This window comes from Parambassis ranga, chromosome 15, assembly GCF_900634625.1.
Source record: "Parambassis ranga chromosome 15, fParRan2.1, whole genome shotgun sequence".
Taxonomy (NCBI): domain Eukaryota; kingdom Metazoa; phylum Chordata; class Actinopteri; family Ambassidae; genus Parambassis; species Parambassis ranga.
In genome coordinates, this window is record NC_041035.1 from 20,366,055 (window position 1) to 20,436,533 (window position 70,479).

General features: G+C 44.8%; 1 protein-coding gene across 1 annotated transcript; it reads right to left on the reverse strand.

Moving 5' to 3' along the window:
- Positions 1–502: 502 nt before the first annotated feature.
- Positions 503–41,192, reverse strand: cfap46 (cilia and flagella associated protein 46). The gene is given in 60 exon segments (XM_028424058.1): positions 503–1,201; positions 1,361–1,459; positions 1,861–1,985; positions 2,187–2,256; positions 4,193–4,305; positions 4,388–4,484; positions 4,945–4,977; positions 5,111–5,171; positions 5,767–5,846; positions 9,083–9,280; positions 9,607–9,668; positions 10,556–10,637; positions 10,832–11,011; positions 11,611–11,687; positions 11,931–12,028; positions 12,885–13,058; positions 13,179–13,340; positions 15,005–15,106; positions 15,108–15,143; positions 15,414–15,602; positions 16,824–17,021; positions 17,799–17,937; positions 18,043–18,225; positions 18,314–18,420; positions 18,604–18,804; positions 18,893–19,030; positions 19,115–19,169; positions 19,245–19,343; positions 19,967–20,115; positions 20,309–20,470; positions 20,571–20,678; positions 20,754–20,917; positions 21,174–21,366; positions 21,782–21,962; positions 22,040–22,175; positions 22,256–22,328; positions 23,261–23,423; positions 23,644–23,775; positions 23,945–24,126; positions 24,455–24,565; positions 27,240–27,380; positions 27,915–28,128; positions 28,673–28,885; positions 29,613–29,725; positions 31,670–31,785; positions 31,910–32,034; positions 32,487–32,616; positions 33,228–33,345; positions 33,560–33,788; positions 34,593–34,783; positions 35,326–35,424; positions 35,733–35,832; positions 36,004–36,159; positions 36,941–37,035; positions 37,350–37,473; positions 37,910–38,074; positions 38,791–38,855; positions 39,085–39,216; positions 40,675–40,796; positions 40,872–41,192. Coding segments are annotated over 60 exon segments (7,722 nt in total). The 5' UTR covers positions 40,921–41,192; the 3' UTR covers positions 503–1,088.
- Positions 41,193–70,479: the final 29,287 nt, after the last annotated feature.

The window sequence follows — 70,479 nt, forward strand, 5'->3', positions numbered from 1 at the left end:
ACTGACAGAGAAGCTTTTCCTCTGAGCAGCTTGCTGGCAGTAACCTCAGCTACTGTACAGATAAGTGAAATTGATCTTTTCATTTGACTATAGCAAAAAAGAAAACAAGTTTATTTCTGAAATGTCAATTGCTTCCTTTCGTCTGTGACCTCTGTATTAGCTGCCCTGCACTCCCAGCTCTTCTGAACGACGTCTTCCAGTCTCTAATTTTAGCTCAGAGAGCTAAACAGCTAAAACTCACATGCAGTGTTCCACAAAGGCCTTTTTCCATGTTATAATACAATGTAATTATAATGTTATAATGTTATTATAACCCCACATGGGTTAGGAACGGGCAGCCATTGTGGGTAATACGTGGGTTTGTCCGCAGGTTCCATGGTGGAACTAACTAGTTAGACTCATATGGGCCACCATGGAACCTGTGTACAGACCCACTTGGGAGCCACAATGGCTGCCCATTCCTAACCCATGTGGGGCCCACATGTAAATGTTGGCTGGGAGTGAGGCTGCTTTCCATCAGAGCAGCTTCCCTCAGCTGCAGCACAGAGGTGCAGGGACGTCCCCGTTGACAGTGTTGGCATCAGAACAAAGACCTGGTCTGAGGGGCCGAGGTTTGAAAGGGTTGAGCTCAGAGTAATTTCTGTTGACACATGGGGACAGCTGAAGTGTGATGAACGCTGTCACATCCGCACTAATTGTTTGGGGAAGTTATAATTAACCCGGTTTCTGTGACCAGAAAAAAAAACAAAGCAGAAGTTCAGCTGCAGCTGAAAGCCGGAGCCGCATCGCTACACCCGGCCCGGCCACGCTCTTTAATTGGTCTGAAATGTTTTTTTTGTTTCAGTCTAACAGAAAGTTGATGAAAATTGATGAACCCAATGATCAATGTGAAGGCTCGATATATCGGAGGTTATCTGCGAGGCGGCGATCCCACAGGAGGAGCAGAAATCACATCAGCGGTGAAGGCGAAAAGAAGCATGGATCATCTTTAATGAAATGTTTGAACCCCTCAGACTGCAGCAGCTCCAAGGCACAAAGCTGCCTGAACTGTGACATGAGAGCAGGAAATATCGAGGGTATACGGAGCATTATGTGGCAACAAGGTTAGGGAGTCCATACAGAGTGCAGCGGGAGGCTGGCGGTGTGGGAGGCGTTCTGCGAGGAGCGGCGTCCTCCTTTGTGCCGGTGAGGAGCACTTCATCTGCAGAGAAAGTCATAATTACAGCTGACACTTCCTATTTCCAACCATCCTGCCTGACGTGTGTGTTTCTTCCTCTGGCGCAGAGGGATGCGATGACGTTCACTGAAGGCATTTACAATACATAGAAATGCAAATGTGAGGCTGAATGGGGCACGGTACCATGTGATCCTGTGACCTTGTGATGTGGCATCTCTGAGCTGTCCCCTTTCCTCAGGGCCTGGACGGTCTGGCCAGAAGTCAGTCTGACCTTTAGTATATCTGCAACACATGGTGACATACTGTGAGCTAGCATGAGCTCGGTGTTCTGGACCTGGTTTTGTTCCTTTTCATGGTTTGAGGTTTTATTCGTGATGCTGTGATAAACTGTGCTCACTCAGAGGTTCATAGAAGTGACTCTGATGTGAAGTCCACCACAGAATTATCTGAACAAAACAGCTCACATCTATCTAATTATGATAATACGGTGTTAATTATACATCAATGTTAAAAAAACAAAGGCCGCCTCCTGGCTCTTACTGCTAAGCTAATGAACTAGCATTAGGATGATGATGACAGCCAGTGGGCTCAGATATGTGTCCATACTCAGGCCCCACATGTCCTTATCCATTCTGGACCATCTCTTTTTTTTGTCTGTAGAATGATGTTGCGATTGAACCTACTGTGGAGAACGGCAGCCATGTTGCGTATGTTGTAATGAAGGCTGCTGTGCCACTGACTGAGGACAACGCAGCCAACGCCACACAGGCTCAACAGCAGAGCGGTCTCCACGGGCTTCTCCAGGACACTGAGGGAGGGAGGGGGGGGGGCAAACTGAGGTTAGAAAGGGGAAGAGCCACCTCTGAGAAATGAGAAGAACAGGAGCTGAAATACACAAGAGAATCAAAGACATCCACAGTCACTGCTGTGAGGAAGCAGAGAGGAAGGCAGAGAGGAAGCACGTGCAGATTCAGTTACAGGGCTTCATGCAGTGAGGCTTCACTTGTACCTTCTCTGAAGATCAGGATCAGCACCACAGCTGTTCTGAACCCGGTCAAAGAGCAGAGCCATGCGGCAGCCTGAGAGCAGCAGCAGAGGAAGCAGGAGTCATTACATTAATGATGAAACATGTTAACAGTTTAAAGATCAGAGTGAGCGCTCCTGTCAGTGCCACCTATCTGTTCAGTGTATTTGATAACAATATATATATATTGTAATATATTTTATGGCTAAATAACATCATTGAATTTGCATTAGAGTGTGTGGTTATCATAAGTTCTCCTCGCATGACGTGCTGTCCTCCCAATGTTTGCTAAAAAATGTGTCGTATACATTTTTTTACGAAATAGGCTGGAGCAGAAACTAAGGACACAAACTGGATGTGACAAATGGTTTTTTTCCTCACATTCAGTTTGCAATTCAACATTTCCCATCTGGCAACGCAGCTTCTGTCTCCGTCTCTTCCCCATCCTCTCTGTAGCCCCCCCACCCCCTCCACTACGCAGGTGTTTAAGGTTCCGATCCGAGTCTCCCTGGTGCAGGTAGTGTCACATCGACGCTAAGGTCACCGTGCGTTGTTGCTTGCAGAGTGTGCAGATGGTGCTGCATGCGCTGTGTGACGCCTTCTTTTCTCAGAAACACACCCTAATCATATCCTGACGACCAATTAGGTCGTGATGGTCCGGTGTGCTGTGAAGGCAACAGCTGGAATTCAGCCCATGGTGTCAGTCACACTATAGTTAGCAGCACTAACGCCCGGCTAGTGGGTGGCACATATGTCTGGCCTGAGGCGATGAGCGCGGCCAAGCAGACACTGCCAATCACGCACGTTTGTTTGGGAGGAAAAACAGAAGCCGTGGAGATGGTTATCTTATGAAGGTGTGAAGCGCTGAAAGGCGATGCAGAGTCATGAATTATTTTAAGACTGATGATGGAGGAGGAAGTTTGGAGCCCTCGTATGCTCTGATTGTAAATAACTTACGACGGCCAGGGGTCCTTTAAGAACATATCAAACCATGGGCGGAGGTTTACTGAGAGTGCAGCCAGTGTCACTGACTCCACACAGCTGATCCCAGCAGAATGAGAAACACTGTTCCCGGCATCACAGCGCACGCTGGAGAACAGTGTAAATAACAAACCTCACCGCAGCGGTAATCAATTTACAGCAGCTCCCATCATCCGCCTCCAAAATTCAAAATCTTTAATCCTCATTAGATTTACCCAGTTTCATTATTTTTTACAGGCACTCAAGTGAAGTTATTGAAATGTTATGGCAGCGCTCGATGGTAAAAGCTCATTGATTTCTATGTGCAGAGCAGGGATGTTTCTATATATACACCCACAGCGGAGGGAAGGGAAGATTGATGTTTTTAAAGAGATTAAGCCCACCGCTCCATTTACTGTTCACATAATCCACAAACAGCTCACATTTCAATCACTCATTCATTACCGCATTTTTATCCTAATTTACCGTTTAAAAAACACTCGAGACAAACTGAGCTGGTTTCATGAAGTATGTGTAACAGAAACCAGGACAGCAGGCGCCGCAGAGATGTGACAGACATCATTCTCATGTAGAGGATATGCTGATGATCTGATGATATTATTGGCTAAACCATGAACTGTATATGTGGATGGATGAAGCAGTTACGCCTTTGTCCAGTGTATAAAAGCGTTTGTAGCAGTGCTTTGTTGGACAAAGACGCCATCTTGGACCCAGAATCTGCAGAGTAGAGGATATAAAGATATAAAGCTGTAATGCTGTTGTTCCCATCCCTCATGCTATGTGCTCTATGGTCAGAGAGTGTGGTGAAGGAGCAGCATGTCTGCAGTGTGCAGCTTTTTAACATTTCCTCCTAGCTCCTAGCATAGCTGCTGCTACTTGCGATAGCTCTCGGGGCACCCTGAGGGGTGCAGCTTAAGACAGCTGGTCCACATTTATAGTTTGACATGTCTCATTTGTGATCAACACACACACACACAGCACAGTCCATGGAGGAAGGATGTGTACGGTACCGGACAGGTCGAGGGCCGACAGCTTTCCAGCTGGAACGTTCTCCATGAAGCCTTCCATCCCCAGGTAGACGAAGGCGCTGCATGTGCACAGCATCTGCTCCAGCTCCCACAGACTGGACAGATAGGAGCAGAAGTGACCGGGTGTGTTGTGATGTTATAGATACAGCAGGCTGGGCGTGCTGCGTGGATTCAAACCTGGCTGTTTGGCTGAAGTCCTCCCACAGGTGGCTCAGCTGCTGGCTGTGGCTTCCCAGGCCCTCTTTTATCCTCGCGCTCAGACCAGCAGTCCCTCCTGTTCCATATGGAGACAAACACAGGAATATAAACCCTGCATCTGGATTCAGAGAAAGTCCAACACAGCCAGCTGCAGTATAAGAAATGCTTGGTTGAAAATAGGTAAGAAGAGAACATTAATCTCCACGCCACCCATACTGAACATGCTGGGTACTAAAAGCAGCCTCTGCTGCACTGACTGTGAGCAGAGGACAGTGTTTAACTTTACAATGAACTCACAGAGCAGAAGTTTGTGGCCAGACGTAGAAGGAGACGAGTCTCCAGCTCTTCCTACAGATATTCAAGACTTTGTGTCTGAAGTCATTAACTTGTGTGATAGTTCTGTATTTCATCCAGCAAGGAGTCCCACAACTAAACCCACAACTCTGGGACTAGCTTCTAGCTTCTAACTTGTAGCTGAGGTCACAGCCTTATCAATGACACAGTGCATTTGTTCCATGGTAGTTCAGCTCACTCACCAGCCCGGCCTTTACTGCAGGAGCCGACGATGTCTTTGGAGACGAGTTAAGAATAAAAATATATTTAAAAAAAAGAATGTTTCTAGGAACCACATAAGAAGATCTTATACAGACACAACACACAGACAAGATGTATTTTTGGGAGGGCGCCCTCAAAAAAAGATACATTTGAAGCTCCGTGTGTCCACTGGAAGGGTGTTAGAAGGCAGCACGTGATTGGCTGGTATCTGCGTAAACAATCAATGTTACAGCTACAAACAAGTACACAGTGGAGGTGAAGAAACCATACCAAGCAAACACACACAGACACAGAGACACACACACACAGACAGACACACAGAGACACACAGACAGACACAGAAACACACACAGAGACACACACAGACAGACACACAGAGACACACACACACAGAAACACACACACAGACACACACACACACACACACACAGAGACACACACAGAGACACACACACACAGACACACACAGACACACAGAGACACACACACACAGACACACACACACATACACACACACACACACACACTCTTTAACAGTCAGGAGACAGTGTGTAAGTGGATTTTAAGAGAAGACAAAGCAAAAACAACAAAAAAAACATGAAAGAACAGAAGTGATGGACGACAGCGGATGAATTCTAAGAAGCTAGAAATAGGATCTTTATGAAATCACTTTATGTAATTGATTGAAAAGCCACCCTTTAAAGAGAGGCGGGGGGAAGTTAAATAATTGCCGGTGCTGACAGCAGGTAAAAGTAATATTGCCGTCTGTATCTGGCAGGCCCAGATTAATTTACTGAACTCACCGCTTTGATGGCTTGGCTTTGATCTCCCTTCCCCTTCGTTCCCCTGCCACCTTTGGTCTCCTTTTTGTTGTCACTTTCAACTGCCACAAACAGGAAGCAGAATTAATATATACACTTGTCTGCAGGGGAGATTACACAACTTCTGGACTGGTAAAAAGAAAAAAAACTTTCCCCATCTCTGCAAAGTCAATGACATTTACTGATGACTGACGAGGTAAAAGTTTCCTCCTGTTAGCTCCTGCACATACAAGTCACTGATCATGAGTCTATTTTTATATATTTTAGGGCAGGAGAGCAGCAGGCCATAGGACAGGACCCACAGTTTGAGTTAAACAGTGCACAATGTTTGTCTCAGAGTAATCACACACACTGATCCTCCACGTTAAGATGTCCTACTGTACAGCAGAAAGAAACGCAGATCTCATGATCCACCTCTTTGCCAAGATGGCGCCAGCTGTAGCCTCCAGCACTTCAGAAACCTCTGTTTGCATGTGTTTTATCCAGTGGTGGAGGAAGTACTGAAGCTTGGTACTTAAGTAAAACTACAAATACCCAGCAAAATATATACTCAAGTAAAAGTAGAAGTGCTGCATCCACAATCCTACTTCAGTGAAGGTCTTAAGTTTTAAAGTACTCATGCACCAAATACATATATTGCAAAGGATCTGAACAGGTTAAAATAATCAAAGAAATCATCTCAAATGAAAATGGAGCATGTGTAGTTAATGTCCATGTTCAGTCCAGAAGCAGCTGTGGACAGGTCTGTGTGTCATGAGGCAGGCTGTGGGCATCAAGTGAACAGAGAGGCTGCTGATAACAAACAGGCATTCAGCATGTTTACTGTGTCAGTGTTCCTGCTGTAGATTCATGTTATGATTCATGTTCATCAGACATTAATGGATGGACCTGTGTTAGCAGACAGTAGCTAACTAGTTAGCTCACTGAGCCAGAGCACCGGCATCATGACTGAGGCTCATTATAGAAACACAGCTGGCAGCGTGACACCACCTCCATGCAGAGTCTGACCTCTCATCAGTCCAGCACTGTGTTCATCACATGGAACAAGGAACTACAGACACTGGAGAAATGTAGTGGAGGAGAAAGTCCAGGTAACAGCTGCAGCATGGAGTCAGAGTAGAAAGTGTGTGCTATTATTTTTACTGAAGTAGAGTATAAAGTACAGTAACGAAGTACAAATACTTAGTTACTTCCCACCACTGGTTTTATCCAACACTCTCAGACATTTGTACAAATAACTGGTGTCCCCTGTAAAGCCAGTTCTTTTACACTTTGTACTAATTTGTCCTGTGCACACCTCATGCAGAGCACTGAGTAACAAATAGCTCTCTGAAAGGTGCGTTCAGGCAGCACTATATCTTCCTGACACAATAATAAACTGTAGATGTCAGAATTATGGTAATAGCAGGGCAGAAATAAATCACACAGTTTCATCCAGATGTCCGGAAAGCATGTTCTTGTACTTCCTGTCTGGCAACTGTCTCCACACACACACACACACACACCTAACGCCTAATGTTAACCTTTCAACATGAACTCAAGTGATGCAAATGATTCAACCTTTAAAACATGTCTGCAGGATCACGTTCAGTGCTTTTTTTTTTTTCGTCTTTTTTACCAAAATTCTAATGTGCACTGTTCCCCCGGGGACTGAATCATCACTACTGCACTTTGTTGTCTTTGGGATTTTACTCTGATAGTAGGCTTTAAAATAAAGCCCTGAGACAGGCGAAGGGGACAAAGTGATGCATGTTATCTGAAATGAAGCCCACTCTCTGTAAAAACACTAAAAATACAGCGTCTGCCATCGTTCACAGGTAACGGCTTTATAGTTTAACAGCTGATTTATACGCCGCAGAGAGTTTATTTTAGGAAAAAGAAAACTTTTTGTCTTCAGAGACATTTCAGCTCATGCTGCACTTCAAGTCTGCCAGTATAGAATAAGACAGGCACACTAATTATGAAAGTAATAAGTCAGTATCACCATGTTTGTCGAGCATAATACATAATACATAATCTCGAAAAAGATGTCGGTAATTTAGAAAACAGTCAGCTGTGGGTGTTCACCAACCAGTGAACAGGCAGACCCCAGACCTGACTAAGTGGTTTCAGTGGGAACATCAAAAATGGCCTCCAGCACTGGGACAGCCACTTTACCAAAGCAGGCCGCCGTGTGCACGGATGTCTGCATGAAGTTGTGCATGCCAGCAGGATGTGAAATGACCTTTCTCTCCTCCACACATTCCTTTTCTATGCATGGCTGCCTGCAGTCCAGACCTTGACGTCAGGAGGCTTTCACTAATGGACGCCAGTATTTGCCCCGAATGTGATGGGGAGTTATGTGGAGCGAACATCCAGGTGCTCATTCAGCCCCCCTGCTGATAGATTGTCTTAACCACAATGAGAACGATAAGAAGCGAGCCAGGGGGCGAACGAAAAGTGACACATCGAGAAGAAACCAGAGAAAATGAGTAAATGTGGGGTTTTGTAGGCAATTAAAAAATGTAATAGTAGTGTAAAACATTGAACAGGTATTTAATTAGGGCAGTAATAACAGCCTGAGAGGATGTGGGTCAGGGGAACACATGATTGAAATAAAACAGAAATATTTCACCTCATTGAATCAGGAAAATGTTCCAATATCACATATGTGTTAAAACTATGTGGAGAAGCAGCTTATCTGAAGGCCAAATTAGAATCCATCTGCTCAGAGGTGCCCGGCTTTATTTCAAACAGCAGCGATCTGTCACAGCCGGATCTTCCGGTTTGTGCAACAACCTCATTCAAACAGCTGTTGTTGTTAATCAAGCTGGAAGTTCCACAAACATCTGGACTCCACAAATCCACATTCAGACAGACTGTGGAGGAAATTCCAGTCCATTGTGACCCTTCACAGGACTAGACAGCAAAAAACACATCATGTAACACAAGCACCTCTCTGTGTGGACAAACCAGAGGGCTGCTGGGAAAATGTTTTGTGGACAGATGAGCCCAGAATAGAATGATTGGGCTTAAATGAGAGGCAGAATGTTGAGAGGAAGGATGACTCTGTATCCCAGTATATGAGCCTATCCCCTCTGTTAGACATGGTGGCGGTAGCATCATGGTTTAGGTTTGTTTTGCCGGCATTGATGGAACAATGAATTCTGACTTACACCAGTGAATTAGACAAGGTCGGACATCAAGTGGGTCATACAGCAAGACAACGACCACACAGGTCACTTTACAAAAGAACTAAGATGCTGTGGAAGCACCTGAAACGAGCAGTTCAGTGTAATAACATGAACTGTCTTGTTACCTTTCTGTGGTTCTTCTGTATTCAGGCGGCTGTAGAGAAGCTGCAGGGAAAAGTCTCGTGACACAGAACTCAGCCCGTCCTCCTGGAGGATGGACAGGAACTCCAGGGGCAGCTCCATCAACTTCCTGTCCGCCAGGATCACCATATATTCCCCCGATTCAGCTGGTAATTTAATAGTAGATGAAAGCACAATAAGTGCTACATGTACATTACACACAGTATGTTATGGTCCTAAACGTGGCCTGAATGCAGTTCAGTAGCAGTACTTCCCCCTCCTGTGTATGAGTGCAGAGTTATCGTGTTATGTGTGGACATCAATGTGTATCACATTAAACCACATGTACAGCAACAACATCTGCCTGAGGGGGGACCAGCTGCAGCCTGTTTGGAGCGAAACCTGCAGATGGGCTGCCACTTCCTGGAGCACTCAGGATCACAGCCGTACGATGGATACAAGACATCATGCAAGATAACTGCCGTGCCTTCAGGACGTCAGAGACAAACGCAGCATTACATACACTTACCTGAGCCTTCTTTCTCCTCTTTATCTTTGGTTGTAGGCGCTGTCAGTGATGCAGCCCGTGGCCTGATGGGTGGAGATAAGGACAGAGGAGGATCAGTAGGACCAGTGGTATGCACAAGTTTGGGCCCCTCTTATAGGAACATCACTGCATCAGTTTGTGACTCGCTGAGCTTTTGACTCGCATGTTGGCACAGGGCCATCTTGGAAATTATGTTTACATAGGTTGGACTAAACCCTCTGTAATTCGGTTTCCTTTTATCAAAATGAAATGAAACTTGGCAGAGATAAAGTCCACAAGCTTAGCTACAGCTTGACATAACGGTGCTGCAACTGCATCATTTCAAGGAGATATTCATTGTAAAAATGTGAACTTTTCTTTTTTGCTGTGTGCCATTTTGTGTTCATGACACCAACATCATTCAGATGCACCTTGTGGTGGCTGAGATATTCTCTATTTATTTGGGTCATTTTCAAGCTGAGGCCTTAAAAATAGGCTTGGGTGGAATGGGTTAAACACACAGCTGATCTGACTTTTTCTCACATAGAGCATTAGTTGCTATTGGACTACATAATGCTGAATTAGAGCTGCACTATGTGACCAAAGGTATGTGGACAGCCAGACGCCTGCTGTCTCGGCTGGCCTCCATGTCTCTGGTTCCTGTCCAGTAATGTGTAAAGTCTGATGAAGGGTGATGAGGTCAGGACAGAAAATCAATCCATCAGAGAAAGACTTGAGCATTAGGGCTTAAGAGTTAAAGCTTCACATTGTTCTGTGTCCATTTACTTTTGGGCTTTTGGTATTTGTCAAATTGTCTGTTGTGAGAAAGCAGCCTATAAACAAAGGGTTAAACCAGCACTGTAGACTCAGACATGTGACATCCATGCCACTTGTGATGAGCGAAGACAATCACAATGTTATCGATACTATGGAGAATCATGATGTAGTTCACCTTAAGCAGGAGAGGTCGAACTGTCTGAGCAGTGGATTCAAGTAGTCCTCCATGTCACGTATGATCTGCCTGAACCAGGAGGCTGACCTCTGTGTGAGAGGAAGAAAAGCAGAGGCGGCTTCAGGAGCTGTTTTAGTTTCAGAGCACAGTGCGATGTTACAAACAGTACAGCAGAAAGCAGAGGAGACGTGAGAGGATGGTGATGACAGACAGGGGGCGTGTTTATGAGGCTTGCAGTGTTAATAGTGAAAAAAAGAGGAAAGGTCTCAGTAGGACAGCCATGAGGAGAAACCTGGTCCTCCGGGGCCTCCAGCCTGCCCTCCACACCGTGCCAGGAGTCCTCCCTGAGGAAGGCCTGTCCGGTCTGCTGCTCAAAGGCCTGTGCCCGCTCCATCAGCGCCCACAGAGCCTGCGGGCAGACTGAAACCTTGGCCACCTTTGAACACGCCAGGGTACCTGCAACGACAACCGACGCACAATCAGACATGCACACTCGCAGACACACACACAGGCTTTGTAATTGGTCCCTGTGAGTGCCTCCTCCTCCTCCTCTTCCTCCTCCTCCTGCTCCATTTGTACCATTTGCTTCTTTGACTGCCGTGTTTTTTTTTCTTCCCCTGTTTAATGAGACTGTGCTCATTCTCTGGATGCCGGCATTTTTTATTTTTCCACCACTTTCCTGCTGTCAGACACATCCCAAGAAAGGTCATGTGAACTGCTAACACTGTATGCTAATACCCTGTTATGACATACCAAAGCTAGTGTTCCATGCCCGGCCGGCAGCAGAGAGGTCAAAGGGAGACACATGTGACTTTCTGCACATCTCTCCTGATCTTCATTAAATCTGAACTTTCATTTGCCTCTGAGATAAATGTTACACGGGAACACTGAATTCATCTGGCTCCGTTTCAACGACGACAACAATGAAATACATCTGTGAGGAGGACGTGTTTCCAGGGGCCGTGAGGCCATTCAGATGTAGTGTAATTAATCATATAAGCAGAAAGTTCGGCAGCTCTTTATGTCATCAGAATACGTGTATAAATGTACTGCACCTGTAGCCTGTGGCGTCTTTCCTTTCTGATTTTCTGGAGCTTTATCGGCCTTGTAGAAGGCGCCATACAGTTCTGACCTAAAAATAAAAAACATATATATACACAGCATTAAATGTATACATTGATGATGTAATTCATCAAACACATGCACTCTGTGTATGTTCGCAGACAGTAGTGGTGCAGCCTCCTTCCTCCTGCTCCAGACATGACTGCTCTCTGAACCTAATGTTACTTGTGTGACCTGCAGTCATTTACTCATGCAGCGTAATACTCTGAGAGCAAGAAGCAGAGCAGAAGAAAAGGGTTAAAACAGCAGTTACCCGTCTCCAGAGTGCTGCAGCAGCAACAGCTTCATGTTGGACGGGAGTTCTGAGAGGATACTCAGGTGGTTCGGGGCGATGCTCAGGTGGCTCAATGTCTGCAGATAAGAGGGTAATTAGAGGGTTAAATATTTAGCCATGTTTGAAGCATAGAAGAAATCATTAGAGATGAAGCAGCATCAATTGGATGCATTAAACATAATTTAGTGTTTATTAAATTAACGTATTTAAAGAGTTAATATTCACAAAATGAAATACAAATGACATTAACTCTTTGTTGCAACTTTAGAGCGTATAATGAGGATTTTGATGATAATTTTGTGTTTGTCAGCGCAAAAAAGCTCAAAGAAACTCCTGACCTCAAGGCTACCCATGACCTCATCAGCCTTTGCCTCTGAGATAAATGTTACACGGGAACACTGAATTCATCTGGCTCCGTTTCAACGACGACAACAATGAAATACATCTGTGAGGAAGACGTGTTTCCAGGGGCCATGAGGCGAGTCAGATGTAGTGTAATAAATCATATAAGCAGAAAGTTCGGCAGCTCTTTATGTCATCAGAATACGTGTAAAAATGTACTGCACCTGTAACCGGAACCAGAAACACTTAGGCCAGCCAAAACATATGGTGGCTTATATGTCTATATTACCATAGATAAGTTACATGGCTAAGCTAGCTAAGGCTAATTATTCAGTGAGGATCCACCTGCCCATTTAAAAGCAGCTTTCATGGACCTGGCTGAGGTGATGTGCTCAGACGGCTGCTGTGTCTGCGGAGATGTCCGAGCACAGCTGCTACGTCTGCAGCTTTCTGTGTGATCTTGGAATCCTACAGTACTTTTAGAGCAAAGGCCATAACAGCACCAATACTATGTCTCCCATCAAGGGAATGTTGTGAGCTTGGTTTGACAGCATTCATAAATCATGAGGGGGCAGTTTGGAGAGGTGGTACCTTGGAGAAGCTGCTGAGGGAGTCCTCCACTCCCGTCAGGATGATGCGGGACCTCTCCTCCTCAGAGAGCAGCAGATTCCTGCGGATGCTGAGCAGAGCTGCGAGCTGGGACGCTCCGGTGTCAGCACAGGCGGAGCTGAGGACCTCGGCCATTGTGGCAGCAGCACAACAGCTCTGGGAATAAGGCAACAGATGGATGAAGCAGCTAGTGGTTATAGCAGGAATTACAGTGATGATATCTGACCAAAGGGGTGGGTGGGACTGCTTTTTTAGTGAACATTTGCAATGCTGTACCTGGAAGAGAGCGAGGTATTGACCTGCCACAGCCGGGTCCGACTGGCCATGACACTCCAACATGTTTATAGAGGCGTCAGCCAGGATGGAGGAGGGCAGGCTGTGCTGGAGACACAGGTTGATGGCCTCCGTCAGTGCTTTACTGGCTTCTGTCAGAAGCTGCTGGACACACAACACAGACACACACACGCATGTACAACATAAAATGAAATTATTAGATTATTAGAATTACAGACACTAATATCCCATACAGTGTATACACAGGACTGTTTAACACGTCTGAGAAGCCGTCCTTTAAATCAAATATACAGGCACCCATATCTAACTTAAAGGACATGTCTGGCATCAGAGTGAAGTGCAGCCATGTCTTATTAAAGACTCTTTGTACATTTGCTCGACACAGTTCGATCATTGGAGCACAGGTTTTCACTGAGTGGCAATGAATTGTCAAAAACTGCAGTTCCCCCTGCAGCCTCTTGGGGGCTGGTTCCAAAAGTGAGTCAAAAGTGACATGTTTATAGCCTGGTACACAGAAGCTGTGTTAATCTCTATGGAGGTCTGTAGGATTGACTTAGATTTGAAACCCCAGAGGCTGCTGGGGGAACGGCAGTTTTGACACATATCGGCTTTATTTCTCAGGCTTGAATGCTCGGTAGCTTCTATTTATTTTTCACAGTGCCTAAGAATGGGAGAATGTGGGAGCAGTGTGTAATGCCTGGTTTACACTGTGCGATGTTTATCAATCTAAGAACATTGCATGACACACAATGCGACGTGGATCTAATAAACTTTGCTTTGACGTCAAGTTTGATGCGTGCAGATTGTACGATGACCATTTACTGATCGCAGGCGATCACAGGTTATGACGTACGTCAACATGCGAGGAGGAGGAGGAGGACGCAGAGTGACAGGTCATAGCAGCCGTCACACTGTGAGACTGTCATCCTAAATTTCTGACACCGCTAGAATTTGATCTCAGCTCGTCTTTGGTCGCAAGACGCTGACGACGGCCGCCGTGGAACCTGCCTCACAGGGCGACGTCAGACCACCGATTTAGAGCCACGACCAAAGACATCTCCACGATTCTCCTACGATGCTCGTCTTTCATCTGGGACAGCCCAAAATCCCACAGTGTAAACGGGGCATTAGGAAAGACCAGCAAGAAAGCAGAGGATTTTATATTAGGTGTTAATAATTTGCATGATTGGGGGTACAGCCACTATGACTTCCCTTATTTATGCTCACTCAGTTACACACATTTTCCCCTTTTTGCCTCTATTTGGATAAACTGGGAGTTCAATCAAAGCAGCCTTTTAGAAAATCATGGTTCATCTCCATATGTATTTACAATCTGCAGTTTATATACACATTATAAAAAATACTTTCAAATGTTAGAAAGTTTTCAGGTATTTAAAAGAAGTCCTTTTGTCTGGCAACACTCCCTTCATCTTCACCCAGTGACAAATTTGGAGCAGATGAACTGATTGAAGCCGCCTGTGGAGGCGATTATCTCTCTCTGATCAAACTCAAATGGCAGCTCCTGGATAACACGTTCTGAATCTTTGCGGTGCATCTCGCTGCGGACGTCAACGTCAGAATTCAATCTTGCGTTACTTAACATTCCAAAATGTTGCCACGTAAATAAAACATGCCCCTGTTTTATTCTGCGCCAAGTTTGATGTTGACATTTGATCTCTCTGTGCTCACTTTCAATATGAGAACTATGCGGGGCGCCTGGAGAGTTCCCTCTGAGGGATTTGAGATGTGAGGAGAACCTCTGCAGAAAGGCCTCAGATTAGAGACGAGTCAGGAGTGATGGGGGTCACTTGTCAGGAGGAATGTACCTGCAGCTCTGCACTTTTGGAGGAGATCATCCACGGCTTTTTTCTGCTTGATTTGCTGTCTTTCTCAGAATCCGTCTCTGTCTCCTGTGGAAACAGCTTTGGGTTTAGAGCAGGCCTCATTCTGTTATTTCAAGATCACAGAACAACGATCGTGATTATATAAATAAATCCCCCCGTGATCACAAACCATGAAGACCTCAGCCTTTTTGTCTTAAAGTATGTAAACGGACCTCCACCTCTAATCACTATAAGCTTGTGACCATGAGTTGCAACCTTTTCCAGGTCACTGATGCAACAGTGGGCCTGCACCCTAAACACACATGGGATGGGCTTCCATACACATCACTGAGGATAATCTGTGACTGTACATGTGAGTGTTTGAGTTGTCGACCTGCTGGCGTCCGTCCCAGAGAGCACGTAGATAAACGGGCTCCTCCTGCACAGCCTGTAGTCTCAGGTACTTTCCCGTTAGGCTCAGGCAGCGAGCTCTGGTCTCTGGGTTGTCCGTGGAGTGTGAGCTGACTGCATCCAGCTGGCAGGAAGCCATCTGCCCCAAGGTGCTGCCCACACTCAGCCACTCCTGGATAGGACACAAGGAGACTGAGCTCAAACGAGGAGATGGGTCACAAGCAAAGAGTAACGGTAATCTAACCTAAATCAGGTAGCATCTCTCATACATGGATCACAGACGGAGTAGTTCTCAAGCACAATGATCTATTAATAAAGGTTAATATGGGCTGTGTATGTGTGACAGAGAGCAGCAAGGAGGGGCTGAGTCCAGCTGGACCTGCTGTAAAGTACATTTTTGGTTCAGTATGAAATGGCTCTTTACTTTAAAAACCTCCACAAAGACATACCTGTGCCTTTTATATGTTCACCTACATATTGGTCTCATATATTTGATATGTTCACACAGGGAGTAGGGATGTCCCGATCCAATCACGTGACCGGAAATCGGGCCGATTACGTGGTTTCAGACTCGATTGGAATCGGACGTTACCTCCTGATCAGGACTCGGATATATATATATATTAGGGCCGTCAACGTTAATGTGTTTCTGCAGATTAACCCAGCATAATGCTGCGCAGGATGGCTTTTGTAGAGATTTCTAAAAGTATCGGATCGGGACTCGGTATTGGCAGATTGGCAGGGATCTCCCTGATTGGGGAGTATTAGTCGGTGTCAGCTTTACATCAGCTGATCTCTTTATCTTATTGTGATGTTTTGCACATAATATCATGCAGAGGTACTTATATCTGACAAAGCAGAAGCACAAATAACCTGCATTATGGAACGAGAGTGAAGAAGAAAACAAAAGCAGAGCAATAGATGAGCTGCTGGGAGGCACACTTGCCACCATCAGCCTCCTAATGTAAATGATCAATATTAAATGAGCTATTTCTCATCCAGAGTTCTGGTCGATGCACATCTTATTTGACTTTATGAGCGTGTGTGTTGAAGCTGATTACGCTGCTGTAGGAGCTTGTGTGAGTGTGTGAGATCCTGTGACCTCTGGCAGCTTTTTAAACATCTTCTGCACAGAAACGATCACAACTGTCTCTCCTAAGCCAAAGGAATCCTGCGTAGATGAGGTGGAAACACTCCAGAGGAGGCTCACTCACTGTAAACTGTCTTGTGTTACTTTGCATGTTAGCACCTCCCAGTGGCAAAGCTGTGCAACTGCCCTGCACACTTCATGCCCGTAGTCCCCCCTGATGTGGTTGAAGTTGTGTAAACTATTGCTTCATAGAAGGCTGCAGTTCCTGGAGTGTTATATTTGTCTGAATGTTTTAAGCCTGACCTGCTCTGTGGAGTCGGGCTCAGGCGTGCAGCGTGTAAACTCCTCTAGTGCTCGTTCAGCAGGCATCTTCCTCGCCCAGGCCAAAGCTTGGCGTGTCTCCTCAGCACAGCGCTCCTCCAGCACGGCCAGGCTGAACTCTGCCAGGGCCAGCTGCAGGCGCTGCAGCCCCCGCACGGCTGCCAGTGACACTCCACGGCTCTGAAAAAGGATGGAAGCACTACTGTAACAACTGACTCACATCATGAGTGACTGCAGATTTTGTTTCCAGTGCACCTGGATGTCAAACATGTTTTAAATATCAGGCAGCAGCAGCAGCTGAACAGTCATCCACAGAGGATTTAATCAAAGACTCAGGTGAACCAGGATTTGCAGCAGGTGTGAGAGTTGTTCCTTCGTGATTGTATCAACATGAGGTCTCAGCAGCTCCTCTTATAATTAACCAACATTTGAATTATCTAATTATCCAAATGCAACAATACAGTTCACTAGCTGAGGAATACACACCTAAAATAGCTAAAAATGTGACCAAACGTGCACCTTCAGCTGGTCTGCGTTTAGTTTTTTAATGCTGCCGTCTACTAGATCGTCTACTTTGAGTGTTTGTCAGCACAAACTAAACTCAAAGAAATACCCTTCACAGCTTGCTGTGGAAGAGCTGACACTGGCCACTGACACCTGACGTCAGCACCCTTCATCAAACTTTTGCTGATATTGTGTATGTTACCTACAACCACATACGACTAGAAATGTTTGACTTTACTTTCCAAGGCAGCCTTTCAGCCAGTCAAAGCTCTGAGCTTCTGTTTAGAATTGAGGACAGGAAGTCCCTTATGAGGGATAAAATATAGAAGAACAGCGCGGAGCTGAAACTGAAACAGGCTGCATGCGTCTCAACGTATGCACAATACGGGAGAAACACAAAAATAACAACAACAAAAAAAACATGGACCGAGATGCATGTGTCAACTTCATTACCTCCTCCTGTGGGTGGAGCAGGCTCTGAGCGTTCAGCACCACGTGCTCCTGCTCTGACACAGCTCGCTGCATTTCATACAGTCCATCAAGCAGGAAGCGCTGTCTCTCCTCTCTGTGAGTCACATGACTGGCCAGGATCCTGCACAGGGATAATAGCATCAAAATGAGCAATGAATCTGTCGGATCCATTGTCGAGCACATTAAAAAGTTCTTTTCGTCAGAAATATAGGGCTGGCTCACAGACCTGAGACCACGTGCGAGGTCTCTGTGTGCCTCCGCTGCCTGCTCCCTGCAGCAGAGTTTAGTGAAACCAGCGGCACACTGTCTGAGCGTCTCGCAGGCCGCCGTTAGCCGCTGGACAGCATCAGCGCTGACTGTGTCTCCAGGTTCACCACCGCCCAGGGCCTGTACACACTCCACAGCTCCTCTGACGCAACACAACACAGCACATCAGTGTAAGGCTGCTACATTACACCTCCAACAGCAACACATTCAGCAGGTTCGACTCCAGCTACCTCTTCTCTAATGAGATGATCAGAAAGGTGACATCTGGTGCTCTGTTAACTCGCTGCTCCAGGGCCAGTCTCAAAGCTGCACAGCCTTCTTCTATAATCTGATCAACCTGCAAAAAGATCTTAATCTTAGATCACTCCTATACATTTCTTGCTTTTTGGCTTGGACAGAGTCCAGTCTGAGCCTTTGAGCCGATGACCAGCACCTCTGGTTCTCCTGCCTGAGCTGCAAAACAATTTCCTGAGCTCTAGGCCCTTTTAACATAATGTACTTATAATAAACCAAAATATACCTTAGTTTGTGGATCTCTGAGTCTCTTTCTTACTGCAACTGTGACCCTGGTGAGGGTAAGCTGGTACCAGAAGTTCTCATCCCCACCCAGGGCCTGGGCTTTGTCCAGCAGGATCACAGCTTGGCCATAATTCTGCTCCTCACAAGCCAGAGAGGCCAAGCCCAGCAAACTTCGTGACATTGCAGTCTGATCTCCGAGCTCCTGAACAAAAACAACAGCAATACTGAGCGTGACAGCAGAAATGTGGTGTGGAATAATAGGAACAAATACAAAAGAAGCACAGACTCACCGTGGCCACCAGGTGGGCCTCCGCCAGGAGCTGTCTGGCCGACTGATTAAGCCCCATGCTGAGGCAAACCTCTGCTTTATCCAGCCAAATGTCCTGAGTGTGCAGCCGCCAAGACACAGGCTGTTCCTTTACCTCCTTCTGAAAGACCACTTAATAAAGTTAAATACACACAAGCATCGTTTTTGATGTGAAACCAAAGATGTGTTGTGAACAGCGGCTGACCTGGTTATGGGCTCTGTGAAGGCCTCTCCCCTCCTTTAAAATAGCTTTGCGGCACCTACAGCCATTAACGTGACATCACAGGTTGTTAAAGATGTACAAACATCAAATATTCATAGCAGAGTTCACATACCTCATTTGTTCTTGCTCCTGGATTCTACTCAGAGTCAGAAGCTTCTCTTGATACGGCGAAAGTGTCCCTAAACCCAGCTGAGCACAGGTCCTCACGATTCTGATTAGACAACAAAGACACAGGAGGAGGTGAGAGAGGGCGGCCGCACAGGCTCAGCTGCACGCCCAGTGTTCGGCTGGTTCCATGGATCAGGTGTCACACTGAAAAACAGACCCGCTATAAAATATTGAATTTTTGAAATGTTTCTTTGCTTTACTGCGACCCAAGCCGCCTGTTCTCAGTTTTGTTGGACATTACATCAGTAGTGGCTAATGTTGCCTCGAGGCTGTTGTTAGCCTGAAGCAGAGAAAGGCCTGTGGGTGATTCATCAGGCTTCTCACATGCAGCTTGGATGGAAATGTGAGCCTTTTTGTCTAGATGCAGTTGAAGATAATAGGCCCCGTATATATTTAATCCCTATTCACCCTTAAGCATAGACCTCACAGCGCCCTCTAGGTGAACTGCAGCCAGTTTTGGTACACTAGCATCAACAGGAAGTGAGTTTTACGTTTGGCGCTGCTGCCTTTATTGTTCAGGTTACATTGCAAATCTATCATTAGTGTAATTTTCTTTGTGTTATTTTAGCAAAACATCACTTAACAACATCATAAACTACATTCATGACACCACACAGACCACAGTGTGTGAAATAGCTGTGGTTTCCCTGCTCTAAAGGTTCTTACCTGAGTCTGTAGAGGTCCGAGAGGCTCCTCCTGTCCATTAGGTCATGAGCAATGGTCTCAGCCAGGTGCAGTACAGGCAGCGTCAGGTGGTCCAGCGAGAGCGAGTGGAGCTGTTTATCCAGCAGGTTGAGGTAGAACAGACTTTGAGCCTGCAGACAAACACAGAAAGCAGGACCAGTACATGAGAGGAATGGATTAAGATATCACCTGGTAGGTAAATTCAGTCTGATGTGCACACCTCTAACTCATGGATCTATAACTTGATGGCTTTTAAACTGCTTTTTGAAACTGAGATAACAAAGATACAGAGAAATGTAAGAATGAGGGATAAGGGAGCTGCACCTGCTTCGTGATGCTGTTTGCATTGATACAGCTGGAGCTGCTGTTGGTTCTGAATATCTGCCTGGCCCGGTCAGGACAGACGAAGCGAGCCCACTCCTTCAGGGTGGCAGGAGGTGACTGATCCACGGCGAGGGGTTTGGTTCTCTCCTCCGCCGGCGTAGGCTGGTCAAAGGTCAGATGCTGAATTTAAATCCTCTGATGCGCCTTCACCATACTGCTACTTAATTTGTGTTTTGTGAAATCAAACCTGAGTAGGGCTCACGTCTTTCCCTTTTTTCCCTTTGCCCTTGTCTTTGCCTTTTCCGGACCCAGCAGAGGGAAGAGGCTGCGTCATCTCACTGGAAATCTCACAAGCCACTGCCATGGAAACCTAAAGTGGAAGCACAGCAAACACAGTCTGAGGTCTCCATCTGACGGTGAGAGCGGAGCAGCGGTGGTTCACTACCTGCCACATCTGCTGCACAAAGCTGGACGCTCTGAGCAGGCTGATCTGGTGCTCGGGTGAAGCCCTGTCTGTCATGACAGCAAGCAGAGCGTGGGCTTGTATCAAGCAGTCGAGGCGACGCACTTCCTTCAGATCGGACATGTTTTGTGGGAACAACAAATCCTCTGGAGGAAAGAGATGCATTATGTAAAGAACACGTCAATAATAGAGCAGTTATTAGAGTGTGCAGTTTGTCTCTCTGGGAATATTTAATAGGTCTCATAGCAGGAGACTTTAAAGACTCTCTCTGTTGTGATATTCTCTGTGGGGATCTAAAGAAATCTCCCAGAACGGCCAGTTTCTTTCCCTTTGAACAATATTTGCACTGCTCGGCTCAGGATCAGATGATTTTATTTCACATTGAGGCAGCAGCATCCCTACCTCAAGGTGAATACTCAGACGATGAAAAGTGAGCCCCACCTTTTTTTTCTTCCTGTCCAGGTTCCAAAGGCAGGAGCAGGTCTATGGCTGCCTGAACCGGCTGCAGGGCCTCTGCTCTGGGGAAGCTCTCAGAGTACAGCCACGCTCCGAATTCAAGCAGGATGTCCACCTTCTGCCACTCAGACCCGGCGCTCTGCTCACAGAGATCATGAAACATACGATAAGCCTGGATCATATTCACTCTTCAGAATTTCACCCAGTCCACTGAGTAACTACATTGTGTGACCAAAAGTAAATGGACAACATGTGCATGTAAAATCTTGATGTAAATCCTGACATTTGATGGACAAACCAGTGGAAATGTTCCTGTTTCCAGACTAAAGGTCCAAACCTCCATTCTTTGATCATTGTTGCAGCTTTAGAGCAGATCATGAGGATTTGGAGTGGATATGATCCACATTGGAAAAACAGTTGTAATTACAAGCTCGATCCACATGATGGTGCTGCGGCTTTGCTAGAAATGTACAGCCTCTCCTCTCTACAGGAAGTGAAACCACATCCTGACATATCGGTGATGTATCAGCTGTGGTTCCACAGTGAAGCGTTACCGTGAAGGAGGAGATGGCTGTCTGGTAGCAGGTCTGCTGCTGGGTGACAGTGCGAGCACACAGGGCAGCTTGGTGCCACATAGATGAGCTGCACTTCTCTTCTTGCTCTAATTTCTGCATGTCCAGCTCGACACTTTCTCCCAGCTGTGCTCTCAGAAGTATACGAGCTTTGAGCATAGGCCTGGAAAAAAACACAGAGAACATTAAAATGTCTCCTCTCCTTCCTCCAGTCCTGACAGCGAGCATGTGTTTACTCACAGCCGGTGTCTGGTGCGAGGCAGGTCTCTCATGGCTGCATCCAGCAGGCCCACAGCACCTTTAAAGTCCGCTCTGTCGATGTGGAGGCGGAGCAACAGGCTGTAAATGGCCGCTCTCAGCGCTAAGTCCTCTTCAGCTGGAAATGTGCAGTTTTAAAGGATCATCTGCAGCAGAAAGGTGAACTTTGATCTGTGTCAGGGGTCCTTTTGCACTTACCTGTTGCTCCATGTTTGGAGTCTTTAACAGACAAAGCTGTCGCTTTCAGCGATCCTTTCCTTTTGCCCTGTTTCTGAAAGAGAAGAAGAAATGAGACTAGCTCACTGCTGATAAACTGCTCCCTGCCTGTTTGCCCCTCTTCCAGGGTTGGGAAACAGTTCCTGATGTTTACATCCCATACAGACAGAGTTTCCTTTGTTACATCAGCTTGAGTATAGTAGTGAAATTGAACACAACATCCGTCTAAATTAGCCTAATAAACTGCCTTTAAATCTAAAAAATATTCCACTCATCTGCTGTTTATGCCCCAGGCAGGACTGCTGTCCACAGGAGAGTTTTATTTTTTTTGCATAATTAAGTTGCCCCCTGTGTTGCCCTGAAGAAAAATCTTCATCAGTTTGATCGTCAATTAATGGTAATTCAGCAAGTTTAAGGACTTTGAAGCCTTTTTTATGCAGTTCAACTGCAACAAAAATAAACCAAAGAGACTGAGAGAAAAAAGGCTGGGCTGCCTGTCAGTGTGCTGCCATTGATTTACTGTTCTTTCTGTTCTGACACAGTACACAGACCTTAAAGTTAAAATGATAATTTATGCTTATTGGTGCTAAATTGTGCCTCTAATGATGCCGAGTGTGGTGTGTTGTGTAAAAAACCGATCCTGAGGACAAATATGTTTTGTCCAGAAGCAGGTCACAACTGTCCACTCATATTCATTGAGAACTTTCTTAAAGCGGCCGTTTGGTGAACTTCTAATTTTTTGTTAGCCTGGCACAAACAGGAAGTGGCTCTGAGGATGGCGGTCTATGGTGATGCAAGCACGAAAGGATCCAATTGGTTAAAGTGACAGATGGTCGCACACAGATGGTTAAACTGTTTAACCTGTCGGAGTAAAGCGGCGTATTTGCATTCCTAAAAACTGAAGACGTGTTTTTTCAGTGTCCTCTCTAAGATATAAGCACTGATGAGGAGGCAGATGAATGGATTCATGTAAAGAGGGACTCATACAGTTCCATGTTTAGTGGTGTGAACCAGGGCATGAAGAATCTTCTCCAGGTGCTCCTGGAGCTGCCATCTTTCCTCCAGGCTCTGTGTGAGCGGTTGACAAGCGTTCCAGTAATGCCTGGCAGCTGCGACACACAGTGCAGGACTGTCCGCCTTCTCTGCAAAGCTATGGACGAAAGAAAGCAGTGGTCCGATATGAGGCGAGGAACTTAAAGCATCACAGAGAGCAGGTTAAGAGAGAAAAGATTCTGTTTCAGCCCAAGGCTTTAGTCAATGCGTCAGTTTATTCCAGTGATCCTTTTATTTGTGTTTTTCTCTTTCTTATCCTGTCTCGTGTGGTTTTGGACGTGAGTCTGTCATTAAAATCAATCAATTCCGAGTGGTACCTGACACTGATCAGAAGCATCTTCATAGCCTCTCTGTAAGTGTTTGGATCTCCGCTGGATTCATGCAGTAGGCTCAGACCCCTCAGACAGGCAGCACTGCTCAGCATCTCACTCCCTGCAGTCGAGCCGTACCTACGGGGTTAAATAAATCTGTGTCAAATTCAGATCAATGGAAACTGTAGTACCCTTCAATATGCACAAGATGTCACCTGCCCTACACACAGCTTAGAATGACTCTAATGCATCCAGGTGCTTCTAATATGTTCCTATTGTTTTAAAGGGCTGCAATCATCCAGCTTACAGGACACAAGGCGCAGTGCTGAGAGTCTTTGCGGCTGCTTCCTCCAGCTGCAGAGCGCTCTCTGTGCACCTCAACACCAAGCTGTGGTCCTTGACATGGTGGCAGAAGGCAGCCAGCTGGCACCACACCTGCAGCTCCACCACAGCGTCGGTCCAGCTGCATTCAGACGCCATGCTCACCAGCTTTCAGGTGAGGGGGTGCAATGAAGTCAGGGAAGAAGGAGAGGAGGAGAAGAAGGGATTGAATAATACAAGCACAGGAGGGATGAAAAGGAGAGAGGAAGGTGATGGGAGAGAGACAAAGAAGGGACATAAATAGGAAAAAGTTTGTCATGCGACTCTGATAACCAAACAAAGCCTGATAATTAAGGCAGGAATGTTATATTTTTTTAATACACTGACACATGACAAGATGCAGACAGGATGTGGAGGCTCGTGGGTCAACCTGGCATCTGCTTTTGCCATCTGGGCATCAGCTCGTGTGGGGAAACATGAGCAGAGGAGTACGTACTGTGGAGAGGCCGGGAACAGAGAACTCCATATGTCCTGGACTCTTATTGCACAGCAGCATCTCCACAGCAACCAGCACGCGCGTCATCGCAGACACTTCCTCATCCTCACACTGCCAACGGGGGAGAAAGCAAAGTGAATAAATATATATGTATATGTACACACCAGTCCCTTAAGCTTAATTATAGAGGAGGCCCATACACGTATCACTGTTTGCATAAGAATCAAACAGGGAACTGCAGGATCATTATTATAACGTCTGTGTCCCAAATACCACAGTGATGATAACCTCGTTGATAATATATGACTTCCCATTGTGTGTAGGAGAAGTGGATGAATGATTTATCGACTGCAATTTAGAGACGAACCCCCATTTATTTATATATTAACGCTGCTTTTCTTCATTTGCATGGCAGGAAACACAGACTCCCAGCACGCCGGCCTGATGTGGGCCAGGAGATTCTTGGCTGACAAGCGGCTGCAGGATTACAGTGACTAATCAAACAATCCGTTTAACTGACAAATTGTTTAAGAGTCGGATATGACATCAAACACCAATACACACAAAACAATGGCAACAGTAAGCCTTTACTATCATGTGTGGCACCGGATACATTATGAATGCAGCATGATTATGTTATGACTACCGTGTCAGCTGCAATATATCCATATCCTTACAAGTGTAATCATTTTCAAATAGCAGTGTCTATCTTCATATACACCGACCAGCTGCAACACTCTGATCACTGACAGGGATAAGACTGATGAACTGTGTTCTGGCAGTTTTTGGGTTGTAACTTTGCACTCTCTTGTTTTGTATTTATATCTTCATCTTCATCTCAAATTGCACAAATCTTGTTTCATACTTTTACATTTACGTCAATCCAAATTCTAAATTGCCCACTTTGGTTTTTGTACCTATGTTTTATATTTTTATTTGCTGTAAATAATGTTTATACTGTTTATTTCTACTGTTGATGTATATTTTTAGTTTTTTTATTCTATTATTTTCTGGCTTGTGGCTCCTGCCAGCAGTTTATCCTCAAAACTGACTGGGCATGAGCACAGACAGTTTATAACTATGGACAAAATAAATGAAGTTCGGGAGCTAACTTCCAGTCTGAGGAGAAACTCTTTTCTGTGCTGACAGGCTCGGCACATACAGAGGTACAAAATGAGAATAGAGGAAGTGGTTTGATGTAGAGCTGTGTGAGTGCAAGGTGGGAGAACTCCATGGAGATTCGTCCAGCTCTGTTTCAGCGTCACAATCGACAGGTTCCATTACTTCTCTGTGTACTGCGGGCTCTCAGGAGAGCTTACAAGCTAGCGGGTCCCTCCTCAGTTTTTGCCACATCATATCATTTGTTGCAGTGCTTTCTTTTTCAGACGTCTGCTGGTAACCTGAACACAACGGCTCAGTTCTGAAGACAGGGAGTCATTATGATTCTCAGTGTACTCCTTATGCACAGTTTTGCATGCAAATGATGACGTTCAGAGCGTCATCTCTGACCTCGACATTAACAGACCACAGCGTATCCCCTGGCACCCCCGCCCACCTCGAAGAAGGTGCACTGATCTCCTGAGTGTCTCTGCTATAATCACAAACAAGGTCAGACTCCCAGCGATAAAGTACTTAAAGCATAAACTGAAAGTCAATTACATGCATTGACTGATGCCAGCAGTCATCTGAGAAAACGCTGCTGATTCCTGGAGCCAACAGCTCGAGCTGCTTGTGGGCTGAAACGTAGTGGTTCTAACACGTGACTGAATTAAAGTAGGTCACATCACATTAACAGCCAGTGACGGCCATGTAAGGGTGCTGATTGGCTGAACCAAACAATTCAACTGAGATTATTTTCAGACCGGAAACTTAAAAATGATATTTAATAATGATGTAAAGCACGAGAGAATTTAATTCTACCTGAAATTACCAGACTTGAGTAAATGAGTAAAAGGTGTTATTAGGCTGACAACTCAACATGTAAAAGAGTGTTCAATTAAACCTGAAAAAACCTGGACTACAATATCACCTAATGAAAGATTAGGCCTCATTCTCTGACACACATTATCAGAGAATATGTCTATGGAGAGAACTCCCACTCTTCCTTCCTGTTCCATAGGGGGCACTATTGTGATAGATAAATAGTTTGAGTTGTGTTAAAACAATAATTTGAGAACTTTTGAATTTCTCTTTTTCTGATATGACCCACTTTTAGTAGGGCAGCAGTGGCTCAGTGGTAGAGCAGGGTTGTCCAATAACCGGAAGATCGGCGGTTCGACCCCAGCTCCTCTCTAGTCATCGTTGTGTGTCCTTGGGCAAGGCACTTTACCCGCATTGCACCTTGGCAGCCACGTCTCCGTCAGTCTCCCCCTGGGGAGCTGTGGCTACCACTGGTAGCTTACCACTGCCACTGTGTGAATGTGGTGTGAAAGAATAATGCATCTCAATGTAAGCGCTTTGAGTGCCTGCCCAACAGAGCAGAAAAGCGCAATATAAGACCAATGCATTATTATTATTATTATTATTAGTAGTCTCCATTTTGATTGGACACATCCAACGAGCAGCAGCAGCGCCACTATAGAGATACTGTATGTATCTGACGGCTCAGGCTGCCATGGAGGGAGGATCTACTGCCACAGGACATCAGCATCAGTTCTGTTCTAATATATAATTAATAATGTGTGTGTGTAAATAATTATTTTAGCTCCTGTTCATTAAGGACTATGTGACAGCCCCCTCTAGGTGACCTGCAGCAGGACGTAGAGAAGCCCAGTTCTAATGGTACCTCGTCTTTGAGCGTGTCCACGTTTGAACCAATCTGCTGTTGCAGCAGCCTCTTGATCTGCACCCACGTGGCCAGAGCCTGTTTCCTCGCTGCAATGTGGACAGCCTCCTTTGGGATGTTGCGAAGGGCGAGTTCACAAAGCTAAGAGGAAAAATCAAGGCGTACATTACATCAATAACATGTTTCTGTCAGATATATAAATTACACTTTACAGTACATCTCTGTGCAGCCTGAACCTTCTCCGGCCTGTCATACTCTGACCCCTCTATACTGTGTACTGATTATAAAAAATGCATTGCATTGGATCAGCTTTCATCTCTCCATCAAAACAGAAACAGACCCGGTTAAACTTGGTTAATAATTCACTCATAACGCCTGCTTTAGGTTAAAGTTGATGTTTCCTGGTGGATCCTTTTTAATTGGCAGCAAAGAGAAATTAGACTTCAACGGCACAAAGGAAGGCCAGCCATCAAAGCTGTATGTGAGCATGTAAGCATGAGACAAAGGATGGACTGAGACTGTGCTGTATGTCACGGTAGAGAGTTTCTGAAAGGCCTTGTATTTCACACTGCTCTGTTCAGAGCCTGGATGTAAAAAGTCATTTTTTGGTGCAGAGAGTTGAGCTGATTTTTAAACCATGTGTAGCCACAGACACACACATACACAGCGACACACCTCCAACGCCCTGCGAACATCCTGCAGGGCAGCAGGGTCTAGGGACGCCCCGTGGACCCCGGCGGCCTTCTCCATCCCTCTCTTAGCTCTGCTACTGCTGCGGTCTGCAGCTGGAGCTGGAGCTGGAGCTGGCTCAGCTCTGTCTGGGCTGCACAGAGGCTGGATCAACCCGCGGGCCACAGCGTCACACAGCAGCACAAACAGAGAGCGGTTCCTGAGAAAACACAGCAGAAACTGACACATAGCTGGAAGAACAAGCCTAACATCTTTGTTTTTAGAAAACTAGAAACCCTCACTGCAGATTAGGATTGGCCAAACTGTCCCCGAACTCAGATCATTATCCCCTGGCCCGAGGTTGCTCTGGTCTGTTTTCATAAGCCTTTGCTGCTTCTTTCCATTGCCAAATCTAAACTGTTAATACTTACACAAGCATTTATCATCAGTCTATATTACCCGCGCCTGAAATGATCTCCTGAGGCCACATGTTGCTGATATCAGCTGCACATGTAACATACATTTTTAAATGCACCTGAACTGAAGGATTTTGTAAACACAGCAGCCCTGCAGCAGACACGGCTGCCAGACTGATGAAGCTCCTTCCCACTGAATAATTCAACCTGTGCAGTCCTCACTTTAAAAACAGTCGTGTTCGATGTTCCTCAAACGCAGCTGCACAACATTAAGTCATTGTTGGGGGAGCAGCCTGGGTTCTTGTGAGCCAGAACCTTGCTGTGATAGAACATAGTACTGTAACGTACCCGCTGCACTCCGTCGTTTGGAGCAAGTCCACCAGAACCTGGAAGGTGGGCAGCAGCTGCTGGTACTCCCCAGCTGCCAGCAAGTGGCTATTGTAGTTCCACAGGTAAGTGGCTGCATTTGCTACCACCCACGGCTCCCTGATCTCCGCTCCGAGCTCCCCTGCCCGCAAGAAGCTGGAGGTGGCGTAGGCAGAGAGAGCCAGGATCCAGTCTCTGGGTGAAGGGAGAAGGTGTAGCAGCTTTTCAGTTTTAGTGAACAATCAAGGTGGAAGTTTTTACAAGGAGAGATTCAAGCTGAAAACATTTCAGGATTTAAAGCTGCACTGAACATGGATACACAACATTTATTATTTCTTGAAAAAAGCTTTAATCAAACAGATTAAAATATGACCTCCATGACTCTAAAGCTAAAGAAGCACCTAAAAGGAGAAGCAGCAGGATTCAGCTGATCTGTGATCCATCAAACACAGTGTATCAAGATAACCTGATCACAGACCACATTTGAAGCCCTCTTGTCATAATTAGTGTAGAAATAATTCTAGATCAAAGAAAAGTCTCCTCTGCTTGTCCTCATGTGAACCAGGTTCATCCATCACTCCCTCACTGCCACTGAGGAGCCACCCGCTACATTCAACATGTCTACTAACACCACGGTTATCACAGCAATCATTATAAATACGTAGTTATTCTATTTAAAAAAAAGTCATCTGTTTTAAACAAACTCTTGTTTACGTCTACGCTTTGAATTTACATATGCACTTTTTAATTTATTGTATTACTTTGCTTTTATCTAAATTAACAATATTTAATCTGTCTAATCCTGTTTTATTTAATAATATGTTTACTTTTTAAAGGTATTAATTTTGATCTAATTGTGTCATTATCAGTCATGTGTGAACAGAGTGTGTGTGACTGATGTGTGTGCACATTGTGCGTTCACCTGTAGATAACCCAGTGTGGATCGTCTCCACGCACACAGGCCCCCCTCTCCTGTGGAGGGACAGCGGGGCTGTTCAGCTGCAGTCCCTGTGTGAGCAGCTTCTGGACCGTGGCCTGGATGAGAAAAGATAAATCCATCCCTCAGCTTCAAAAGGTACTCTACATACTCTACACGGTGACTTCCTGTTTTGACATTTTCATAATAAAAGGAGAAGAGAAAGACCCCCCCCCCCCCGTGGCAGTGACAGCCTCTCTTAAGCTGTCAAAGAACGAAATGACAGCCGAGCACTTAGGTCCAGTGGTGGACAACCCAGGAGGACGAAGGGACCTGGTCTTCATCGTCACATAACTCCTTGGATTTTAGTCAAATTCGTGAAGAATATGCTGCTGTGTCAGAGAACAAAGAGCAGAGGAAGCGAGTGTCAGATTTTGGCGAGGTCACGCACGCCGTGGCGGCGGATGGTTGTCTCCATTTTCTTCAAAGCGCTGTCACGTTAACATCTCTATGGACTTAATAAAGACTGCAGGCTGGATGGTGAGTGGGATTACGCAATGAGACAAGCTCATAAGACGAGCACAACAGTCTCTGACTTCCACCCACCGACATCCAGCTCAGGGGCTTCTGAAGAATCCCAGAATGCACGTCTACCACTGGCGGCGGTCTTTGTTACTGATGTGACATTTCAATTAATATTCCTGTGATCTAACTGGGTTTGAGGAGCGTCTGTGAACACCTCCTTATAACAACATCTCTAAACAAGTCTGCCGGAGTGGAAAATGTGACTCCCTCCTCTCCGTTGTGCTCCGCCAATGATGCACATAAACATTGTTGATGGGAAAATGGCCTCATCTCATCATCTCATCAGACAGACTTTCATTATCAAAACCAGCGGAATATGTTTGTGTCAGCTGAAATTACACCCGTCATCGTACGCTGAGAGAATATGAGTCTGCTCAGCTTTCATTTTTAATACGCGGCACCCAGCTTTTCATGCTGGAATTACATTACAAGCAGGAGTGAAACTCCTGTCAGTGTGTTTGTGCTGTGCACAGAAATCAATTACGGCCAGAACAGAGGCCGGATTAAAGATCGTATTCAGTTAGCTGTGTCAGGGTACAACGTGCTTAATAATGTAATTATAAATACTTGGCTGAAAGGAATCTGCTGTAATAGCCGGGCTGACATGATGAACTTTAACTCAAGTACGAAGAACAAAGTTAGACACTTCACAAAACTTTGTCAGCTGTGATTAGTCACTAATATTGGCCACTACAGGCTCCCGTACCTGGTGCCAGCAGTCCCCTGGCAGCAAGTAGAAGTCATAACAAACCAAACTTAACTTCAAACTCTTGTTGTCTTTAAACACTGATGACTTGCAAATGTAGATCAATACTGTGCTGGAGTATCTGGCACCAAGACCCGGACATTGTTGGCTTCTCTCCTGCTTCTAATGTCAACTTTCAGGACAAAACGTTGTCCTGTAATAAGAGTCCGTCCCTCAACCTGTGGGTGTTAGAGGTTTTTTGGGATGACTTCTGTTCTTGTTTGTTCTTGTGTGTGTTTTTCCTCTGCCTCCTTTTGAGGACTTCCTTTTTCAGAGCGGCGTGGGCGTGGTTTGCTGCTGGCTGAGGTTGGCGCACCCGTTCATCATCACACTCCTCAGTCTTCTTAAGCCGGCTCAGGGCGATGGTTCGATGCTGGATCGTCTTGCCCCATGTGCTAACTTTCTCACCGCAGGTTTAGGGAAACCTATTTACTCTTTTGTCGAACCTTTCGAACTTTCTTGTGACCTTTGTTTTGTATTTCTGTCTTCAGGATACAGACCTGATTGCTCCACTCCCTGCCAGCACCAGCCACTCCACTCTACCTCCAGGACGGACTGTAATATTTTGATGTTCTTTGTTAAAGACTGTTGATTATAAACCTAAAAACTGCCAACCGCCTGCAGTCTGCTTTTGGGTCCTCTAAAACCATTAACCAACAGTCGGTGTTTGCTCGGGTGCATATAGCAGCCCAAACCTGTGTGCATAAGGAGGCGTGTGTTAGTAGGAATGTACCTCAGCGTTGATGAAGTGTATTTCCGCCAAAAGGCGCAGCGAGTGGACACAGATTCGGTCTCTGCTGTTGCCGTGACGACAGTCAGGACAGCTCCCCTTCCCAGAGCATCTGCATGCTGGTGTGAAAATAGACAATAATATACAACTGACAATAAACCTGTGTATGTCAGATCTGCTCCATTGTTATGGGAACAGTTTCTGTTGTTCTGCTGTTAGTCTGAGGATTATTCATCATCTTACTGTCAGCCTTGGACATCTTCCATCTCCCGTCATCATACAGCAAACAGAATCGACATGCGGCTCGGCACACATCCCAAACTTCCTGCTTCCTGGCCGTCTTTGCGAGTGCTGCCCACAGTTTCACTCTGAAAGAGCCGAGGAGATCAAGGCCAGGGTCAAGGGCACGTTCACACACTCTGTGTGAGCTAAAATAGTTTGTTTCAGGGTCATCAATAATAAAAGTGGAGCTCTCAGGTCCTCATGGTTCCTCTCTCTGTTTTTTGACAGCACACACTTTTGAACAGACATCACAGAGGAAACCAGCACTGTGCTGCGGATAGAAGGATGTGATGGGAGGGTGTAGGCTGCTTCAGTCGCACAACAACCGTAACTGCAGACAGGACCGATGGATCAAACATTCATTAGGTTCTAATGTTCAGTAAAAGCTGGGGCTGATAAATTCACAAACGCCATAACAGTCTGATTATATAGGCAGTTTTCCAACTGGGTTTCTGGGAAGCCTGACAACTAAAAATACTTTACACTGGCAGGAGGACAGAGAGACGAGGCTTGGGTATGCAGACACACACACACACACCTCTCAGCGCTGTCCGTATCCCTGCCTTGTCTGGCCAGGTGTCCGTCCACCTTCTGCACTGCAGTGGAGTGATGTTGAGCCTCGGCCGCGAGCTGAGCCACTGCTCCGGATCCAGCAGCACCTACGGGAACTAGACCATCGTTTAAGGAGGTTATGTAAACATTATTAATACTGGAAAAGCTTTTTGCCATAAGTTATGAATTAATAAAAGTTTCTAGCAACTATACATAACAAAAAAATTAATTCAGTGTTGTTTTGTTTATTTTCTACAGTTAAAAGTTCATATCGTCCTTTTTCCTTTGCCAGTTGTTTCAGATTAGAAAGAAGCACAATCTGACGACATGTGCAGCAACACTTTTAATGAAGAGCTCAAACAGACTGCAGCACAGTGCAAAAGATGATTATTGATTTACTCATTTATAATATCTTCTTTTAACTTGAAAATAACTTCAGTTCGGAGATTTGTGTCTGTCCGGTTTGTTGTTGTCGGAGTCATTAGCGTGCCGGTTGTCTGTTTACTGGGCACAGGTGTGTATCCTGTTACATACAGTTTAATCTTTCAGTTAATTTAATTTACAAGACATTCTGTAACCCAAGCTAACCAAGTCAAAAGTCTCAGTTCACCACTGTGATGTGTGTTTTTGGGGCAATTGATCAGAACGGTGTTAAACCTCCTTGAGTCAAACATAGAATAAGAACATGTCAGTGTGAAAAGTGAGGGAAAGAGGGAGGAACCTGTACTTTTTGAGGTGTTGTCTGCATCCAGCACCATCTGAAAGTCATCCGGCGCCAAAAGGAGGCCCACAGCAACCAGAATGGGACGCCTGTCCACCTTGTCCTTTGGCTGCACGTCCTTGGCCTTAGAAAGACAAGAAAGGCACGAAGGGTTTTTAACAAGCAGCCACATCCTCTGCTTTTTATCACATCAAACCCCCCCCCCCAAAAAAAATCATGCAACATTTCAACACCCTCCCTTCTGTGAATATGCAGTGTGTTGTTTTATAAATGAGTCCTGCCCCCTGCAGCTTAAATGAGCCATTACATTATGTTATGTTACACAGAAGGATGGAAACCTGCTGCAGGAGCATCGCAGCTTTGTCCTCCGCCCGTGAAGGTGTTTGGTAGAGATTCTGCCTGAGCTGCAGGAGGTGCAGAGCTGATGACAGGCGCTCTCGCTGGGTCCCCTTATTATCGAGCAGCAGGGCTTTTTGGAGGTGAGTCAAAGCAGCCTCAAGGCGCCCCTCCTCCTCCTCAATCACTGCCAGCTCCGAGTGGACTTCACAGCGCATCTCTAACAGCGTACTGCGAAAGGAGCACATGAAAGTTAAAAACTGTACGTCCAAATATAACACATTATATAAATAGTATAATACGTTTCCAAAACATTTGATCCAGTCTGGATCACAACATTTTGAGCGCCTGGCTATTGTCATAGTGGGACAAGTATGGCAGTTTTTACAAAAGCACGCTCTGGTAGACCAAGAGATCAATACATCCCATTTTACTCAGAGAAGCAATTCCCCCACACAAATACAGAAGAATAAGATTCCAATCAGAAAAAGTATTGTCTGGAGAATTCTGTCTGGAAATGAGGGGCATGTGGGAACCAGGGGAAACAAGGTGACAACCCTGAACTGGCTGAAAGTTAGCAGTAACAGAGGGCAGGGAGACACCACAGAGGATCCAACAGGAGGGAGGAGGAGAGGCTGTGTGCTCCTCTGCAGAGACACGTTACCCCCTCCGCTTTGCATCTCTGTGGATTCATAATCCCCCTTTAAAACTAAGCAGGGACCAAAGAAGGCAGGCGATCAAGTCAGTCATCTGACCTCACCCTCACTGACTTCTGAAACACTGTCAGTTCGTGCTGTGATAACAAGGATTTGTGCAGCTTAAGTGCATTAAAGCAACAAAAAGTGGGCAAGCTAATACATATAGATTTTTTCCGAAACGCCTCTGGGCTGGTATTTTTGGAATCGGAATTTAAACTAACTTTCCTATTATATAACAGAAGAGTTAATAGATTAAATTATGAAACATATTTCAGTCAAAGTTACAGGAAACTGAAAAACCTCTGTGAATTAATTACAGAAAAGGAAAGCTGAAAACCTCTGCATGTCCTCCAGTGCCTGGGCCACCCTGAGCAGAGCTGTCCTGGTGTGTTTCCGGAGGTTGTGCTGCAGGAGGGGCAGGCAGCAGCTCCACTGGGTCGCACACACAGCCTGCACAGCCTCAGGCCCCCCCTCCGTCACTGCAGCCTGCAGCCACTGATCCAGCCTGCCGATCTCCTTCAGCCGCACCTGTGGGACATCAGCCACAGATTGAGATTCTCTCCCGGTGTGCTGACTGCGTAACACTTGTATCATTTGGCAAGTACACTTGGATTAAAATAGGCTGACTATGTTATATGTGCTAATTCCCAGACGTGACAGTTTTCACAGCACGGCATGAAAGCTGATGATCTTACTGTTTTTTTTCTTGTTAGAGAGAAAAACCTGCAAAAAATTATTCATTCTTCTTTCTTCATTGAAACTGTAGCTTGTGTAGCACCGCTACATGGAAAACAAAACAGAACTCTGGCTTTTTTTTCAATTTAAATCTCACTAAATCTAAGAAAAAATGACTTGATTCTCAGAATAAAGTCAGCGGTGTGACTGTAATCTTATCCTTTTCTTTTGGCCCTTACCCTTTTCCATAGTCAAGAACAGTTACTAATCTGAAAAAGTGTGTTTTGCTGCCTTATAAAGAAAGAATAATTACAGAGAACAGTTATCAAGCGTTAGCTACATGGAGCACTGCCTCTGTTCTAACATATGTCTGATAATCCACACGGAGCGAGTACCTCCACGCTGGCTTTGGAGTAGTCGTTCATCTTCGCCTCTCTCCTCAGGAGGTTGATTTCACAGTTGACACATTCCATTATTATGCGTTGGCCAGAACTCTAAACAGATAAACACACAATACCCAGTGTCAGTGTTCAGCAGTGCACAAAGGACCGGATGATGAATATTCACATTTATACCACCGTTCATGTGCCGTGGTTCTAACCGTGCACCTTTTTATGACACTGCTGAAAGTCAACATGCAGCGGTCGCTTCAGCACTCGGCTAATTAATCTCTTCTATTGTCAAGCGCCTGCTTAAGAGGGGGATGTCAGCTTCCATGCATACATCTGCATGTTTCTGTAGTACTGTAAGTACAGTAGCAGCTTCTGCTGCCTGCGGTTTAAAGAGAATATCGGACACTCACAGCCGCTCCCGTCGACTTCAGCGCTTTCAAACAGTCAGCAGCTACTTTCTGATGCTTCACTTGCAAGGCCAGCAGAGCCAACTCCAGGAGGAAGGCAACCCTGCAAATCCCAGATAAAACATAATTTATACAATTCCCCACACTTCAGTACAGTAATCTGAGCCGTGTACTGCCCTCAGGATATCCATATGTGGGTTTATGTTATGCGGGATGTTAGGAGCAACAAAGGTAATCCTGTAGTAGATTTAATCAGGCGTACTGAGTCACAGACCTGTCAGACGGCTGGATGGGCGTCAGGCTCTGAGGATGGCTGGGCTTCACAGGCGTAGCTGGTGCTTTGGTACGCTCCACCAGGAGATAGAGGATCTCCTCGAGCTTGGCAGAGTCCTCCTCTGTCAGCTTGTTTTCATTTATTCCTTCCAACCTGCTACAAACATCAGGAAAATCCGTCTGCATGCATATGTAAATACATACCTAAATCTACGCCTACAGTACGAGGCGTGCATCAGTGTTTTCACTTTCTCTCTGATAAACTCACACCAAACAGTGCACCGCCTCAGGAGAAATAACCTCCGTGGTGCTGACGACGGCTGGGTCACACTGAATCATGCTGTCAACGTTTATAGCAGAAATGAAGAGCCATAAGGGGCTCTGACATGCTGAGTACATGCCTGCAGAAAGGGGCTGGGGTCTGTACTACTGTACGACCACACCAGAAGACATGCCACTGTACTGCAGCATCAATGCATGCAGACAGCCAGCTAAGCCCGCCCGCGATGGGCCTTACAGGCTGAGCTGTGGATCAGTGACCCAATGACCTGGGTTTAATGTCAGGTTTCGGCTCAAAAACGCAACATATCCCACAGAAAAGGATGGAAAGAGAGGCTATATGCTAAGAAAGAGAACAGCAGACTTCATCATAACCTTAAAAAAGGTCAGAGACAGATAAAGAATGCGACACAAGCAGCATTCTGAAAACAGTAAACAAGCAATCCATCACTAAAGCGTAATTTCAGTTAAAAAGCTAACGTGATTAAAGCAGATCAAGGGCTTCTGTTTGTGGACAGCTACAGAACAACTTGTTTATCTCTTCTGCAGATGAGTGGAACAGGCTTTTATCGTGACAGCACAAAAACAAAAGAAATGTTCCTGCAGTGTCAGAGCAGAAAAACATCAAGCTTAGACTGATAACAGGAAACTTTACTTACCTTTTAAATTCCTGTATTCTGTAAATGGCGGTGAGGGTAGCACACTGCCTGCTGGTTTGAAGGAGGACATCACTGTCACACAGCTGGTGTTGAACCTATGCAGAATAAAGAATACAGTCTTTATCATGGTGTATTTCAAAGTAAAAGCAGACCACACATGGTGTTGATGTTGATGCATAGGATAGATCAGAGCAGTTACAAAAACTCAGGAGGTAGAAAGAAAAGAGAAAGTGAAACCTTTACGCCTGCTCAGTGACGGGCTGTATGCTGCTGCCCCCGATGTGGAACACAGACTAAACAGGTCCAGTGTAGTTTTGTTTGGTAACAGTATAAAATATGTGCCTCACACAGGCTAATAAAGGACAATAAACATCCTTACAGGCCGTTCCTCTGCAGCGTGCCTGGTTACCTGTAGAGTGAAGAGCCTGGGATGAAGATGTGGAGCGTGTGACTTAATGAATTCTTCTGTGGCTTCAGAAAAACGTGCAGCTTCCTCAGCTTCCCCAGAGTCTACGAGACATCTGACCAGGTGCCTGGACGGACACAGAGAACAATCATATGGACAACGGTCATGATGTGAGGATAAGGGCCCAGGTCCCAGGTCTTGCTCCTGTGCTCCTGCACATGCTTCCTGAGGCTTGTAATGATTTGATCACTTAGGATTACACTGCCTTACTGTAGCACTACATGAAAGAATGTTGCTCATGTCACCAGCCTCTGTGATCCCAGCACTACTTGCTGCTTATAAATGGTACATTTTGTCCTCCGACACATAGCTGAACCAAGCATTTGGGCCTGCGGTATCAAGGGAAAATCCGCTTACAGTATATTAGAAGAGGAGAAACTGTGGTCATAATGAAGCACTGGTTAATTAGCTCCCTGTGTCATATCTGTGAACTCAGCAGGAGTGTTCACAGAGCTGGATGAGTTAATGAAGGGCAAGCAAGAGAGCACTGCAGGGTCACTCACATCATGAGCTCGGCCCTCCAGCTGTGGTCTGGGTCTGCCACCTCCTCCAGACTTTGCACCACCTGCCTGAAGGAGGGGGCCAGGTGGAGGCACCGCCCTGGCTGCAGGAGGGGACGCACTGTCTGGAAGTAGAGAACTGAAGCGTTGAACACCATGAAGTGGTTTCTGGAAGCGAGAGAAAACATAAACAGCGAATTATTTATCATACAGATGCAAGCCATTTCATCTCTTTGCTATATCTCAATTCAGACCAAGTGTCAGCTCTGTCCTGTGAACTGCAGTGTGTGTGTGTGTGTGTGTGTGTGTGTGTGTGTGTGTGTGGATTAAGCGCCGTCCAACGAGCCACAGAAGTGCGGCCCTACGAGCTTTTCTACACAGAATAAGTGAAATTTATGAATTTGAGGCGCTGTTGTACAGAACAGAGTGTTTGAGTGCTGCTAATTTATTCACCAGAGAGGGTGCTGTGCATTAGTCTGGGCTGGATGTACCAGATATTCCCTTTGGTGTTAATTGGGGGTGCACATGTGGGTCTTTTATTGACAAGTAATGTGTTCATTAGTAAAGAGATTCAGAGCTGATTGCTCACAAAGGCTGAGGCACTCTCCCCAAACATGCATTTTCAAGTAAATAACAGAGAAAGTGTCTATTATTGCATGATATAGATCAGCCCTGCACACACATACTTGCAGAAATTGATAAAAATACATTCTTAATGTGATTCATGTGTGAAAAGGAGCAGAGAAAAAAAAAAGAGTGAACCTCGCCTCTCACAGCTCTACAGTGGCAACCACCGAACAATATCAAAGACGTACGCAGCACAAACTGGTCAACTTTCCTGACACTGATAATAAAGCAAAGCAGACTTCTGAGAGGTGACATACCTGGGTTCATGCTTTGAAATTTCAATCGCTTTCAGAAAACACATCACAGCCTCTTCAAAGTCTGCCTAAAAGAGAAAATAATGCAAAAGTCTGTCACATCCTGCAGACAGATCATTCAATGCAGGTCTGATCAAAACTTTAAACTCAAGGCCAAAAATCCAATGCTTGTTTACAAAGCTGCTCCATTTTAGAGCAAAGAAGTACAGTACATCTCTACAGTAACAGTGTGTGTGTAATCTACAGACACACACACACACATCCCTTGAGGAGATGTGTCCAATTTGCTGTCCTCACCACAGTCCCAGTGGCCGGCGGAGCCTTCAGCTGGGCCTGGCAGAGGTAGGCCCGACACAGAAACTGATTCGCTGGCGGATTCCCTTCAAAGTACATCTTTAGACATGCTGCGCTTATCTCCACACAACCCAGCTGAAAACACAGAGAGGGAGAGGCACAAAGGCCAAACATAAATATTTCAGTCCTTATCCGCACTGTGATTGTGCCAGCAGTGTGTCGGTGCATTATTCAACCTATCCAGAGATGGCTTAATGTATGTGTGATGCATAATTATTCCACGCATGACAGAGAATCATCTTAATTACTAAGATAAACTGTTGCCCCACGAGTGTCGCGCTGCATAGACTGTCAGGAACGTGGACAGGTTGGTTTTCATGTCACCGTCAGGCGTGTCATCACCTCAGCTGAATCTTTCATGCTGTTAAAACTGTAAAATACTTGACAGTGATGCACAATGGATGTCTTTACGCAGCAAGAATATTCATGCTTCTCTGGAAAACTGAAGAACACTGCAGTGAGAGCTAATTCAGTATTCACTTTAGCATGAGACTTCAAGGCAAAGTGCATTTTTTCCACAGAAAACTTGCTGTACGATATCAAGAAGAGAGAACAAATCACATTATAGAATTTCCCTGTGTTTCATTATTCAAATGTGTTTCCTTGCTCCAGGACAGTTCAGTCTACATTAGTAAATATTCATTACCCCCCCCCCCCCACCCCCCGCTGGGGGAAGACTCAGATTAGGCTAAAGTTACTGTACAACAAAAACAGTGACATAATGAAAACCATAATGAGGCTGCATCCACAGTAGAGGCCACATTGTTCAGGTCTAACTTCTGCCCCACTTGATGTGCCCATAACATGCTAGCATCCTGCTAATGGATGCTGATGGTGACAGGAGGTCCTCCCTGTATGTCTATAGGGGGCTCCGCTGCTGCTCATTGGATGTGTCAAATCAAAATAGAAGATGTGAGTTGGTTAGTGGTGTGACATCACTAATCATCACGACATCTGAAAATCCCTTCTATTAAAAAGATGATGTTCATTTTAGTTAATATCTGTTTTAACAACATAAACTTTACATTTTTCCCTCCACAGAAAAATTTGAAGCCCGTTATCAACAAAGCCTTTTTTTTTTCCTCAGAAGACGACCCTGACATATCATCACAGTTGCAGGCGTTTACTTGTTTCAATGAGCTCTGCATCTTTCCCAGAAGTCTGATGCAAATCCTTCATTCCTGGAGGCTGCTTGAAGCGTTCTGTCTGAGCAGCCGTGAACACCTCACAACAGTAAAACGCTGCTTGCAGCATGGGTGCGTGTTTTCTCCCTACCACCTCCTTATACACAGAAAGTCAGTATCAGAATCTGACTACTCAGCAAAGAGCTGACTGTGGGCACACACACACACACACACACACACACACACACTGTCTGTCCTCACATGCACCTATATGAACTTGATCAAACTTGTAAGTTTTTAAAATATATTAAATTATAAATAGGAGAAATAAAATAAATACATTGGCACTGGGATTAAATGTTAAGTTAGTTTTGCATGTGTAATTGTGACTTTCTGTGGGGCCTCCCACCTGTAAGGCTGCCTCCGCCGTAGGAACGCACAGCTCCGGGGGAAAACATGGGGACCGTCCGCTGCTCTTTGCGGCCGCCGCGTCCCTGATTAACCGGAAGGCTGACCGAAGGGCTTCGGGGTCTGCATGTATGAAGCACACACGGTGAATTTTTACTTTTACAACTTTTAGCAACTCTTGCTGGCATCCTAACAAACCTTGGTGCTCTTTCGCCTCGGACAGAAAATGACGAATATCCAAATCCATACCTGAGGTTCCGGTTAGCTGGTTAGTTAGTTAGTTAGCTAGCTAGCTAGTTAGCTCGCTAACGTCAAACTAATCACGCTCGTTAGACACACCTGGTACTGGTCAGCCAGATCCTCACAGGTAATTATGGAAATATTTAGTGCTATTGTTTGTAAGTTTTACCCAGACCCACCCACTGAGGTCTGCAGCCACATATAAACCTGGTTTCCCCAGCAAACAGAACTGATGAAGCTGCTTGGATGAGCAGAGAGAAGTCCAGACGCCTCGCTTCAACCTGCTCTACGTTCTCTCTGCCTTATCAAACACATATGGTGCATACTTGTTAAACCTACATCTAACCCAAAGTTTAACCAAGTAGTAGCTTAATATCAAGTCATCCGGGGGTTGTATAACGTTGCTAAGCAACCGCAGACCTAGTTTGAACTACGGCACTCAAAAGGGCGCAAAAAGGTGGAAACGCAAATTTACTACAACCAGCTTTATCCCTCCAAAAAATCCTAACCTCACTAAAATAAACTACTTTATAAAGCATAATATGAAGAATGAACACTGTAAAACAGAATGTTAAAGGTTTTATCATCATTTTGAAGTTGGACTTATAATTAATTCATCTTTACTACAAAAAGAAAATAATTTGAAAACAGAAGATGACAGCTCTCTCTCCCTCTCTCTCTCCCTCTCTCTCCCTCTCTCTCTCCCTCTCTCTCTAAGGGTGTGTAGAAAAGCACCTCTCCATGCTTGCAGTAAAGTCCCAGTGCGTCTTAACTTCAAAGTGCATCATTAGAAATCAGGCCACTCAGTGTGCAAATATCATTTACTTGGTCAAACCACACACTGAGTGTGGTTGATGTGACAGGGGACAGAGGAGGGAGGATGAGGGGGGAGGCAAACTGCTGCAGCTCACCCCTCCTGATGGACCTGGGAGTCACGTGTTACCTGCCAGTATTTCAGAGCAGCGTACAGCTCCTCTGTAGCCCTCAAGCACATTTGTTAAGCAGTTCCATCGGGGATCTGTCTATAAATACTCACAAAGAGAATATTCTGCCTTTCTGAATGGTTTTAAGTGTGAAATATATAATTATTTTCCGGGAGAGATTTTTCCTCTGTCACTTGACCTACTTAATGGTTTGAGTTGTTGTTTCAAATTTCACTGCTGTCATGACACACAGTGCTGTCGGACGCCAGGTCTACTGTTGCAGACATAAGCATATGTTGAATTTATACCACAAGTGCACATTTTATGTCCAACATGTGAGCTGTCAAACACTTACAGACACAGCAGAGTGTTTGTTACCAATCATTTTTATCAAGCTATGGCAACCCAGACAATCTTTATTGTCAAGAGACCTCATATCTGTCAAAAAGGAAACAAAAATCCATAATAAAAACCCCAGAAACTGAAATCCTGTCTTCAATATTTAATGTAAAGCCAGGCAGGGGGATAAAAATAAAAGAAATACCAGTTATAAGACAGAATATGTGCCAGTATTCCAGGGCATTTTTACAGTGTGCACAATATCTGACTTTAATTTAGTGCTGTCGGAGCAGCTCCAGTAAGGGCTCACACTGACAAAGAGAGACTTAACTGTCTTGGATTACATGAATAACAAGCCTGGACTCTATTCAGAATTTAATTTAAGGAACTGAAGAGTGAGTCAAAGTTCAGTCCAATGAATAAATGGAAGAGTTTAGCTCCTTCAGCTTCTGTTTACACGCCAACAGAAACACTGTTTTGCTGAGAAGTGGCAAAACAGTGTTTGGGTCACGGTTGCTTGTAAATTGAGAAAGGGAAATTGAAATGCCATTAAGTGATGATCCATGAGCTGTGTCTGTGAGTTATCTTTGGGACCGGTTGCACAGACGCTGGACACGTTTAATGAGGATATAACCACGCGAAACAATCTTGTCGGCAGCGCTGACTCACGCCAAGGTGGAGAACAAAGATAAACAATGAACCACAGAGTGGAGAAATCGCATTAATCACAACGTTTTCCAGAAGCTCAGGCTGCCGCTGCTGTGTCTCTCACCAGGAGGCTCATTGCAAACATGCTTTGCAATTATTGTTTGATTTGTTCGCTCTGTAATTTACTTTTATTTCAAGTACTTGGAACAAAACAAACACTATCCTGCACACTTGACCTGGCAAACCTTTAAAGTAGCTAACCCCTTTGAAGTTATTTCACTTCCACTAATTAAATCCACCCCCTGAGAGTGGGAGTGTTTTTTCAATGACAAACATTTACATATCAAATCTTCCATATTTGTTGTATCAAGGTATTGAATGCACAGTTCACCTCATTCATAATGAATCAAAGCCGCTGTTGGCAACATACCTCGCTCTCTGATGGGATAACTTTGAACATCTCCCACCACACCAGCATTATTCTTAAGACGATAAGTCAGCAAGGACTCACTCAAAATTGTTGTCAATAATTGAACGCATGTGAATTCCACATATTTCTTTGTCATTTTACCTGACTGCTAGGATGCAAAGTACAAAAGGTCTTGGACTCGGAGCCATAATTCATAGTTGATCCATAACTGAACAGAAACTGTCTTACTGCTGGCATAGAGCAGATTGAAGCAAGGCGTCTGGACTTGTAGAGTTTTCTAGAAGACGTTTCGCTGCTCATCCAAGCAGCTTCATCAGTTCTAACTGTTTGGTGGGGAAACATGGTTTATATGTGGTTACAGACCTATGTGGGTGGGTCTGGGTAAAAACTTAAAAACTGAAAAAACAATAGCACTAAATGTTTCCATACTTACCTGTGATGTTCTGGCTGACTGGGCCAGGTGTGTCTAACGACTGGCTAACGACTATGAAACTGTCGGCGGGGGACTGGTTGACAGCCCTTTGTTCTTACTGTGAGTATGTGCAAACTTCCTGGGAATGGATGGAATCACTGCATTGTATGTGGTAGAAAGATGATGTCTGAGGCCACCACCTCTGTTAAGGGAAGGTTTTTCCAGCTTAACATAGATGGCTTCCTTGACTCCTCTTTCATACCACCTTTCCTCCCTGTCTAAAATGTGAACATTGCTGTCCTCAAAGGAGTGTCCTTTGTCTTTGAGGTGGAGGTGAACAGCTGAGTCTTGTCCTGAGGAGGTGGCTCTCCTGTGCTGAGCCATTCTTCTGTGGAGTGGTTGTTTAGTTTCTCCAATGTACAGATCAGAGCATTCCTCACTGCACTGGACTGCATATATCACATGTGTTTCTCCCTGGGAATCTTATCCTTCAGGTGAACCAGTCTCTGTCTCAGTGTTGTCATAGGTTTGAATCTTCTCTATGTATGATGACCTGGATGACTGAGAATCTTCATCAACATCTTACTGCTGGCAGTGTGTACTGCCAGCATAGAACAATACTTCTAAAATCAGGTTTTTATTAGCACACATTTACGTGAGAGATACAAATTTGTTTTGAATTTTGTGTAAAATTGGCAAAAACCTTCTCAATGTTTCATCAGTCTGATGTGCTCATTAAAATGATCTGAATGGAAGCACAAACACAGTCAGAATGCTTCCATCTGAGCGTGCTAACATTGGCTAACTAGCATAAGCTCATATCTCACCCATGCTGTATCGTACTGCACTGCGGGTTATATTGAAATAACAGAAATGAATACACCTTTATGTTGGTTTGGAGTCACAGGGGGGACATGTTGTTACTGTTCTACATGTATCCTGCTGTAGTGGATGCGTTACAGATCAATTTTACCAAGGCACATATTGATAGGCACATTCATTTTTTGTGTAATATTTTTTTGTAATATACATTTTACTGCTCCAGAGAGTCTTCTGCAAATACTCATCCAGTCCTCCTACATACAGTCACAGAATTTGAAAGGGACGTAGGTGCGCTGTAAATGAAGCCCACAGTGGGCTGTATAATTCCTCTCCTATGAAGCGAAGCCCTCCTGTTCCTAAAGACGCTGTGTATGAGCAGTCATTGATTGGATAAAAAGCCTCAGGCTGCATTCTAAGCTCTTCCCAAGTGGCCTCTGCCAATCCTTTTGGGCAGTAAATCGCCCGTTTAATAATGTCCAAACAACAGTCAGTGTTTCTGCTCTTTCACACACATGAATGTATATTTGAGCGATGAGGTTTTCTATTAGACGGGGTAATTAGTGGCGTGAATCATTCTGCGGGAACATTCGTTACACCTCATGGGAGGTTTGGCACACAGCGCTGAGGTGATGCCGATTGCCTCTCAGCAGGTCCTCTGCTTGGACATTTTGGTCCCCTCAAGGGTTAAAGTTGCATCTCCTCCGTACTCCTCACATGTCCTACTTTATGCACAATAGGCAAACACTTTTATTTTCTCCATCTGCTAGCTTAAACGTTTTAAAAAATGATCTGCCCCTGTCAAAGCTGGACAGTTTCTTATCTCCACAAGCATGTGTTCAAACGGCTAATGAGGGCATTGACTCACGCTCTCATCGGAGATGACGGCTGTCACTGATTTGTTTAAACATCAACAGCGTGGGGATTGGATTTGATGGCACCCTGGATGCATACTTAGCAATAACTGACACAGTGCCCAATCCTGCACAGTGTGCATTTACTGATTTGGTTGCTCTCCATAGAGATTAGTTATTTATATCCAGGAAGCAAGGCGATACTCTACTGCTGCATATATATATATATATTGACATGCTTTAAGTCATGTAAAACATTAGCAGTGGCTCTGGTGTGCACATGACTGCTGTGCTCCACATTTCATTAGGAAAGCTGCACTGCTCCTTGGTTCTTGTTGATGATGTGATTGTTTCAGTGTTTATAATGTCTGAACTATAAGGAGGTGAATCCCCTGTCACACAGGTAAATGCGGGGATGATGAACGGTTCTGTTGCTGTGCCATGTTGACTCTGGGTTGGTCTCTCCGCCAGCTTCTCAGTCCAACCAATGCATTATCTGACTAAATATAATAGTTATAGACCCTCTACTTCACTACCCGGTGCCACCAAAAAGTTCTAATCTATCATGATTAATAATAATATGGGTAACGACAGGTCATGTGGTCCTAGCAGAAGCAGTGATGTCACTGGGTTTGTTGGTGTGGGAGTCTGGCAGTAGCTAGCAGTAGCTAACCAGCAGTGACGGCTTTGACAACGAAGCTAAAAGTGATACAAGGGAGGTCACGTTTGTGCTGACACTGGATGTAGTGATAATTCTTTTACAGTCAACAACCAGGAGAAGATTGTCCACTTTAATGCTCGTGTGGCGAGTGCTAGTGTTTGTAGCGCTCGCTGTGTAAACAAGCACAATGTGGAGGGCGTGGTCTGAGCATACAGACCATCTGACTTAGCATTTAGCAGCAGTGTGCTGGTAAGGAAACTGTTCAGCGGCGCACTCTGCCGTCAGTCGTCAGGATGATCGATCAGACCGTCAGACGAGCAGTATTACTTATATACAAAGGGAGACACGTCGGGCTTCTTAGCACAGACAGCTGTTAGCATCAGGAGCGGTGTGCTGGTAAGGACGCAGGTCAACACTCTTCTGTCAGTGGTCAGGATGATAGAACCGTACACCTGTATCCTTTTCAGACTTGCTTCCTTGGCAGTATTAAACGTTTAGGTATCATTGATTTATATGTGCAACAAACCTGTATCCATGGCAACAAACTTTCTGCTCACTAACAGTTTAATTGTAGCAAAGCTGCCTTGGTGTCTCCGTACAGGGGTTCAGAGTGTCTGATGACAGTTCCAACACCTCCATGTCAAACCTTCTGTTACGCACAGAGCGTCGGTTGTGATCAGCCGAAAGCTGGCTGCCTGTCGACAGGCATCAATAATAAGCACTTAAAGACACACACAGGTTGCACTTCTTCTACCTCTCCTGATGCCTCACCACAGAACATAAACCACATCTGATACACACAGGCACAACTTTCATTACATATTTTTTTTACTGCGCACAGAAAATAAACTCTCCTCATCCTGCTTTCAGTGCTGTGTGCTTGTCTATATAGTGCTCTGTGGATGGTGGATGGGTTATGATCAATGGTGCAGTGAGGGGATGGACATTTGTAATCTTTAGAGTCTCACTGATAAATGGAACAGTATAATAGAAAAGGATCAATACACCAGGAGGACCCTGTAGGAGATCAATATTTTCAGTGTGCATGTCGTGTATGTCATGCCCTCCTGTAGTCTGCATGTCCTCCTCATGTGTCTGTATTTAATTAGTTATTGGTTTTAAAAAAGGAACAAGGTGGCGCCACCCCTACACACGGCGTCTTTTCCCAACATGGCAGCACCCATAATTGGCTTCATTTATGTGGAATGGGTGGAGGCAGAGCTGGGTCACCCACCCTTATTTACACTACATGGTGGGTGCAGGACTCATCACTGTAGAAGCTGAGAATGTTTTGCCTTTTAATTTGTGTTTGACTTAAGGAGACTTAAGGTGAATTAAGGTGACCTGTTACTCCCACTTTTGGCTGTTTATTTCTCATATTTTGCTTTAAAGCTTTAAAGAAGCCATTATTAGCATGGCCACCTAAATAATCCATCACAGAAATCTCAGCTGGCTCATTGACTTCTGCCTCAGACGGATGAGATGAATGATGAGGACATGATGGCACAGCCTGCCACACTCCTGTATGATTCAATGCGCTGTGCTTTTAAACACATGTTTTCATGTCAGCTTTATGCGTTTGCACACGTTGTTTATGCCGGTACATCCCGAGAACTGCGAGTCCCTGGTGCAAATTCCTCACAGTAGGAAATGTCTGTTTTATTTTAATATGGCAGGTAATAGGTAGGTAATGTCCTGTAAATTACAAGCAATGAGAACAGAAGTTTGTTTTATATAGCTACACAGTGTCATAAAATCCCACAGATTCCTGGCTTGTTAAAAATCTGACAGCATCCTTTCAAACAGAGATGAAAATAATAGACTTCATGAATATTTCAGGAGGAACCCTGTCATTCACTGAGTAGTGCACCTGTTTAATGAGAACCTTATTTCATCATTCTCTTCTATATTAAGTGCTGTATCTGTGTTTTTTATATGTCCCCTCTCAGGTAGCTGATGTGTGTCTGCAGCCAGGTGCCGGTCCTGCCAGGATGTGGAGGAGGAGCAGCCTGCGTCTGGAGGAGCTGGATCAAAAGCGAAAAGGACCCTCAGTGATATTTAATACTTCTGCAGCATCGCCGAGCTGAGGTACCATGGTAACCAGCCCGACCCTTCCTTCCTTCCTCCCTTCCTTCCTTGTTTCTACTTTATCTCCCCTTTCTCCACTCCTTTGTCTGCAGCAGTGAGCACCTGGTCATCTCGCTGTGACACGCTGATTTTACAGTACAGAGATTTGCTCTGGAGCTGTTGACACGCCGCACTGACGACAAAGTTCACATCACGGTCACATTGTGGGAGCAGCGCTCGCCCTCCTCCTCTCCCTCGTCACTCTTCTTTTTCTTTGATGTTGAGCTAAAGTAACATGAAAAAAAACACATGCTGTCACAATGTGATTGGAAAAAAAAAACACACTGGATGCGGCGAACCTAATTTGGGTCAGACATGAATGTACAGAGGGAACCTTTCATGTGCATTAGGCTTGTTAATGCTGTCTGCTGTTGGTGTTTCCTTGGCTGCTTGCCCGATCGTCTGTGGCCTCAGGACACGCGCCTAAACATCAGACATCAGCTTGACTGCATGAATTATTCAAAATAGAACTCAAAATTTAATTATAAGGAAAATCAGAGTAAGCAGCTGTAAACTTAAACGTCACTCATTACACTGTCTGAGTGCACAGTATCTCAGCTAATGGTGGCTTTATGAGGTCTCCGTATTGAAGCTGCAACACAGGTCACCTTTTGCTTCCGAGCATGTTGAGGTGGATTACCATCTAGCATCAGTGTCTGTGTATAATTTACATGATTTCTGCTTCATTGCATAAAGGTAAAGCCAACATATCTCACTGCCATGCTGGGAAAAGACGCCATCTTGGAACCAGAGTCCACTTAATAAGAAATAACTTATTAAAAAGATTTAAACCATCACTGGAAAAAAAATGATTTGAGGACTACTGGAGGAGCAGCCAGCCACCAGGGGCTGATCCAGATGTTTTGGCCTCACGTTTGAGCTGCCAATCTCTGTACACCTGCCCCCAGATGTGGCTGCTAATTTGAGAACTAGTGGTCTGCTTTACTGTGTTAATTGGTGCTGGGATGTGAGTACAGGCCCTCATGTCACTGGCATGGAGTCCGTTTTGGACAGAACGTGCACACGTGTAGCCTGATGGAGGTCCTTTTATCAGCAGTGCTCCTTATGTTAATCGTTGCACAAAGTAGCAGGTCCTGCCGCTAGGTTGATGCCCAGTTACAATCCTGTCTGTCCTCCTCCGAGTCTCCTAGTATCTCCTCCATGCTCTTGAGACTAAGCAGGGAGTCAGCAGAGCTTGTTGTGGCTGCCCGGTGATATTCTCTGAAGGTCAGTGAGGTCCTTGGGCCACTCTTTGCCCAGGTCTCTTTAAGAACTATTTCTAGCTTGAGCCATCTTTTGTATATAATGCAGCCCTCTTGCCTAGCGTTATTTGTATGTATGGATTGTTTGGAGCAGAGGAGCAGGCAGGAGAGCGGAGTGATGCCTCTCTGTCACCACATAGCTCTTTTCGGACTGTCCCAGCTCTTTCACGGGTCACATGGCCTTCCTCTCAGCACACTGAAGGTTGCAGATTTCCCTCCCAATTCACAATCCCACTACAGGGAAACACTTTATGTAAGGGCACAGATGGGCTGTTACGCTCCTCAAAATGTATCCCCCTGTTGGCCGAGTGCGACCTTACGCAGGCTACCCCCCCCCGTTTCTCCCTTTGCTCTCACTAACTGTCTCACTTTCACAAACGTATCCTCCATAATCCGCTGCTCGTTGGACTGTTTTGACGGGCCGCAGGCTGTGAGTGTTCTGAGCCATGCACGGCCCTATAAAAAAAAAAAAAATATGACTCCCTCATGTTCTCCATCCTTACAACACACTGACCCTGCTTGCCAAGCTTCAGCCAGTAGCCCTAACCCCCACTCCATGTCTGAAGGTCATGCTGTCACACTTCTTCATTCAGCGCTCGCTCGGATCAGGGTTACCCTGGCCAAGCTGTCATGGCCCTGTCATGCTGCCCGGGCATTCCATCCTGCCATCAACCAGTTTCCACGCTCGAGCAAATTAAAGAGACACATCATCGTACTAACTTTTACATTAGCTGCACTATATATTGTGATAAACTGATGCTGAGAAGCACCCTTCAGACTGATTCAGCTGAATGTGAAACGGGCACCAAAAACCCCCGCAGACCCCGCAGGCTCACATCCCGGCTTAATGAGTATGATGTTGTGGAAGGATATTTCAGACTCCTCCCTGTGAACAGACAGCATCTCCGCAGCTTACAGCAGATGCAAAGACATCAAACTGAAATCACTGCTGGCTATAGCCTATTAAATGTACATTGTGTGCTTTTGTTGTTTTTACACTGCACTATGTGCCATCGCAGATGTTCTCCATTACAGCGGGCGGAGGGTGGGATGTTTTTGAACACTGAGGTTAGTACAGGGATGCAGGTAGATCTGAAATGGTGCTAAAGAGGTGAACAGATGGCAGCGTTTGTGTTTACATGGATCTAAATAATGCAGTGCATACGTCACACATAAAGCTCAGTTTAGAGGAAGAGAGGTGAAGAGAGGCCAAAAGTATGTGGACAGCTGCCATGTTTACACACTGGGAAAATCACTTCTTTAAAACTGGAAGCTGCCAAAAACACAAAGTTAGGATCTAAATCCTCTTTATATGCTCTAAAGTGGGAGCAGATAGACAGTGAAGAGAGGAGGTTGGACTGCAAACTGATGTCATGACGTCAAACAAATTGTCAGACTGGTATATGGACTGGTTATAGCTTAGCATTAGCTTTTCAAAAATCATCAAGTAGTGTTCATTAGTAAAGATCAAAAACCTATTGGCTGTTTCTAGAGATGCTAACCTCCATGTTTATCTGTGGATGCTCTCATTCATCCGGGTCATAGTCGTTTCTAAGAGTTTAAATCGAGGCAACTGGACCCAAGGATTGTTCCCCCACGTGGCTTCTGGCGAAATGTCTTCAAAAAACAATCCTTGAGTCCAGTTGCCTCGATTTAAACTCTTGGAAACGACTTCCATACATCATCTTTGCTGCACAAAGACGAAGAGTCAGAATCTGAAAAGGGTATGAGATGTTTTTCACAAAGTGCAGCAGCATGTCTAAGTGATACGTGGCTCTTCTTCTCTGGTCCTTCAATCAGGGCTTTCCAGCCAATCAGATTCAACACATAAGTATAAAACATGCCCCCCCATCCTCTCTGCAGCTGTATGTCAGTGACCTGTCACTGTAGCCACCCCCACCACATCATCTCTCATTTCCATCACAGCCAGCTGTCTAACCAAGCTCAGAGAAACCCTTCTGACCACCTCACATCCATCCACAGGTTCAGTGTGGCAGGTTCTTCAAGACTGAAGCTTAAAAGAACAGGCTGCAGGAGTTTAATGTGCAAAAGTAGTGAACAGCTGAGTAGAAATATAACATAATGTTCACCGTCTGATAAAAAAGCTGTTTTTGTAACGAGTGTTAAAGGTTCCATTTACTACAGAAGTGGAAAGAATATGCCAATAGAGTATATCCGTATAATGGACATTATGGACAGTTTTATACTCCTACTTCATAGGTTGTTGTTCTGGTGATGACGGGCTGTAACCTGTCATCATCTTCATCATCATCTTCATCATCATCGCTAACACATTGCAACCACCTCGGAATAAAATGCTCTAATTATTGCTTTAAGCTTGACACTATTGGATCTTTATGTTTGTTGGTGATAACTAACAAATAAATAAATAAGAAGCTGTAGTAACGATTGCAGCATATTGTAATGCAACACATTCTGCTAAAGCAGCAGACAGGATTCCACCAGCCTGCATTTCTCTAAACACAAAAACCAGCACAAAATATTTGCCATGCTACCCTGAGCAAATTAGAATTTCTTGCTCTCAACCTCTCTTCTCTCTTCTCTCTCTCTCTCCACCCACCCTCTCTGTCCTCCTACCACATCCATCCCAAAATGTTCTGGGCTCCTGCCTCCCTATCGCTCTCCAGCTCACACACACAGGCAGTAATATCATGGCCCTTTGTAAGCAGCAAAGCTGCAGGCAGGATGATATTAATACATGGAATGTTTAAGAACTTTGTTGGCATGACGTTTACACATAAAATACTGCATTTACTGATCAGATGGGATAAACGGTGCTCATCAGTGTGAGCAGAGAATCTGCTGTTTGGTGTGGCCGACGTTCTATATTTAATTCTGTTTCAGCGTCCCTCAGTTGAGTGTTTTCATATCAGGTCTGCAATACTCGGTGCCGTGTTTTCTGTCAATCACCCAAAGCACACAAGAGGAAATGGAAGGAAAACAGTCCCAAAAAGCAGATTGCGGATCAAACCCCTGTCACTGTTTTTAAGGGAAACATCTCTCTCAGGTGGGCATGGCGTGTCATTTCGAGGACCAACTGGACTGTGAAGCGCAAACATCACAGGCTGCTATTCGTCAGCAGAAAAATGACTTTCTGATGTTTTTGACACGTCCCAGCTCAGAGAGCAGTTGGAGGGGGGGCTGTGTAGCTCATTAGACTTTGGTGGGAGTCTGATACTGCTCTCATATTTGTATGGTAAATATAGTTGGACAACACTGACGTAAACAAATCTTTAACAACAAATTGCACTGACAACACTGAATCACCAGTGTCAGGGACTGGATCAGGAGCTGTTAGCAGTGCAGTGCCACACGGATGACGGTTAGATTGTGACAGCCACAAAGACATCATATCTGACCACTCAGACGTGAGTGTCAGGCTGAGATGGATGTCTGCTGTGGGAACGGTCAGCTCATTGGATGTACTGATGGTGTCTTTGAATGTTGATGTGTTTGTCCACACTTAAAAAAAAAAGAAGTAAAAGAACTACGCAGTCAGTCGGTAGTGAGTAAGAAGATGAGGCTACAGCTGGCCGCTGATTAGCTTAGCTTAGCTTAGCTCAAATACAGCCTGTCATTAAGCCGATGGATATTTGGAGGCTGCACACTGTGACACAGCGGCCAATCACTGACTCTGTGACAGAGTGATTGTCCCCGAGACAAGCTTTAATAATCACCATTAGGTTTACATTATTAAGAGTTAACAAAGGATCTATACCAGTTAGAACTTACAATCCATACAGGGATATATATTCATGATGTTAAAACCACAGTTAAACAGCGTTTATGTGCAGCTGCTGTCTTACTGGTTGATTCTGTGCTCCCGAAAAGGACTGATTCTAGTGGTCTGAGCTTTTGACTCCGCCCACACTGAGCGGGGAATTGTGGAATTGTTTCCTCATTCCAGTGAAAGCACTGAATGAGGAAACATGCACACACACAGCATATATATGAGTGAATATGCCATCAAAAGCATTTTGTAAGCATTATTTCAAAGGCCAAAGTATCACGTTAAAGATCAGCCCAGAGTTCCCCTCCTAGATGTTACACAAGCAGCAACCTCTTGGCTTATAAATGAAGCTATGTGCTGCAGTTCCTCTCCTGGCCTCTAGGGGGCCTGTCCCGAAACAGAGTTAATCCCCATAGACCTCAGTGTTAAAATGTCTGTTTTCATCTGTATTTACAACTTTTTTTATACTTTTAAGAAGCCATACTCTCTCTAAATATGACAAAACTAGCTTTCCTCTGAAACTTTATTTTGAATAGTGCATCAGTTGCTCACAAGGAATATTTTAAAGGTTTTCAGAAACATACTCATAATAAACTTTTAAAACTCTGCATGAATAAGTAAATTCACCAGAGCAAAAGCCAAGCTGCTATTTCTCCAGGCTGCAGCGCTGGCTGCATATTCTCATTAAACAGTTAAGAGCAGGCGCAGTTTACTTTGTCAGCGCTACAGAGAACTCCGTCTGAATCTGATGAGGCATATGCTCTCCTCCAGAAACCTGCTGAACTGTGTCGGTTGGGCTCTGCAGTGTTTGTAGGACCTCGACACAGAGCGTGTGGGTGGCTGTATTTGCGCTGACAGAACTCAGCGTGTGGGTGACTGAGGGAGAGAGTGATTATTTCTGAGTGTCCGCTGGCGTTTTGCCTTCCTCCACTTCTTCTTTTCTCTCCTCGGGCTCGGCTCTGTATTCATCTTTCGGTGACAGAGACTACAGTGCTGCTTGCCAAATGGCTGAGAGTGCCTGTGTAATGCTGGAGGCGATCTGTGCTCATGGGCCAGGCCTTTGTGTTGCACACTCAGGCATGCACAAATGCACAGTTACTACACTGATACCCCAATACTACACAAACTATTATTACCAGTGGTGGAGGAAGTACTGAAGCTTGGTACTAAAGTAAAAGTACAAATACCCAGCAAACTATATACTCAAGTAAAAGTAGAAGTACATCAACAATCCTACTTAAGTAAAAGTCTTAAGTACTTTTAAATGTACTTAAAGTATTAAAAGTAAAAGTACTCACACACTGAATATATATGATTGATTTCCATTGCAGAGGATCTGAACAGGTTAAAATAATCAAATGAAAATGGAGCATGTGTAGTTAATGTCCATGTTCAGTCCAGAAGCAGCTATGGACAGGTCTGTGTGTCATGAGGCAGGCTGTGGGCATCAAGTGAACAGAGAGGCTGCTGATAACAAACAGGCATTCAGCATGTTTACTGTGTCAGTGTTCCTGCTGTAGATTCATGTTATGATTCATGTTCATCAGACATTCAAGGATGGACCTGTGTTAGCAGACAGCAGCTAACTAGTTAGCTCACTGAGCCAGAGCACCGGCATCATGACTGAGGCTCATTATAGAAACACAGCTGCAGCGTGACACCATCTCCATGCAGAGTCTGACCTCTCATCAGTCCAGCACTGTGTTCATCACATGGAACAAGGAACTACAGACACTGTAGAAATGTAGTGGAGGAGAAAGTCCAGGTAACAGCTGCAGCATGGAGTCACTATGAACTAATATTTTTACTTAAGTACAGTAACAAAGTACAAATACTTAGTTACTTTCCACCACAGATTATTACTATATTAAATCATGATGTATCTGGAGAACCTGGACTGTCCTGAAATCAGGTACAGCATGTATAACTATACTATATGGACAGAAAGACATGTAATGATGCAGCATTAATTAGTTTCTTCTTGTTAATGTATGGCCCTGCCCGCAGCCTATTTTGAATCCCTTCATATTCTTATTTCAAATCCCCCGGTCTAAAAGTTGCTCTGTGATGTTTCCCTCCAATAATCTCATTTTGTAGCTCAGCAGAAAACATGGGCTGTTTTCTAGCTTTCAGACTCATTCTCAGAATGCAGTCAGAGGAGAGACAAGGCGAGAGGTTTCATGGCTTGTTAGCTCAGAGAGTTTGTTTGTTGTGGTGGAGGTGTAAGCCGTTTGGTGGAAACTCATACGAGCTGTTAAGCAGCTTTATCCCCTGCTCCACACCTCACCTTGGCATTTGGAATTCTGCTCAGACCTCTGTTTGTCTTGCTGAGGCTGTGGACAGTTTTAAAACAACTTGACTGCTGTGCTGCCAAGTCCTGTTTTTTTCCTCCTGGGCATAGATCCCCTGTAGTCTAATGTTATCCTAATGCTTTCCAACAGGGGATAAGCAAAAGCAGCAGGAGCAGGAGGAATTGTTGTATTTTGTTATCCTTGTAAAGACACTTATGTAATACACACACGCACGTCTCCATCTGGGCGATGGGTGTAACAATGGTAAACAGCGTTGGGATGGTAATAAAACAGAATCCACTGTGATTGCTGCTTTAAACCGAGAGGCAGAATGGATGCTTTGTGCTGTCGCTCTTATTTCTTTTTGTCATTTCCTGTATTGCACACAAAGTTAATGAGCAGCCGGTGAACATAACTGCGGTGACAGTCGTTGCATCTGAACAGCAGCAGCAGCAGAATGAAGCCTTTACCATGCAGCCTCTCTTTATTCCTGTTTCTGTGCTGCTCCTCCACCCTTTGCATCCAACTATTGGAGCTTCCTGAGGTTGCAGCCCATCTCCGCCCGTCAGGGGCCAACCATCAGGACCTCTTGGCCATTTTTCGTGGTCACTAGGTAATTTGTGCTCTTGTTAATTGACCGGTCTTTTAGAAGGGGAGGGCTGCCATGTTTTTCTCGTGTTGCTCAGATGTAGTGGGTAAACGTGGCCTTTCTTCTGTAGCTTGGGACATTTTTGTTGATGGTTAGTTCTGAAGTCTTTTGTTTGGGCTCATGTAGGGTTGTATCCAGGGCGGTATCCAAATTTTGACACTGTCAAACGGCCTCCACATTTTACCCCGGTGTACGTGAATACCGTGCCATGCGCCTCATGTTTGTCTGACTGAATTAATGTATTTCCCTGTGCAGTGTTACACCCGTTTCTCCCCCTTTCCCCCCTCAACGCAACACTGTGTGTGAGCCTCATTGGGTTTTAGGTGTGTACTGTCTTGTATCAGTTTGACTGTCGGACCAAGATAATACCTTAAAGCAGTGGTGGTAAGCGATCTAACATGGCCCATTAGTGATTGATTTCACATATGTATTAGCAAAATGAACATCAGTCACCTTTTCCTTTCCTTTTGTTTACCTCTCTTTTAGTTGTATTTCGATAAATACATCCCCCATTGTTACATATATAGCCAGATATGGTCATATGGTGCTATATTATCTGCTCAGAGGGGATGTCTGATCTCAGAGGTCTGTGTAGAATGAGTAGAGGCACTAACCCTGCATCCAGGACTGGTTCTGTGCTGTAACTTGGCAGTGTTGTTTGCCCTGCACATGAACCAGTTCTCTGAATATTCCTGACTTCACCTGTTCATGTGAAAAGCTCGTTACATCTTTGCTTCCTGCGATGAAACGACCGTCAGCTGTCGAACATAAAAGACAAAACACTGTTGTGTGATATGGAAAAGTCCCCCGCTGGTAACAACGGTAGCTCCTGCAGGTACACATGGTGGGCTGTCGTCAGCTGCTCTGCCCCTGTTAATCAAATGCAGGCGACTGGTTAGCAGCAGATTGCTCTGGGTGTTGCCAGTTTTTCTGCTTTCATGGATGTTTACAATCCCGACAAGTAATCAATCATTGTTTGTGCGTGCTAATACAATGCTAATGCTGCAGTACACTAACAATGATCAGATAACGGAGGTTTGGACTACATTTACTGCCACTCAGTAATGCAAACAATCAGCTTTACAACCAAAAACACACTAAGTAAATGTGTCCATTTACTTTTGGTAAATACCAATGCTGCATAAGCTTCAATTTCAACATTCTGTTTGTCTAAGTATTATGTGTTTAATTGATGCTGACAGCTGCAGACATCCATTAATCATCAGTCAGGAAAGAAGAACAAATGCTGTACCTTCTGCACACAAATGCTACAAACTTCAGTTATTCTCAGATTTCTCATGTTTCTTGACCCATTTAAAAAGATGCAAGAGGGAGACATAATATAATTGGCTGCACAAAAGTAGGTCAGCGATTGAGCTTTGAAGAGTCAATTTCTGGTGTTTTTGGAGCATCGAGTGGTGGCGCCTCTTCAGCGTGAACTTTCTAGATGTTCTCCTGCTGCCGCCTCCGGCTTTGATTAGGTGTGTTTCAGCGGCATTCATGGCGCCGGAGAAACATCAAGTGCATGAAATCTCTCTGGAAATGGACTCCACAGCCAGAAGGATGCAAATGTTGTTGCCGTCTTGAGTGCCGGGTAGCCCATTAGCGTCGATAATTTGCCAACATGTCTGGCTGGAAAGGAAATTATGCAATGCTGCAGTAAACTAAATGTGTTCCTCTCCTCCCACAGGAAGGATTTGTCTATTAACAGCTGCACCAGCTTGCAGGCTGAGAGACATCTGACTCTACACCATCGTCACATTGTCTTTGCCTTTGTAATCACTCTGCAGTTATAGTCCTTTAAAAGCACAGCAGCCATGGTTATTCTCCTTTTTTGTACAGAACAAGAAAAAAAAACAGCTGCTGTGTCCTGCGGCAGAGTTTGTACTGAGAGATTATACAGTGTGCCTCTTTGGCACTTGACAGGGCTTTGTAGTCTCCCACACATTTCTGGATAATATGGCAGACTTGCTAATCTGACATGGTGTACACCCCTGTCACCTGATCACTGGCAGAATCCTGATATTAAACAGACAGCCTCCCAATGTGAGGCAGACAGACGGTGAAAGAGAGACACAATACGTACGAGGGAGGGAGGGGAAAAAAGGAACGAGTCCCCAGACAGATGGTGCATGCATGATGGATGAGCAATGCAAGGCAATACATTTTACGCTGGGTGCAGGCTGAGACAGACTTAAGCTCCCACATTGGATTAAAAATTATACACCATATGTTTAACATGTAGTCCACGTGATGATGGACTCTGCAAACCTTCTTGTTGAGGTCCTCCATTCACACTGGACAACCAAGAACACCTGGCTGTAAGCCTCAGCTGGAAGTGGTCCCACATGGTGTCCCTACCACACCAAAGGCAACAGCCATACCCCTACACAGACACAGAGCCACCCTGCACAGCAGGCGGTAACTTTGACAGCCCTAATAAATATATATCCGAGTCTTGTTCGGGAGGTAACGTCCGATTCCGATCGAGTCTGAAATCACGTAATTGGCCCGATTTCCGATCACGTGATCGGATCGGGACATCCCTAATCTAAATCCTCATGATCTGCTCTAAAGCTGCAACAATGATCAATGAATGGACGTTTGAACTGTTAGTCAGCACATTTTCCACTGCTACGTCCCTGTAGGGATGCTTGGTCAGGGTCTTCACATGAAGCAGAAGGCAGCACCAGTTTTCAATGAGACGAACTGTCTGATAGAAGAAGTCCTTCTTACAGGAGAGAGGTCCTGGGTTCGAGACCTTGATGAGTTGCTGCGTGTGTGAAATGTCCTAGCTTGGGAAGGCTGAAGCATTTAAAGTAGGCGGCAATGCATTGCGGGCAGTTTGGTGAAGCAGCACACGTGGAAATCCACAGTTGATGCGACAGCGATGAACAGTCAGCGCGAAGTGGACACACACACACACACAAGAGTTTTGCTTGCAATAACAGTATTATTTATATGGCGCAAAGGTGCAGGATTGTACAAATGACTGCAATGCGTGACTTGCTATTTGTCTTTGTAGAGAACCCTAAAAGTATCGGCTCGGGACTCGGTATCGGCAGATACTCAAAATCAAATTCCCTAATTCAGATGATGATGATATTCATTTTGGGCATGCCATTTTCAAGCTGATGCCTTAAAGATAGGCTTGGGGTGGAAAGGGTTAAGAGGTAGGAACACCTCTTGAAGCTTGTGTACTGCATTCAGTGGTTGCATGAAAGCCGTTTGCTGCCTGTTTAGCTGCTTTGAGAACAGGCTGTTTATTTATTTAAATATGCTTTAGTGCATAATCTAGCCCAGGTCAGAGTGAGGCCACGCGCTGCTTCATCCCTCCGCAGAGTTATGTGCTTACACATCTTTTTTTTTGCAGATTTGCTCTTTGGTTCATTAAGACCATCTCTGAAGTGTGTGTGTGTGTGTGTGTAGAATACAGAGTGTGTCTTTATCTCACAAGACCCTTATAGCTGACACAAGGCGATATGCAGAGAGCTCTATCACACCTCACACACCTCACACAAATCCTTAGCCATGCTAGGAGTGTGTCCCTCTCAGTCAGTCCCCCAGTCTGTCAGTACACCTCTATGAAGGTGTGACTGACTGACAGAGCTGCAGACTTCTTTCTGTTATAATGAGCATGTTAACAAAACAGCATTAGCCCTCATGAGTTGTTGGCATCACGCCTCAGCTCAACATTTTTTTCTCTCATATTTACATAAATTGTTGTTGTGTGTTGTTGTGATTTCTTGGAGAATTTTGTAAATATTGACCTTTTTTGGCAAATGTGTGAGTTTTGCAGATTTGTGATTTTTTGCAAATTCTGCATTTTCGTTCTTTTTATTGTCAGAGATGTGAGTTTTATGCTTTTAAATTTGTTTTACATCCAATTAATGATCTTTACTTGCAAATTGACATCAACTGCAATGTTTTCCTCTTCTTAACATATACGGTCCTAATCTGCCATTATAATTTCATCTTATATAAGTTTTATGGTTTATTACCCTTATTTGCATTTTTTTTATTTCATTGTGCTCTATAAGCAGACGGTTCACTCTGTAGCTCCACAATCAATTATTCAGAGTTCCCAGTGATTTAATCAGAACCCTCCCCTCATTAATCCTCACGTTCTTCCTTCCTTCCTTTCTGTCTTGTTGAGCTTTAATTAAATGCTGCCATGTAACAGTTACATGTATTATCTGTTTAATTGGACGTGTCATGGAGTGAGACTCTGATATAAATTGCTCTCATCGTATTTCTTTGTTGTTTTAGCTGAGAAGGTCAACAGGAGTTATTGTATTCTAACACACACAGTCTCTCCATGTAAACCTGCAGTGACCACATAAATCAGTGTGTCCTTTCTAATGTGTTGTTGGAGCAGAGTGGAGGTCTGGTGTGCAGATGCTGCGTGTTGTTTTACAGTGTGCTGCTGATGGAGCTCTGGGTTATTAATCACACTTTACAGAGTGTGTCCTGCTCGTCTTCTAACCACTCCTGGACACACACACACACACACACACACACTAATTGTTCCCATTTGCTTTGAGCATATTTATATCTCTACAAAAAAAACTATTTTAGGTAACTTTGAACTTTTTTAGTCTCTTTGAAAAGCAGCTTCAAATACTTGGTGCTCTCAGTGTGTGAACTCACGCTGTGTGTGTTGTTTATTTGCAGTGTGCCAGTCAAACCTCAGTGAGTCATTATTATATGTCCACATTACTCATAGATGGAACTCTGAGGTGGACTATATGGCCCCGTTCACACTGGAGAAAGTCACAGCCTTTAAGCTGGATACGTTCAGACCTATTTTCAAATCTGACTATCACACGCGTGTCCGTGCTCAATCCAGCATAACCCGGCTTGTTTGTTGTCCTCCAAACCACTAGGTGGCGCCTTGTAACAGTAGCCTGAACGGACTGTAACAGAGTCCGTTCAGGCTGTGGTAGGACCGTGTGTGCTCATGCGTCATGTGTTTTTTTTTGTTTGTTTTGTTCTTTAGTTTTTTTTTGGTTCAAAAAGCAGTTTATTCCTTTGTAGCCCTGTGGAAAATAAACTCGGGGCAAAGCTGTCGTAGTTCGACGGTTGTTTACATGCGGCTTTTGTATGCGACCCGGACACTGTCCCCGTGAACCGGAAGTATCATGCCGCTAGCGGGATTCGCTAGCTGCATTTGCGTTCAGACCTGAGCCAGATGTAAGCCAATCCAGCTAGATCCACTTCCGAACGGAGGACTGAATTCAATCCAGATATATCCAGATTCAGCCCGAATCCCCCTCTAGCCGGATTGATTTCCCCAGTGTGAACGGGGTCTATGTGCACAATATGGCACATAAAGGAGTTTTATTTCCATATGTGTCCACATTGTTGTGCACGTCTCCTGGCTGCTGATGTTAGTGCCGTCTCAGCACCGGTGACAGACAGTATGATGGATTCTCCCTCATGGTGACACTTTATGCAAAGCTGTGTCCTAATTACAGCCCATAAAAAATGTGGAGCAGAGAGTCCCCAAAGCAGACTGTGGAGTAAATAATTCCACACCATCCATCACCATGCAGCAGCCAGCGTGTCCATTAAATCCAGATCCCCTCATTCTTTCTCTGTCAACAGCATTATGTTCTGTAATTTCCTCCGCACCTGAGTCATCGATTTGTTTGGTTTGTTTTGTTTTTTTTTACTTGAAGCGTCCCTGGAGATTCCACCTGCCTGTCAAAGCCCATAAGTGTAGATATTAAATACACTGGAATACTACAGCCACAGACTGTAAACACATGTGGACCATGCTTTCAGTACATTGCTCATATGTGTCTGAAGTGCTGCTTTAAGTCTGTAGCTGGAAGACACAGAGGTGAAGGTGGTGAGGGTCTCTTTAGTGAGGATGGACAGCATCAGGAGCCAGGACTTCAGAGGGACCGCTCAGATTGGCTGTTTTGACAAAGTCTGAGAGGTCAGAACCAAGACGAGGGGGCAGGCAGCATCATCAGGGACCCCACTTACCGGGGACATGGACTGTGTGAAGTTGTGCCGCCTGGCAGGAGGTTCCGAACCGCAACGTATTTATACTTTGCTAATTAGTGAGAACCAGAGTGTCAACAACTGCTGAAGGACATTGCTTGTATATGCTTCAGACTTGATTCTGATTTGAACTCTTCAGAAAAAGAGATGCAGAAATTAAAAATGTATAAAGATGACATGACGAGTTACAGAGACGACAGCTCACACTGTGTCTGGTAATATTACAGGACAGCCGTGTGTTTGGGGAAATATGAAAGATGCTCGTTTGCATTTTTGACTTCAGAAACAACAGACATGACAGATTCACATGGGATGAAGGTCACAGAGGGAGAAGTGCATGAAGAGGCCGTCTGATGACCTCTGAGATTCCTGCATTGACTTTAGGATGCTGCTTCAGCAACAGAAACTTGACCCCCAAACCAGCCCATCAGCATGGCGTCAGTGTGGTAATCGCTAATTATGCTCCGACTGTGTATTTTGTCCAGTTTATTTAATAACCTGCAGCTGAAAACATCTTTTATGTGTAAAAATGGACTTTAAAAATCAAACAGTTCCCTCCAACAATGTTCGCACATGCGCCGCCAATGTGCTTCTTTTATTTGACAAATACACCAATTACACAATATAACACACTGAGGCAGATTCACACACAGCTGCTCGTGTGTGTAGAATGTGTTTTGTTTCCATGGTAACATACAGAACATCCTACATTTGATAAAGATGCTTTTAAAACAAAATATCTCTGATCTTAAAAACAAACTCTGGACAGTTTGCAGCTCTTGGATTGATGTTTGGGCGTCTCGACAACATCTGTGTGACTTTTTATTCTCTCTCGTCAGGTTCACACACATATTCTGATGAATATTTTCACGGTTAGTCCAAAATATTTTTAGGGGAAAGAAAGGAGGAAATACAGATTGCAGGACCACAGGCTCACAGCTGCAGAGATTATTTAGATAGGGTTGAAAATCAGCAACACACACATACAAAGTGCCTGTGAGTAAATAATAAGCTGCCAACAACTATAAAAATATATACAAAAAAAATCTTCATCACTTCATGCTGCGTTTGTCATGAAGATAAATCATTGGAACCCAGCAGGCCTGTTCAGGGTTTAAGTGTAAATCAGTCTATTCTCAGCCTCAGCTGAAGTGAAAGCAGAGCTTCTGTAAATATTGAATTTCTCACTAGTTGGCACAGAAAAGTTTGAGCATTAATAATCTCCTGGGGAAAAAAAAACAACTTCATGGTTTGTGCTGCTGAAATAAACAATACGACTGGCTAGCAAGGGGTCTCTCACACACACACACACACACACACAGAGTAATGCATCACACACTAGCTGGACATTGTTGGAAAGCCAACACAGGTCACATCAGGTCAGAGTAACAAGACTCTTCTCTACAGCAGTTTAGTTACCAAAGTGTTGCTGTTCATCGTGTGTGTGTGTGTGTGTGTCTGAGAGAGAGATGTCAATACAGTTTAATGCCATCTCATGCAACAAAATCAGAATCTTAAAAATCCCTCCACAGAAAAACAGAACATGTTAATATAACTTATGGTGTGTTTCATCATTCAGCTCCAGGCCGTGTGGAGCCCGGCCTGCAGGTGTCACACCTGTGCACAACACTCAACACTTCCCCTCAGCACTGGAGGATGAGACTTTCATGAATTAAGTATCAGCTGCTGCTGCTTGTGTCACAGCGCCGCCGATGTTTCCTTTGTGCCGTTTGAGGAGAGAAGTCTGAGCAATGAAGCAAATGTGGAAGTGCCCAAAATTGCAGTTCCTCCACACGGCCTCTAGGGGCTGGCTGCAAATGTGAGTCGATCCTCATAGACCTTCGTGTTAAACTGTCCAGATTCAAAGCAGAATGAACAGGTGGATAAGACCCGTTTAAATCAGCTGATGTTTGACTCGATGTCACTCTTATCAGGAACTTGTTGGCCTTGTCACCAGATGTCAGCTGCTGTGGCAGCATGGTATGATATGTTGTCACAGACATCTGACTTGTTGTTAATGCAGGATTTTTTGTCATAATGTTGAATAAATATGGCGTTTGAGCCAACACAGTCTGGAGGTCTGTAACAACCAGTGAATAGCCTATCTTAGCACCAGGAGGCGTCAACAAGGGAAAAAGTTATTAAAAATGCATGTTCTATATTCCTCCTGTGTTTAATCACAACAGAAAAGTAATGATTCCAAACTGAGTGTTTAGGTGTAAGGGTTTGTGTCTCCCCCTGGCTGTCTGGCAGCTTTACAGTGTGTGCATTCAGCTGTTGTTTGCCAACATGTTGTTACAGCAGGTTACTCCCCTGCCTTCAGTCTTTATGCTAAGCTATGCTAATCGCCTCCTGGCTCCAGCCCTGCACACACACACACAGACATGAGGGTGTGTTCTGGACCGTGGCAGGTGAGCAGGAAACACGGCGTCCTTTTAATTTGATGCAGAGCGTGAGGTTGGAGATCTCCTCCATCCTTTTTCAATGCATTCCTGACACCACAGACGCCCATAATCCTCCAGTGGAATTGGATCAGCTGGAATCACATTTGCTCCAGTGTGTGACACAATCTCTTATCCGTGGGGACAAGTCACCAACTCACACACACAACTTGTGAATCTGTGGGACTTTGAGTGTGTGTGTGTGTGTGTGTGTGTGTGTGAGTGTGTGAGTGGAGCGTTTCTACTCTGGAGTGGGATGGGATCTGTAGTGGACTGACTCAGAAAAACATTTCAGTACAATCATGTTACAGTAGGTGTCACGTTTGCCCTCATCTTTGTTCACTCTGTGTGTGCAAGGTTAACATAACATACATTATGTTTGCCTTATTTTCCGGACTATAAGTCGCACTTTTTTCATCCTCTGGCTGGGTATGCGACTTATACTCAGGTGCGACTTATCTATTAAAATATATATTAGTTATCCTTGTGTCCTGACGTCCCATCAGAGATATAATGGCAGCTGTTCTGTCCCTGTCCTGATGGTTCTCTTCCACCTCCAGCTTGTCCACGCTTTGCATTCTCATCTGGCAATAAGGAATTCTATTTTCTGATTGGTCGACAGGTCGCTCAATGCCCTGCAGCTGCAACACTTAAGTTAAGAGGAATTCAAGAGGCAACATTATGCTAAAAGCATAGTGATTTACGCTGGTGCGACTTATAATCTGAAAAATACGGTACTTGGTTTACTGTTATTTAGTTGCGTATCTGTCCATTTTAAAATCATTTGTAAAGGCCTATTTTCCTTTAAGTGCACTAGCAGTGTTATGTGAAATGTTATAAAGACCCAAACGCAGACAAAAAAATCAAAGTAGAACAAAGACGAGCTTTATTCAAAACTCAAAACAGAGTCCATGGGAAGCAGGAGAACTAAAGGTGAGCTTTTGTAAACAAAAGCCAAATCCAAAACTCAACTCAACTCCATGGGAAAAGAACACAAAACTAACCAGAAGACGAGGGGAAATCTAGGGGAGGACGGAAGAGCATAGGACAATGAACGACAGGCACACAGGAGAGACAAACAATGAACTGACAAAGAGGGAGGAGGGAGACGAGACACAGGTGAGAACAATCAGGGAGGAGCAGTTAATCAGAGGAGGCAGGAAACAGGAGGAAGTAAACACACTGAGAACACAAAGGGAGGACAAGACTGTCAAAATAAAACAGGAAACACCAGAGGGCACTGAACACATAGGGGAGGTGAGGAGGAGACACACAGAGGACAGGACAGCACTGGACACATGAGGAAGGTGAGGAGGAGACACAACAAGGGAGATCTGGGGAGAAGGATGGATAATAACACTAGTACAGAAAAACACAGGAATACAGACAAGGAAGGTCAGGGCAGGGAGGACAATACCATGAATAAACAGAAAACTATCAAACTAGAAGGAAACAAAACACAACAGACCAAACCACAACAAGCAGCGTGTGAAAACTCAACATGTAGCAGCACAGTAATGATAGTAACACCTGTACCACAGGAGCTCATTAAGAGGCTTTGCTCAGACATCAGTGTATGACATTGCTAATGTTAGCAATCTGCTGGTAACTAGCTGTTATTAATTATCCTAACAAATATAACAAATTCAGCTAATGGTCCATGGCGTCCATATTTCAGTCCAGTTGTTATTGTGCCATGTGTATGGATATGATTGAAACACTGTTTCTTCCTGACATTGTGCAAAAACAGGCATGAAGTTAGCATAAAACCAATAAAATATAAAAACAAGTCTTTACACACTGTATCCCCAGCTGATGCATCCAGAATGACGTCCTGACTTCCTGTCTGCAGACACAGCTAGCATAGACCTGCAGTCTGCGTTAGCATTCCTCCAACACTACAGGTTTAATGAGCCAGTTTAATGAGTTGGTTTCACTGCAGGAAAGGCCTGATGCAGTCAGGTGGAAACACTGTGAGTGTGTCAGCCACGAGGAGCTAACAGCATTAACAAAAACAGGCTTCTGCAGATTTTGTGTAAATGTTATAATGGCAACTGATGTCCAATTTTAAAAAAGGAACTTTTAATCAAAGTAACTTGAGTAGGTGATTTCATGTGTTTGATGGATTTGATAACAGTGACAGTTTTACAGGTAACATCCGCTCAATCAAATTAAGGCTCCGACAGGCTGACAGACGATTCTCCCTCGAGGTTATTTCTGAATAATCAAGCTTTTCTTTTTCTTCTGCGTGTCTATTTGTAGCACATGGTTCCATCTGATGCTCGCAGAGCCTGAATATGCCTGGATTCACTTTCTGTCCAACAAGCAGCGCCAAGTTTTTTTTCCTGGTTTGTGTGTAGCTGACAGAGAGACGGAGGCAAAGACAAAGCCTGAGAGCGACGGATCAAATGGGGAAATGTTTACAGAGAGATGTCACAGGAAGGAGAAGAAACATGAGGAAGTGTTGTGGAAACCAATTATACATGATGTGACTTTAACCTGCTGCACTAACTGTTAAATTGGTACCAACAGCCTCCTTCTGATCTGCCTGTGTTGAGCTGTTCTCGGTGCTTTTATAACCCATGATCCCCTCCAGCTACGAAGAATAAATGACATGCATAGGGTAACATTACTTAGCTGCAAATTGACGCCATTTTTTAGCTCCATAATTACCTTCCCTGCTCATGACACACCATTGCAACATGCACATTTTGATTTATTCATCAACAGAGCTGTGTTTGTGACACATCGGCCTGCTTTCCACACGAGGTTATTCCCTTCCTCCTGGTGTCTGCACAGCAGCAGTTTAACATGAGCACACCAAGATAACAAAGAAAGAAAGAAAGATGGGAACGCTCAGGTGGGATGACGAGGCGAGTCTCACTCCCTCTGACATCTGTTTGTGTGGAAGGAAAGCAGGGACGCCACTAACAGTTTACCCCAGATACCACAGTCCCCTCAGGCAGCAGCATCTGTCTAATGAGGGTGCACAGCAGCTCCTGTGAAGCCAGACAGAACGGCGCTTTGATAGCATGAGGCTTCTTCTTCAAGAAGCCTCCACGTAATGAGGATGAAAACACTCGAGTGTTGAGGCCACGGCTAAACATCGGATGCAACCATTGCACGCTGACAGTCAACGTTTTTTCCTCTTTGTCTAGTTTCCATGGTGCACACAACAAGCCACGGCCAAGTGAGGAAGTGGACACGGTTAAAGTTTAATGCTGCTAACCTGAGAGCGACTGCAGCGGCTGACGGCTCCAGATGTCTGCAGGAAGCTTGAAATGATTTGATTTGATTTGGTTCCAGTCTGTCAAGGGCAGGTATTAAATTAAAACAAACTAAACATTATTTTTATATGTAGCCTACATGAGTATTATTACATTTAAATTATGTAGATAACAATAAAACTTATTTTTTTTTAAAAAGGATTAACATAAGTGTGTATGGATACACGTCAGGGTCAAAATGTGAAAAATGAATTTTTGCCATATAGATCCTCACCTTTCCGAGTCCAGAGGAGATTCCAGGGAAAGCCGACAGTCTCCTCTGTGGATGAGCGATGTCTGAAGTGGGGGAGGGAGGTCGAGAGGGAGGGAGGTCACCTTGCAGCTGATTGAATCCTCCTTTTCTGCACAGATGAATGGTTTTAACCCAGAAGCATGTGGAAATGTTGCATAATGCATTTGCCATACGAATTTCTCAGCAAACAACACAACAGCCAGGGCTGACTACACACAGGCCGCACGCTGACGTGAGGCCGGTTTGATTTTTTTTTCCGAAGCTCTGAATGCACCTGCTGTCATCAACAGCAGACCTCACAGACAGACGGAGTGTGTTGTATGTTTGGTCATGGTTCTCCTACAGTCGGCCGGGTTCCGGTTGTGCCTGGTCCGTGTTCTTCATGCTGTGCGAGTCCTTCTTTGTCACTGGGGTTATTCTTCTGTACTTCCTGTTTTATTTTGATATGTTTACTTCATTTCCTGTTTTTGGTCCACATCACCTGTGCCCCTGTTTTCATGACTAGTTCAACCTGTATATAGTAAAGTGCTCCTTCTACCATCGTGCTTTTCCAGCTTTGTTAGCTTAGCTCTTTGCCTTCTTCCTCGCATGTTTACCAGCGTACTTCGACCTGTTAGTATGTTTGACTTGTGACTGCTTGTCTGACTCCTGCTTGTGCCTCTGCTTGGTTTTCGGACCGTGCTTTGGTTCACCCTGTTGGACTGCTTTCTGTGTGTAGGACTTTGTGCCTGCTGTTGGATAAAAGGCTTTGTGTTGCCTTCTCTACGTCTGAGTTGTTGTATTCTTCGGGCTTCTGTGAAATGGTCACATGATTTTAAAGTGTTGTTTCGTGCAGATTGTCGTGACAGCCAGCACCATCTTTACCTACACCTGTTCTCTGCTTTTTAGCACTTAAAGGTCGGGTATGAGATTTCATTCTGATGCACTTTTTGTTAAATTAGTGTAACTTCTCTTTACAATCCGATAGCAACCGATTAGTTTGGCAGTTTCTCATTAAAACGAAGAATATGAATCATCTGAAGCTATAAAACGCTAAAAACATCAGCCAATCCTCCGGGTGGACCCTGCGCGGAGTATTGGCTGGTTGTCACTCTCTTCCTGCTCTGTGCACCAGAGAGGTACGTGCATGATGGCCGAAGTCACAGACCGCAGCTCGTCTTCAGGTGATGCGCGTCCATGTGATTGGAGGAGTGGCTTCGGGGTGAGCTCCGAGAGAAAGGGGCGTGTGTTTACTTTCCAAATCTGGCTGACTCTCACTGAGGTTTCAAAATCTCCTCCCCTACCTTTAACCTCAGCCGGTTGTGTTTTAATGCCAGAAGATGAGTGTAGGTGAAGCAACGGTGCCACAGGTCAGAGCTATCCACCACCCTGACAGGTAAAAGAATGACTGCAAGACACTTACAAGACTATTTCAACAAGATTAATTTGGTCTTCACCTAGTTATAACCTAAAAGTATTCTTTTTGATCAGACCAGTGTTGTGTGTTTTTACCTTGACATGTTTCGACTGCTTCCTGCAGTCTTCTTCAGAAGTACCTGGAGTAGTAGGAGAACGACGCCACAACCTGCATAAATCAGCTGGCAGACACGTCACCGGTAACATCACGTGAACACTGGTCTGATCAGAAAGAATACTTTTAGGTCACTTACAAGACTCTTAGCAGAAATAATCTGTCGCCTAAACATGTGTGTCAGTCGTAGCATCACTGTGGTGGAATGTTAAGTGAAGACAGAGAAAGGTTTGAGTGGCAGCTCGGGCTTACTTCACTGCCACACTGGGCCATGTTATCATCTCCATCAGATCTACATATGCAGCGGCTTGTAATTCTCTCAGTATGAATAATGCAGCACACATTTGACCCTTGAGAGTCGGAGATCACCAGCTGCACCTTTAATCTGCTCTTTTTTCTGGTGACCCTGGTCTAAGCGATGGAACCCACATAAATCAGTTGTGAAACACGCAGACGGCCGCGTAACCCTGGCTGTAATGGTTTTGTTGGAAGCAGCCGCAGATGAATGAGGGGCTCAGGTGGACGCAGTGAAACGGCCTGCCAGGATTCAAATGTGACAGGGAGACAGATGAGGAGGGGGAGGTTCATCTCCAATGAGTTCGTCTTTGTTGTAGGAAAAAAGGTTGTGTGCTGGATGGCCTTCAAGTCCTCGCCTGTCCCCTTCTCCTCACATGCATAAAGAATTACAGTGGGAGGGTCCCCTGGTGGAACCTCAAGGCTGTTCAGGAGATATTAAGCCTGTAAACCCGGCAAGGACAGAGCGGGAGAGACGGGGCAGGTGGGAATTATGTGCGCACACTGCAGGGAGAACACAAACTAAGAGATTTGTCTTGTTAATCAGACGTTTATTTTATTTGTGTGCTGACTAATGTGCGAGCCGAAATCAAGCAATAACAGCAGGTTCACTGAGGGGTCCAG